This window comes from Medicago truncatula, chromosome 7 (genome assembly GCF_003473485.1).
Source record: "Medicago truncatula cultivar Jemalong A17 chromosome 7, MtrunA17r5.0-ANR, whole genome shotgun sequence".
Taxonomy (NCBI): Eukaryota; Viridiplantae; Streptophyta; class Magnoliopsida; order Fabales; family Fabaceae; genus Medicago; species Medicago truncatula.
The window spans coordinates 38,799,659-38,860,606 of record NC_053048.1 but is presented as its reverse complement, the minus strand read 5'-3'; the positions used below and the strand labels follow the sequence as shown (position 1 = coordinate 38,860,606).

The following is a 60,948-nucleotide window of genomic DNA, read 5'->3' as shown; positions in this document are numbered from 1 at the left end:
GCTATGAAAAGTCTGGAAGAGTATCGATAAAAGGCTACACTAGAGGTAGCTACTTATATGCGCAGGAACTGAAATCAAAAATAAAATAAAGAAGAAGGAAGATGCATGTTGTGTTATATAAGTGAAGGAGAAGGACTTGCATGTTGTGTTATATTTGCTTGTTTTAGTCCCACATCGACTGAAACAGAAAATATCTAGGCGTTTATATACTGCAAGCGAACCATAATGTTTGTCCCTTCGGGGACATCCGATAAAATTGGAACGATACAGAGAAGATTAGCATGGCCCCTGCGCAAGGATGACACGCACAAATCGAGAAATGGTCCAAATTTTTTTGATATTTTTTTCTTCAAATTTTCTCTTTTCTGAGCTCAGATAGGTTCTTCTTTCTTCATTTTGTTTTCCAGATTAGGTTTTTATGACCATTTTGAAATTGGGGGTGTCTCCTTTACTGTTAAACCAGTATCAGCCTATATTATTTCCCTGTTTATTTTTATTTTTTATGATCCTAAATGTATAGTTTGATTTTATTTAAGATATAAACAATTTTATTCTATAATTTTTATGCATAGTTTCATTTCAGATCTTTCATGCTACAGCCTACATACATTAGTAATATTAAAATGTTGGTAAGAAGTTTGCTGATTCCTGGGGCAATATGAACAGCTGTTTGGATTGGGAGTCAAGTTTTACATTAAAATCATTTCATGTTTAATCTACTGATTGATGATTTCAGCTACTAAACATAGATGAAAATTCTCACTAAAATTATCGAATTAGAGACTAAATGTAAATAAAAATTGTCATAGTTGAAATATATTTTGTTGAGATTTGAGCCATATTTAATCCTTACACTCATATCATAACTTTGTTGTGATAAAAACACTTCTATTCAGTCAATGGCAGGACTTGAATGTTCCTGGAAATCGATTGTTAATCATAACGCTGGAACCCTTGTTTATAGTCTCTGTTGATTTGGTTAATAGGACGGTTGCCAAGTAATGAGCCATTATTCTTCTTATGGTATTACTTCTGTTGGGCAATTATACTTCGTATTTAGCTATTCATGGTAGTTAGTTAGGAATTTCATTTTATATCCAATGCTTGGTCTTGGTTAAGATTACTGTATAATTAGTTACTCCAATTTTGATTTATTATTGGCACTATTTGGTGGTAGTCGGTCGTATCTTGGTCATTGTATCAAGCCTGTATTAGTTAAAGAGCTAATATATTTATAGAATTACGGTGTTGGATCACCATGTGCCCCATCTCATGGATTTGAATTTTTGTTTACTGAAATGAAATGGTTAACTTGTGCAGACTCAGATGGAACCGGTAATTCAGGACTGCAGAGAGATGGTGCACCAATTTGGAGATGTAATTAGAAGGTAATTCATAAAGTGAAAGACGAAGACTCTTATGAATGTGTAAGATTTTGTTTTAGTGAATATTTAATCTTGTAACTTGCTTAAAAATTGAGTGGAGCACTAAGCATTGAGTAAGACACAAGTTGTGAGCGAATCAGTATGAAAAATAGGCAAAGGGACTCTCCAGCTTTAGTATAAATAGAGGATCACACTCTTGTATCCTTTGGTTCTCTTTATAGAAATCTTGCTGTGTAGAGGCCATGCTTTCACGTTGTTAATTAATTTATTCTGTCTGATGAATATCTGAATTGCATCTTTCTGTTGAATTAAAGATTTCTGTGAAATCAAACTCACTGACCGAACGAATGTGTGGTTACTTGACATTGACAACAGGGAATCAATATCCGTTATAGTGACCAATAGGGTAATGAGCATAGTACAATTTGCTTTGTATTACAGTTAGTATGTTATGGAAAACTTTGGTTCAATCTGAACTAAAACTCAACCCAATGTGAGGAAGATACATCTGAGTCGCTTGCTTGCTTCAGGTGTAAGTTGAGGAGGATGTGCATGTTACTATTATTATACTTGCTTTTTAGTCACACATCGACTGACACAAAAAATATCTCAACGATTATATACTGCAAGCGAACCAAAAGGCTTGCGGAAGGATGACATGCACATCGAGAAATGGTCCATATTTTTATTGACATTTTTTTTCTTCGGAATTTCTCTTTGATTTTTTACTCATTTAATACAACGTATGTTTCACCAACTGGGGATAATTTTGTTCAAGTTATTTATTCTGAAGGTCTTCTACAATAGGCATCTTCATTTGCTTGCTGGTTTGGATATTTTTTGAAAGAGCAGTTTGTCCACTACCTGTTTGGAAAAATGTCAGTGTTAACAGTATGTTTATCAAAGACTCCTTGGCGTCCTTGCTTGATTTCCTTCGTCCTCACACACATAAAATCCTTACACTAATGTTAAATGGTAGAATACATGACATTTCCAAATTTCATTCGGCATTGGTTAAGGTCGAGGATAATGTTTCAGATGTTGTACAAGTATTATGGTGTGTGGGTTGTGAGGAAGAGGAAAATGCTAAAGTGGTTTATAGAGTTTCAGTTTTTGACTGCTATAAAGGGGATTTAGTTGGTATTAGCGTTTTTGTCCCACAAATTCTGGTTTTGATATATGGGAATCTACATAGAAAAGTTGTGCCTGTTAAGTGTTTGATGAAGTTTTCTAAGAATTTAGCCTATGCTTGGGCTGTTTCTGATCATGGTGATATCCTTGCCTTGTTGTGCAATTGTATAATGTAGAGAAATCTAGTTGGTGTTAAAATCATACAGAGGTTTATGGTTGAGGAAGGTCCTGTGTCTATGTTCAATACAATTTTTAAATCAAAGGGTGAAGCAATTCAAGTGCATTCCTCAAAGTCCTTTCAAAATATGACCTCTAAAGATGAATTTGTTAGGTCGATGGTGAAAATGTGTTGTATCTCATCCAATACTACAAATATTTTAAGGGTTGTGGTCATTGGAATCTATTGCTTCACTGGGTTACTATGGAGCACGGATACGGACACAAGACACGACACAAACACTAACATGCCAACACAACTAATAATTTGAAAAAAATCACATAATTCAGTGTAATTACAAATGTCGGTGTCGTGTCGGACACGACACGTGTCCGACACCGGGGACACGCCTAATCCGAGGAGTGTTCGTGCTTCATAGTTGGGTTATTATTGGGGATGTTTCAATCAAAGAGTTGGCTATGAGAGTAATATTCATATTGGTTGAAACAACAAATGAGGTTAAGATAATGTTTGGTCATAATATTCTTGTAATGTCTTTTGTTCTTAAATCATGCACTAGGTGTCATGCTATGTTGGGTGTGGTATCCAATCAAGTGAAAATTGAGCTGACCAATGTATTGAGTTCAAAGCATGTAATTGTTATAGGACAATATTTTCATCATATTGAGAACATGAGGCCAAATTCAAACCAATATTTTAATTTTAGCACTGTTGACTCAAGACTGGCTAGAGTGGAACAGTTGAGTGCCAAAGTTCATGTGTTAGCTATTTTAATTGAAGTATTATCTTCCTTTACCTCTTATATTGATTTAGCTAAACTTGGGTTATTTGAAGAAGCAGATGAGCTATCAATGAGATCTACATTTGCAGAGTCAGTTTACAATGATGTTGTTTTTGGAATATGCCTATCTTATATGATCAATGAGGCATTTAATTGGGTGCATATGATGGTGAAAAAAGGTGCAGCTCCTGGCTTGGGAATGATGACTCATGTGGAATTTGGTCTTAAATTTATCACATCCTTTTGGGATGTGATGATTGTATCACTTGTTCATTTTGCAAAGACAAGGTGCACTGCTACAAACTTTGGTTTAATCTGAAATAAAACAAAACTCACTGAGAGGAAGATGCATCCCAGTAGGTGAAAGTCGAGAAGGATTTGCATGTTACTATTACACTTGCTTTTTAGTCCCACATCGTCTGAAACAGAAAATATTTCAGCGTTTAAATACTTCAAGCGAACCAGTAGGCTTGTCCCTTCGGGGACATCCGATAAAATTGGAACGATACAGAGAAGATTAGCATGGCCCCTGTGCAAGGATGACACGCACAAATCGAGAAATGGTCCAAATTTTTTTGCCATTTTTTTCTTCGAAATTTCTCTTGTCTGAGTTCAGATAGGTTCTTCTTTCAGCATTTTGTTTTCCATATTAGGTTATCTTGTCACTTTTGAAATGGGGGGGGGGGGGGGGGTGTTTCTTACTGTTAGATTAATATCAGCCTTTATAGTACTGTATTCTTACCAAAGTATTACAACATCTATCCTTGTTTATTTTTATTTTTTGTGATCCTAAATGTATAGTCTGATTTGGTTTAAGATATATACAAAATTTTAATCTACCATTTTCATGCTTAATTTCACATAAAAATCATTTTATGTTTAATCTACTGATTGATGATTTCAGCTACTAAACATAGATGAAAGTTCTCACTAAAATTACCAAATGAGAGACTATATGTAAATAAAAATTGGGTTAAATATGTTTTTAGTTCTTACATTTTGTGCTTCTTCGAAGTTTCGTCCCTACATTTCATTAAATGTTTTTAAAATCCTCACATTTTATCTCCGTTATCAAAATTAGTCTCTACTGACAGCAGACTTCCGTTAATAAATGCTTTTAAAGTCACGCAAAATGTAAGGACTATTCTTCAAAGTCACGCAAAATATAGGGACCACAAACATATTTAATCCTAAAATAATTGGGACCCACTAACTGCCACATCAGTATTCCGTTATAGAATTAACAACAAAGACTAATTTTGATAACAAACACAAAATGTGAGGATTTTAAAAACATTTAATGAAATGCAGGGACTATTCTTCAAAGAGGCGCAAAATGTAAGGACTAAAAACATATTTAACCCATAAAAATTCTCATAGATGAAATATATTTTGTTGAGACTAGAGCCATATATAATCCTTAAAACATTCATATCATAACTTTGTTGTGATCAAAACACTTCTATTCTCCTCTCAAAAAAAAAAAAAAACACTTCTATTCTGCCACTGGCAGCACTTGGATGTTCCAGAAAAACGATTGTTGATCTAAATGCCAGAACTCTTGTTCATACTATCTATTGATTTGGTTAATATGAGGGTTGCCAAGCAATGAGCGACTGTTATTCTTATGGTATTATTACTTCTGTTGTGAAATTGTACTTAGTATTTAGCTATTCATGGTGGTTAGTTAGGAAATTCATTTTATAACCAATGCTTGGTCTTGGTTAAGATTACTGCATAATTAGTTACTCCAATGTTGATTTATTATTGCAACTATTTGGTGGTAGTCGGTCGTATCTTGGTCAATGTATCAAGCCTGTATTTGTTAAAGAGCTAATATAATTATAGAAGATGAGTGTGTTGCTAGCATAATTATTTATAGAATTACGGTGTTGGATCACCATGTGGCATGTGCCCTATCTCATGGATTTGAATTTTTGTTTACTGAAATGAAATGGTTAACCTGTGTAGACTCAGATGCAATTCGGGTGCGGTTATCATGCATAAGGAAATTCTCATGCACCGTGCATAAATCTCCGCCAATTAATCGGTAGTCTAACATAATTGTTTTCTTACACCCCCAAGCGAAATCAAACGAAACATAACGAAACAACACTACAACCGTGGAAATCATCATTTTAGTTCAATGATGATTTCAGAGTGTTGATTTAGTTCAATGACAGTCACAAATGTTCTTATTATAGTACGTTTTGTATAAAATTATGCCAAAAACATTTTGCTGTGGAAATAGTTTCTGTGAGTTGTACTCCAAAACCATTAGATGTACTTAATGGTTTCCAGCAGGTGGAAAAAACTAAGGACCTAGAGCCATTGCCATCATTCAGTTTTGGACTGACACAATTGAAGGAGGAGGAAAGAAATGATTTCTGTGAGTTGTACTCCAAAACCACCAAAATCTCCACCGGCGGTGTCTTCTTCTTGAATAGTAAATTCATTTTCCAACAATTCATTTTTTGAGTTTTCACTACAAAGCCATCAAAATCACTAAGCTCAAACACTGTTTCGATCCATCAAGAATCGAACTGATCAAAGAGAAGGAGGTAGAAAGTTTTTCTATTCATATCTTAATCCTTAGATCTACGCTTGTTTACTGTTTGTCTTTGAAAAACAATTTCGAAAATGAGAAGTAGGAAGAAAAGGATTGTTGAATATATAATTTGTTTTTGAAACGGCGGAGTTTTGAGTTCCGACACGGTGGTGCCACCACCAGCCACCGCGCCGAAAAAGCAATTCTCGTCGGAGAAGAAGATATAAGGTGGCGCTGGTTTGAATGTCCTAGAGAGAGAAGTGAGCAAGGCATTTTTAGTGAGATGTTTTTTTTGTCAAAATGAAGAAAACGTTAACAACATTGCACTTATACCTCTTTCCTTTATTCCTTGATTTGGTGTAGTTTGAGAAGCCTATGATTATTACACGTGTATACTAGATTTGATGGTTCTGAATTGTTTATGCAGGGTGCATAAACACTTCACAACCATCAGATTTGGGATATGTTGTAAGCTGCCGTTCGTCATCAAGATTTGTGAGAGAAAAAACACATGCATTGAATATCTTTCAGATCATATTCACAATTACGATTTCAGTCACAACCAAGAAATCGATCAAGATCATCATATTGGATAATCCGTCTCGCAAGCATAAACGAAAACGAGTTACGATGAAACAGATCGAAAACAGAGATCAATGAAACTACATAAAACCGTCAATTATGAAATCAAAGAGGAATTTGGAACAGAACTGCGAATGATGTGATCAAAACCGAATCACAAACCCTAAGAATTGGGGAAAATTCATCGATTATGAATTTGAGAAAGAAACTCGAATCAAAGATGAAATTGAATCAGATTGAAATCAAAAGAAAGACGATTGGGTCGAAGAAAACAAATTGAAGACAAAATCGCAAGTGAGAAGAGAGAAAACCATTAAGTATATGTAATTGTTTTGGAGTACAACTCACAAAAACCATTTCCACAGCAAAATGGTTTTGGAGTACAACTCACAGAAACCATTTCCACAGCAAAATGGTTTTGGAGTCCAACTCACAGAAATCATTTCCACTGCAAAATGGTTAATGGGCTGGGATTTATGCAGGGTGCATAAGGATTCCTTATGCATAATAACCGCACCCATTAGGAGCCTATGACAGTTGAAGCTGTGCTTGTTGAAGCATTGGGATTGAGATGGTGATTCCTAAAAGCAAAGGACTTAAAACTCCAAAGGGTCAGTGTAAAATCTGATGCAGCTGTTGTAGTAAACTGCATCAATTGCATCGACTTGGAGATGTAATTAGAAGGTAATTCATATGTGAAAGATGAAGACTCTTATGGATGCGTAAGATTTTGTTTTAGTGGATATTTAATCTTTTAACTTGCTTAAAAATTAACTGCAGCACTAAGCATCGAGTAAGACACAAATTGTGAGTGAATCATTATGAAAAATAGGGAAAGGGACACTCCAGCTTTAGTTTAAATAGAGGATCACACTCTTGTATCCTGTGTGGCAAAGCAACATAAACCCTTTCCCTTAACATACTTTGGCTCTCTTTATAGGAATCGATATCCGTTATAGTGATATCTGAATCGCTTGCTTGCCTCAGGTGAAAGTTGAGAAGGATTTGCATGTAACTGTTACACTTGCTTTTTAGTCCCACATCGACTGAAATAGAAAATATTTTGGCGTATATATAGAGCAAGCAAACCATAAGGCTTGTCCCTTCGGGGACATCCGATAAAATTGGAACGATACAGAGAAGATTAGCATGGCCCCTGCGCAAGGATGACACGCACAAATCGAGAAATGGTCCAAATTTTTTTTGACATTTTTTTTCTTAAGAATTTCTCTTTGATTTGGGGATAATTTGGTTCAAGTTAATTATTCTGAAGGTGTTCTACAATGAGCATCTTAATTTGCATGTAGGTTTGGTATCTTCTATTTCTAATTGAAAAGGATACAGATAACCATTTCTCGATTTGTGCGTGTCATCCTTGCGCAGGGGCCATTTCCAGCACAACTAGTAGACTTTGACATTCCTAAAGATAAAAGAATCATAGAAACCAAACTGTTTTGCTTTAGCAGACTAGGATTGCAGGCTATACACATATAACACACTTAATTCCTATGAACTCCACTTGTTTTGAGGTGGGTATGTTTCAATTATTTTTATCTGCACTTGCTGCATTAAAGTTTGGCTTTGTTGGTTTGAAGATCAAACCCAATATTATGCCTTGTTATGAATATTTCCTTATAATTCCAAGTGATTCTTTGGTTGGTTTAGGTTATTATTCATTTTGTTGTTTGGTGTTTCTGCTGCACAGATTGTCTTCTTGAATAGTGGAACCATACCATCAGGTTCACCTACTTTCCATTCTTTGCTGAAAGTATTGGGTTTCTTGGCGTCTGGTTTTGTCCAACTAGAAGAATTTTATTTCCAGGATTATATTTTATTTGAGATTTGGCACCTGATATGATGTCATTTATGCTGCGTGGCTTAAATCCTCGAGTTCTTGGACGCTGAACTTGGAATACTTGTGCTGTGAAAAGGATAGTGGAGTTAGCGATTAGTTGCATTTCAGGGAAAAGGGTCAACTTTTTGTTGATTCTATTGGATATTAGTTGAGAGTTGAGACTATGTTGTAGGCTGGAGATTTTTCAACTCCGTGTTTGTTTCTGGGGGTGGTGCTATTGAAGCTATTGTAGTAGGATGAATCGATATCTGCTATAGTGATCAATAGGGTAATGAAATCAAATTATATAAATTCACCGACGGCACGAAAGTGTGGTTACTTGACAACAGGGAATCGATATCCGTTATAGTGATCAATAGGGTAATGAGCATATTACAGTTTGCTTTGTATTACAGTTAGTATATGTTGTGACAAACTTTGGTTCAATCTGAAATAAAACTCAACCCACTGAGAGGGAGGTACATCTGAGTCGCTTGCTTGCTTCAGGTGAAAGTTGAGAAGGATATGCATATTACTATTACACTTGCCTTTTAGTCCCACATCGGCTGAAACAGAAAATATTTTAGCATTTATATAGAGCAAGCGAACCGTAAGGCTTGTCCCTTCGGGGACATCTGATAAAATTGGAACGATACAGAGAAGATTAACATGGCCCCTGCACAAGGATGACACGCACAAATCGAGAAATGGTCCAAATTTTTTTTGACATTTTTTTCCTTCAGAATTTCTCTTTGATTTTTACTCATTTAATACAATGTAAATGCAAAGAATAATATATAGCTGAATACTAACAGAAACAACAATGTTATTGAATCAAATAAAACTCGTGTATTTCCTTTGTAATTGGATTAAAGCTCTATTGGTGATTTTTTTTCCTTTCAGTTTCTCTTTTATTCTTACATTGCTCAATCAATTGGTTTGCAATCAAAAATTGTTGATCCTTTGGCTAACCTACTGACCTTGTGTATTACAATCGTTAAAATTGCACTAATTTGATGTCTAAAATCTCTTTAGTTCTTTTTATAAGAAAAATAACCTTCTTATAATTAGATATACTAGCATGATCCCCTAGTCTTCGTAGTTCACCATTGGCTCCAAGGTCCATTAAGTCTCCATCATTTGTCAAATAACATGCAAAATTCACTACTAAGTTCACGGTGATAAGAATATAAGCTATTTTAAAGTAAATGTTTTCTTTTTCTTATTCAGCTAAATAAATAAAAAATTTCTTATGAGATTTTAGTAGGAATATAAATAAGAATACAAAGTGTTTTTTTTTATATTTTTTTTTATGAAAATTCAGTATCCGATCAAAGAACTGACTAATTCGAATTGATCAATCTCATCGTCCACTTGCAGGAGTCTGTTTAAAGCTAGAGCAAAGCTCTATATGAACTTGTCCATCGAAATTAACACCAGAGAAAATCGAACAACATGAGACCTTTATTCACAATATAAGATCCAGATTAGACTAAATTAATTATCTGAACCATTATCCACTGAAATTTTAGGCGTGTATATATGATGATCCGCCGATCAAGTTGCACCAGGATCATTGTAGAATTGAGCCTTTGCCCAATACGAAATTATTTTATGTTTCACATCCAACCAAACAAGTAATTGACAGCACAAAAACAACAAAGGAGTAGTTGCTGCTATCCAATAATTTTTGGTGTTATGTACGTATCATTCAGATTTTTCTTCACCAAATTGCCAACACGTCCATGACCCAAATCCTCAGCAATTATAACTGCATTGTGGATCCAACTCACCCCTACACCAATCAAATAGGGCAGCATTATTATACAAATAATACAATTTCGTTTTTAAAAAATGATGATGTGCATCACAAGTGGATTTGGTAACAAGAAAGGGAAAAAGGTTACTACACTATCAAATAACAATAATTTAACCAAATAATCAAGTGGTTAATGAGCTTTATTAAATAACTTTAAACTTTATTTATTTTTCGATCGAACTTCGGATTAGTAGACCTTTTATCTCTGACATCGAAGGGTTAAGAAAAAAAACAATAAATTTCTTTAAAATCTATTTGATCTTAAAGCAAATCATTATCATATCATATCATATATATTATTAAAATATTTTATTATATGATTAATATTAACCATGCTATCCATGTGTTTCCAAATTATGAAGTTAGAACAATTCCTTTTGTAACTAAAAAAATCTAAAATCCTCTCCTTAGCTTATCCAATTAGTACTCACCGTGTAGGTGCAGTTGTGTCACCATGTCATTATAACAATATTCTATTTCTCGTAATGCATGCACTTTATTGCAGGGTCACCCATAAAAGAGATTCAGTTTTAAAATCAATCAATAATAACAACCGAAATGTATAAAAAAGAATAATATCTAGTCCCCGTGAACTTAACTCAATTGGTAGGGACATAGTATAATTTAGGCAGGGGGTCGGAGTTCGAACTCCGGACACTACATTTCTCCACATTTAATTATATGAGCTCCAGCCACTAAATTACTAGACAAAAAAAAAATATATCTATTAAAATAAATCCTTAACCCATTTCCTAAAGAAAGTTTTTTGTTTTGTGTGAGAGAACACTTCCTGAAGTAAGTTAATGCTGATTTTGAGAAATAAAATTAAAAATTTTAAAAAATGTATTAATTAATTTTTAAGAAAAGATTCAAGCAAGTTCGATCTCATGGATTCACTATGATCACAAAAAATCCGACCTATGAGACTATGACCGAGTAATTGCTTGCATATAAATAGTTACATGTTTTTTTTTGTTGAAGGAAAATAGTTACCTGTTGTTATTCACAAACAAAATTCTCATATAAGCAATATGATTCTAACTAAGATCTTTATATGATATGAGCTAAATCTTTACGAGATACCAACTAACATATATATTTTTCTTTTTCTTTTGGAGTAAAAACATGAAAGGTAAAAACACAATTAGAAAAAAGAGAATTTTCAAAAATTATGTTATACAAATATTATTTTAATTTTTTGATACAATATCATTTCTCTTGTTAAATTGTGTAAAATAACCATGATTTGTATACAAGAAAGAAAGGGAAGATGGAGTATTTGGACTTTGGTCAAGGGGGAACAGCTTCCAGAATGCTTGGACATTCCACCATGATGTGGGCCCGTGACCAAAACGTTCATCCCTGTCCCATATGCAATTTTTACAGGACATTTATTATCAGGTCAATGGTCATATGCATATCTTCTTTCTATCACAGAGAAAGTTGTCACCAACAACCAAAATAAAAGCACCGTCATCTATGACAAAGCACCTATCCCTTCCCCGTTACTCATGCTTGCCAAATCAGTTCACACCACTATTTTTTAATTTATTTAAACTTGACTAGACTTCTTCTCATTTTCTTTTTTGAATGAGATATTTCTTCTCCTTATCTTCCTTTTGTTTTATTTTATTGTATTACATCACATGCGCATGTGTTCACTTCAAATAAACAAGGGATTATGTCTCTATGAGTTTAACTCAGTTGGTAAAGTCAATGTATTATTATGCAAAATTTAAGGTTCGAACCCCGAACCACTACAAAAAAACAAAGGATTCTTATCAATTAAATAGTGGTTTAATATTAGTCTATATTACTTCTATCATATTTTAGTAAAGTTTTTGACTATAGATACTTTAAGAACAACATCTTTAAATTAATGGGATTTTACAATTAAGTCATAATAATAAAGAAATGTCTCATGATACAAAAGTAAATCCAATGTGGATACATCCTAGAAAACCACTTAATCAGGACTGCTCAACAGATTTGGATCGTCCAAAGCTAATTCAATGCTCGACTAAGGCTTTGGATCCTAAAACCTAACACGCCTACTATGAAAGACTAAATCATAGTCTCATTCCAAGTACACACCTTTCTAACCTAAAATCCTCACATATTCGACTCATTCTTACTTGATTATTATAGTGTCAGCAAATGTTCACGTGACTCTAGGCATATAATTCACAGGTCTAAAATTCGTGTGTTAGCAAAGAAATTTAGAAGTTACCTTACTATAGAAATATCATCACTCCTCACCAACTCCAAGGTTCATCATGACATATGTGACACCAGATCCTGGTAAATACTCAGACTCCAAACACTCACAAAAGATCACCAATAGACTGAGAGGACGACATGTGATGTCCGTTCACAATGATAACACCAATCTAAACTCTATCTCTTCAGACCAACGACATGTTAGACACACCATAAATTTTCTTTCAAAGAAGTTAGTTAAATGGCCACTAAAAAAGGTTTGAAAAGGAAAAATGACAGTCACAACAACGATCTACACTTGGAAACTTGTTTTTCATCATTGAAATCCATGTTGTTTGTACTTGTTTTTCATCACAACAAATGTTCTGATGATGCAAGTGTATTACTTGTTTTTCATCATTTGTGTGTCAGGTTAATGTCCTTTGTCGTATTGTTTTTGTTGTCAATATGTTTCTCGTTAATTTAATCAAGTGGTTGACCCTATCAATATGGTCTTAGTCAGCCGGTTCTTTTAAAAATGATTGATTTATTTTTAGGTTAAACTTGTATTTCTTTTCTTAAAGGTATCTCATTTGCTTTGAACATTTGACAATTTTTTATAGAAAAGTAAGTGTTTAAGACTCCATATATTGAGTAAAAAATGTTGATTAAATGTGTGAAAACAAATATATTGGAAAGAGGGAGTGTGTATCCCAACTACTGTCATGAGAGTAAATATAACAATAAAACATATTAGAAAAATAGAGAGTGTACGAGAAAAATATATTTTGAAACGACATTTAAAAAGAAACAATGAGAGTAAAATAAAATGAGAAATGCTAGGATGCATATTCAAGATATATGTATAAGTTAATATACGAAAGATATAAATTATGGATTGAAAATTGTACGAATTTTCTTTAGATTAAAAATAAATGATATTTATTAATTCAAATTGATAGAGTACGTCGATACAATACAAATTTGTTAAAAATAAACATGATGAATTTACGAAAAAACTTACACTCACATCATCCATGTTCATAGCATAAAACATGAAAATACATAAATCTACAAATATATCTATATTCAAGTCTTCAAAATAACTATATCTCTGGATCTACAACGTCGATAACATCAAACTCATTAATTAGATCTGTATTGAATCAAAACTGATATCATAATATGAATTGAAGAAGCACCTTTAAATAGAAACTAATATGATAATCTGAATCAAACAAACACCTGAACAAAACTTGATTCTCAAAATTTTAAAAATAAATTTTTCACATTAAATATTTACCAAGAGCACACATTAGCATGCTTAAAATAAAATGGGTCATGTTAACCAGTGCCTCTGAGACACTAGTTTAAGAAAACCATAAATAAAAAGTTTTAAGTAAAAAAAAAAACTTTTTTAACTTTTAAAAAATTAACAACACAAATTTTCAATGCAATACATATTATATTTGCTTTTTATAAACAAGGTGAGATTAATTGTTGAATCAGAAACAATAAGAAGCCGTGATTGGATAATTCATATCCTAAGGTTGACTATAATCCATACGTATGAGTTGTATCCGTGTCAAGTGTCATTCAAAGTTGATTGAACAAAAAAATACTAAAAGCAGGAATATCCAAAAGCATATGACATATAACAAGAATATTCCTTGCGGAGATCCCGTTGGCATTTCATTATCTTTTTCACAATGGATATTGCCAAATTCTCTCAAATAAATACCCCAAGGTTTCTCTCCCACCTTCATCATCATCATCATCACAAACCCAATCCTCCATTACCAAAATCTCTCTCTTTTTCTTTCTCTCTTTCTCCTAACATGGCTCTCAAAGCCGTCCATGTCTCCGATGTCCCTTCCCTCGATCTTGTCCCTGAAAATCCCTCCCTCTCCCTCCTCTCCCCCCGTTTTTCTAGCGGTACGTACCATACCATTAACATTAACATTCATCCATGCACATTCTTTTTATTTATTACGTATCAGGTATCCTCTGCATGCAACTGCAACGTAAAATATCTTTATTTGATATGATTTTGTTTTTTGATCAGGTTTGGAGATGAGCAATGGTGATGGATTAAAGATGCCAAAGTTCGTTGTAATTGGACATAGAGGAAACGGTATGAATGTCTTACAATCTACGGATCGGAGAATGAGAGCCATCAAAGAAAACTCCATTATGTCTTTTAATGCTGCTTCTTCTTTTCCTCTTGATTTCATTGAATTTGATGTTCAGGTATATTTCAATTCTTTCATCTTTCTTTCACAATAATTTCATTTTTTTAAAAAATATAAATCATTATCCGAAAAATACGAATATTATTAGATTAGATTTAGAAGCACGAACGTATGTCCTTTTTCCAGTTTCGGTCGCCGCGTATCTGATCTGAAATCAAGCCGCTTTTTCTGGGTTTCCTATTTTGCCCCTATGGTATTTTTCGTAAATAAGTTTGGGGTTTAAGGGTTTTTCTAAGGTTTGGTTTTCTCATTTGAATCAATACTGATTTGTTACTTTTTTTTTTCTTTCTTTCCTTTTGGGTTTGGAATATTTTTAAAAAATAAAGAAAAAATAGTTTTTGGATTAAAAAGTTTGAAGGTGAATGAAGACAGAACAAAAAAGTTAAAAGCAAAAGTGCATCGTGTGGTTTTTTGTAGGTGACCAAAGATGACTGCCCAGTCATTTTCCACGATGATTACATCTACTCTCAAGACAATGTAAGCTCTTTTTCTTCTCATTATCATAGATTTAAGTTAAATATACACTGTCAACAAGTCATAATTATATGAGATTGTGATTTGTTGATGGTGTAAATTAAATTTTATTATTATTATTATATATTTTTTAAGGCGATGTTTTATTATTTTAGTGCTTTGAGTTAATTGTGAGGGTATTTTTGGGTTTTTACAGGGTAATGTGTTTGGGAAGAGAATACCTGAGTTGTGTTTATCAGAGTTTCTTTCCTATGGGCTTCAAAGAGAGGCAGGAAAGGAAGGAAAAGTTTTGGTGAGAAAAACAAAAGATGGAAAGATATATAATTGGGAAGTTGAACAAGATGACACACTTTGTACCCTTCAAGAAGCATTTCTCAAAGTTGAACCTTCTTTGGGTTTTAACATTGAGTTGAAATTTGATGACCATATTGTTTATGAACAAGCTTATCTCACTCATGTCCTTCAAGCCATCTTAAAGGTAAAGAAAATTGCTATTTGTAGTACCATTTTTAATGAAACAGTGATGTAGCAATTTGGTTTGGTATTTGTAAGTTTTAACTTGATGAATGTTTTGGAACAGGTTGTTACTGATTATGCTAAGGATAGGCCTATTATATTCTCAACTTTTCAGCCTGATGCAGCGATACTTGTTCGTAAATTGCAAAGCACATATCCGGTGAGTTTTTAAGTCTTTTTGTTTAGAACAAATTTAACTATGATGAAGTTGTTTTTTTTGGTTATTGTGTGAGTTTTAACATGAGTTGGTGATTTTTTGGTGGCAGGTTTTCTTTTTAACTAATGGAGGGTGTGAAATCTATGAAGATTTGAGAAGGAACTCTTTAGAGGAGGCTTTGAAACTCAGTTTGGAGAATGGATTGGAAGGAATTGTTTCTGAGATTAAAGGGATCTTTAGAAATCCTGGAGCTGTAAGCAAGATCAAGGAGTCCAATCTCTCTCTTCTAACATATGGAAAATTAAAGTATGTTTCGTCTTTTCCACTTTCATGTTACATGTTATTGGTCTTTCGTAGTCCAATTTTTTTACCATAATTGTGTTGAATGTAATGTTTTTGTTACTGATTTTTGCTGGTTTGGTCATGATGACAGTAATGTTCCAGAAGCGGTTTACATGCAGCACTTAATGGGAATTGATGGGGTGATAGTAGATTTTGTGCAAGAAATAACAGAGGCGGTTGCGGATATGATGAAGCCAGCAAAGATTGGGGAGGAAGAGGGTTTGACTGAAGGGATTGGGAAGAACTCAAAGCCTCAATTTTCACAGCAGGAGCTTTCTTTTCTTTACAAGCTCATTCCACAATTGCTATTGCTTTAAAAAAGAAGAGATTGGTTTTAATTTGATTTGGGGAACACTGATGATAGTTTAGGAGCTTTAATCCTCTCCTATTACCTTAACACTTTTATTAGACACAGAAGAATTTGGGGACGGTACCATGAATGCTTAATCATTTGTACATATAGATTTTCTTCTTTTCACTTGAGGATGAAGGAAATGGTGATTATGTATGAAAATTAGTTTGGAGGCCCTCTATTGAAATGAAATATATTTGAAATTTATTGACAGATGCTCTCATTTATGCACAAATTACATTTGTGACATTCTTGTCTTTTATTGCATTGTGTAAAAAGTATTAAAGCTACTTCCTGGTTCTATTTCGCCGCTCAACCATTCTTTTCCGTTATGTTAAAATTAGAACAACACAGTTGGGTGCTCAACCATCTGGTGGATGACTTGAGGAAGACCGTCGGCCTCTATGCATCATGCAAAAGGACGGCCTCTATGCAAAAGGACGAGACATATAATTCAAGAAATTATCCAAATTTGATTCTGCTTTTTGTTTTGTTTTTCTTTCATATTTGTCTTTTAGTTTCTGTTCATTTTCATCATTGTACATGCTTGTGAGGCGGGCACACTGCTCAGCTGAACGAAATTGTTCTGCAAGGATGAGAGGGTCCGTCTTTTTATGACAATTTTGGAACCATTGTTATGTCTCCTTTACTTTGCAAAGATGATAAGTTGTGATGACATCGCTGAGCTGATTTGCTAGGTGGTTGTAGGTTGTAGTGTCTCCACAAATGAATATCCCAAATCTCTTATCAAACCTTTCCTGTTTCAACCTTGTGATCGGTTAGCTCCGCCAGTAAATTGAAGAAAAGCACAGAGAAGAACTAATTTAACAACTTGAGGTAGTATATTGTATTCACAGAAAGGTATTAATCTTTAACAGGTCTTGTTTGTTTTGTCTGGTTTTTTCCCCATTTTCTACGATCCTGCTTCAATTGTTGATATTTCTGGATATGTGTGGAGTTAGGAGTGGTTGATATTTCGCAAATGCTTCACTCATTAATAACACTTTATTTTAGAAGGGAAGGATGCGTAAATATTATTGCCTTACACCAAATCTTACATCACAGAGTCTTACTAAGTTACTATCATTAGGGAATCAAGTAATCAAAGTCTATCTAATATCTCAGTATCAATATCACAGAATTGTGAAAATGGATATGAAGAATTGAAGACCCTAGGCAAAATCAAAGTGTTTCTATGAAGGTGTTGTTATATATAGATAAAAACTTACTAAGAAGAATGCTTATATTGTTCAAAAAAGAAGAAGAATGCTTATAAGGTATGATCTCAGTCTCTACCCCATCCGTCAAAAACATGAATCAATATGGAGCATATGTCTTTTGATGTTTAAGGATTGGCATGCCTTTGGAGATTCAAGACTACATATTTGGTTACATGAAAAGTTAATGTTATTGAATTAATTAAGAGTTACTTTGGATTGGTGAATTTGGGCCTATGATTTGCTTACTGAATCAGTTGTTCCTTCATCTCTAAGCAATCTCAATTATGTTAAATATGCAGTTACAACCAAAACCAGAATCTGCTTCTTACAACTAGAATACACTTCAAACAAAGACATAAATATGTAAGACATATGGAAATAACATAGTGTTAACTGTTAAGTTCCTTATTAATTACTTCAAGGTTTAGATTTTTAATCTCCGATAGACTTATTTTTATGTCTGAGCCCGATCAGTCTGATATGACCCATTAACCTCCGTAAAAGTCTACTTCACATGAACACACTTAAATAAGTAATTTATTATGTGTTTAAAAAGACTAACGAGTTAATTGACCAACGAGATTAAACTCCATTTTGATATTTATCAAAATATTTTAGAGAATATGTCTATATATATGATAACATATTGCGGTTCTAGTTTGTATTTGTAGCAATACCATTAAATATGAAAGAAAAAAAATTGGGATCAGATTCAATTCCTCCTATCAAACTATTTTAAAAAAAACTGCAATCAATTCTTAGGAGGTCCGCAGATTAATTCTTGCTACTAACAATTTGTTTTTGTTGAGGGAATGCTTCAAACATTTTTTTAATAAATTAACTTAGTTCAGTTGGTAAGAACTGCTTTATACATGTAAGGTCCGAGATTCAAACCTTGAACAAAAAAAAAAACATATTTTGGAGGTACAACAAGACAAATTAATTTAGTTGGAAGAAAAGAAAAAACACAACGGTATTTGTCCATCTAGATTGACCCAAATGTGATCTATGTCTTGAGAAAAGAGATATCTCCAATCAAAGAGTTTCTTACTAAGAGATACAAGGGTTACAACAAATTAGTCTCCATCAATCTTTCTGAGAACAAACCCTAAATTCTATCATTTTTCCAAATCTCTTCTCATGGTCAAGAGACTCAATGATTTAACCAATGTGTTTCTAAATCCTACTTTCTATCCCAAAAGGAACCAACCCTTTGGTAGGAATCAACCATTAGACTTTGATTTCCTAAGGATCCCCTCTTTTGGTAAACCTTAGTAATTTGTCTCACTTTTAACATTTCTTTTAAGCAAAAGAAGCACTAGTTATATATGGATTTGGTGTCGCTATTTCTTTTCAATTTTAAGCAAGGTGAGACTTAAATATGTATATTTCCAATCAACACCAATGGAGGCGATGAAGATCGCATCCAATAAAGGTTTTGATCGAGTTGTGTTTGAGAAGAATTCTCAAATTTTAGTGAATGCTACTTACTCGAATGTTCAAGGCTAGTCAGAATTTAATGCATATTTTTCTAGTATAGTTTCTTATATGTCGTCCTAGGTAAATTTTGAGGTTAAGTTTGTGAAGAGGCAAGTGAATATGGCTGCTCAAACCCTTGCGAGGGTGGCTATTTCATGGTCTAGTCACCATAGTTGAGTTAATTTCTCCTTGACTCCTTGTATTGAGGACATTTTGATCAATTAAATGAGTTAAGGTTGTTTTGGTAAAAAAAAGAGTTAGGTTCAACCTGTTTACTTGAATCAATAGAGTTGGTAAAGCAAATGAGTTAACTGTGAGGTGAGTTCGACTCGAAACTCGAAATTGGAGTTCAATAAATACTTTTTTTCAGCTTGAGTTCGACTCGTTTAAAAATCATGAAAAACTCGGTTCAACTTCTTAGGTTCAACGTGTTTACTTGAAGCACATAATTCAATCTTTGTTGTCATAAAAAGTCAATTTTTAGATTTTGACGTTTTTATTTATTTTTTAAATTTGGCGATTGATAGTACAGAACTATAGTGATTTGGTGGCTTGTGTTTGTAGTTTATGCAGTTAGAAATACATTTTATATGACGAGTTTTATCATCCCAACCTCGTGCTGCTGCAGACCTCCAGCTAGCCAATCTCTTTTGTCAATAACGATGATGGACATACCTGGTTATGCAGCTATTGAATATATGCAAAATAGGTAACTCATTCATGTCTTCAATGTTATTTAGTGCAAGTGATGTATCAATCTAGCTTATATGTTGATATGTTTGGTTGAAGTTAAATTATGCATAATGTGAAATGTGTTTGCTGTCATAATGTCCATACGGCTCATATCTATATATATAATGAATAACAGAGACCATCTTGTTTTTAAGTTTCTTTGAGCTTTTTCTTCACATGTGGTGTTAAAAATAGGAAGGTACATTAGTTCATGTCTTAGATAGAGATGGATATCATTATGGAAGATATTTACATTCTTTATAGTAACTATTTATGGTTCAAGTCTTCTTTTACTAACATTTAATCACATCTTTAAAAGGATGTGATTGTGGATATTATGTAAGGGAAATGATATTCACAGCGAAATTACACAAAGCGATTGAAGTGGCATGACTTCCACTCACCACCATTTGTTGTGTTCCAAGTTTTACTCCCAAACCACCATGATAGCCGCTCAACCCTTAATTCTTATTGGCTGGGTATTGATTCGGGAACCTTTCGCGATAAAATATGTCGCGATGTTTAGCATTGCTCGTTATGTAATGAAGAATATGCTTGACTTTGTCTCTACTGGTGTTACTCAAAGGATATATGATTTTTTTTTTCCAAAACTATATAACAAAGTCTGAAAATAAAGAAAAATCTCATTCGTCGGTATTTGTTGTTTCTCACAACTATAGTGTTGTTATATAGCAACATGGAGAAATTATTTAGAAAAATGTCAGCAACCAACATGTTATATATGCTTGGATTGTGTTTTTATATGCACCAACAACAAAATGAACATATTTAAAACAAAATGATTAGATTTCATATCAATGAAGAATAATTCCGATGTAAAATACGTAGGTATCACATTGGTGGAGTAAAACCTCGATTAGGAATATGTAGCTATAACATAAGTGGATTTTACAACCGATGTAAAAAACTCATAACTGATTTGGAATGTGCTTTTTACAAAAATGGATATCACATCGGTCGAGAATACACCAATGTAAAAAATACACTTATAACATAGGGGACATACCCAATTTTTATATAAAAAGAGTGGACGGAGAACGTGGGTGATTTTTTTTAGTGGGAATTGTTTAATTTTATAAAAATGGTAAAATATCGTAAAATAATATAATAATATTGAAGGTTAAAATTGAAAGAAAATGCAAGAAACTATAAGTTTTAAGTTCAAAAACTACCTGAAATAGTATCTCAAGAAAAACTATAAACTCGTCAAAGAGATTTGTTACCAAACACATCATATTTTGATGAAACAAGTTTATAAGCTATAAGTTAGCTTATGGGCATTATCAAACACATCCAAAATAAAAAAAAATAGACGGAAAATAAATTTGTTTATAAAAACCACCTAATTATTATACAACCACCTATCTATTATTGCTTGACGAATAATCAGACAATAAACGGCAAACCATGAAGAGTTGTCCAAGAAATCACCCATCCAATATCAACCACTTTCTTAAGAGAATTGATCTTCTTCCTTCTGGTTTTGCCCATTCCCCTTTCAACGTGAGTTAATTCACGCAGGCACAAAAGCAATGGGGAATGAACAAAACCAAAAGGAAGAAGAGGAATTCTCCTTTCCTAAATCACATAACATGAATCCATTTTCATAGTCTTGGTAGCACACATGCTCTTTCCATGTTCAAGCCAACCTAAAGAAATCAAACACAAACATGAGTTGAAATTCTAACTTTTCTTGTTTTACTTTGTCATATGTATTTATATCTTGCTTGACTTCCTTTCAAAATAACACAAATGATATTTTTCTTTTCTGCAACAACAGATATATGATGATAAGGTATCTAAAGTATATATAGATATATCAACATCATAAATTTATTGTCATGAGAAAGGAATGAGATCACTCAAGTTATTTTAAAGGAAGTTAAACAACACATGAATATCCATAACAACGTAAAAAGAAAAAAATATAAATACAACCAATCTGTGTTTGTTTCTTGGGGCTGGCAAATTGATCAAAGACATAGCTTGTATGCAACTAAAATAATGAGAATGGAGTATGAAAACCAAAGAGAGTCCTTGTGCCTTTGGTGTGATCCAAGATTCCCATTTTATAATACATTTTGCGATAATAAAATATCAACATTTGACGAAAGAAAGATGATGTTGAGTAAAAAATAATATTGAATTGGGTCTTAAATTAAATATCAATAAATAGTCAAACGTATTTGATCTAAGTTTGGACCAAATACATTTTACTTTTTCTTTTACCCATGTCACTGACATTTAAGCACTATTAAATAATGAGAGATAAGATTTTTAATTGTAGGAATGGTCAACCAATAAAGTAAATAAAATAAGTACGTTTTGTCTATATTTTTTTTGTTGGATTACCATGTTATTAATAATCTTTGTTGAAGAACCTGTGTGACATACAAAGTGGTTTCACCCCTTCAGCTGAATTTACTTCATCCACGAGAGTAAGAGATCGAACCCTGACCACTTTTTTAAGGGGCTTTAGCCGCTTACCACTTAGATCGATCTATTGTTGGTTCTTATCCCTCTATTATTGCATTTGAAAATTTCATTATCTCATAATATTTATCTTTTTAGCATATCAATAAATATTTATTTTTATCCCCGTGAGCTTAGCTCAGTTGGTAGGGATATCACATTTTATATGCAGGGGCTGGGGTTCGAACCCCGGACACTCCACTTCTCCACAATTAAATTGTGTGAGCTCTAGCTACTAGGCTACTTGACCAAAAAAAATATATATTTATTTTTTGTTTCCAATGTTACCCACATTTATTTTATTAGTTTTAAGGATATTTTAGTCCTAACACATGATTTTAGTCCTAACTATATTTATTTTTTTATTGACTAGATTACCATATTATTCAGTGTCGGTGAGTCAATAGTGACACACAAAGTGATCTCTCCTTCCAACCAAATTTTATTCATGCACGAATGTAAGGAGTCAAACATATGTTCACTTTCACAAGGAGTTAGTCAATATGTATTTGATCTGAATTCGGACCACATACATTTTACTTTAGTGTTACTCATATGACGTTTGACCATTATGCCGTATTAAATAATGAGAGATAAGTACTCCATTTGTCTGTATTTTTTTATTGACTGGAATACCATATTATTTAGTGTCGGTGAGTCAATAGTGACACACAAAGTGATCTCTCCTTCCAACCAAATTTTAATAATCATGCACGAGTGTAAGGAATCAAACATATGTCCACTTTCATAAGGAGTTAGTCAAAATGTATTTGATCTAAGTTCAAACAACATACATTTTACATAAGTGTTACTCATATGACGTTTGACCTTTACGCCGTATTAAATAATGAGAGATAAGTACTTCATTTGTCTGTATTTTTTATTGAATGGATTACCAGATTATTCGGTGTCGGTGAGTTAATGGTGACACACAAAGTCAGTTCAATCCTTCCAACCAAATTTTATTGAAATTGACCTTGTAATATATGCGAAGTCTGAAAAATGATCATGTAAAATAAATAGCACATATTTTAATCATGTAATTTGCAATTCTTATTATTTTACACCCTCTAATATAGTTGAAGTCCAACAAAACTACTTAAATGTTGAATTTCTTCAAGATTTTTTTCAGCCATTTTTAGGACGTTAAAATAAGGCTTTACACAAAAAAGTAGAATTTTTCAACAAAGTACGAATTAATTATGAATTTTTAAAGCGCCAAAAACTAAAATAAAACAACAAAAACCCCAATAATCAAACTTTGAGCTGATTGTTTGCAGAGACATCTATAGAAATACATAAAAAGGATCTGTAAAATTTCGTAGCATTTTAAAGAAGTTTCAATTAATTTTAATTTTTCAACCAAAACTTGTTTGAATATTTTCAATCTCTAGATCACTTTTTTGGACCACGTGTATATTACAAGGTCAAAAATAAGAAGAATCTCAATTTAGAGAGTTAGAATATGTAATTTTTATTTTACACGGTCATTTTTCAAACATCAAGTATTTTACAGGGTCAAGGAATCAAATTTTATTCATGCACTAGTGTAAAGAATCAAACATATGTCCACTTTCTTAAGGAGTTAGTCAAATGTATTTGATCTGAATTCGGACCAAATACATTTTACTGTAGTGTTACTCATCTGCAGTTTGACCTTTACGCCGTATTAAATAATAAGAGATAAGTACTTTATTTGTCTGTATTTTTTATTGACTAGATTACCATATTATTCGGTGTCAGTGAGTCAATTGTGACACACAAAGTGACGAGTTCTTTCCGTCCAACCAAAAAAAAGATTGTTTGAGTACTTTAAGTTTTTTTTTAGTCTCGTTTTGGCCTTTAAATGCTCTTTTGATCCCTTAAGTATTTAATTGGTATCGCTTTGCTCCCTTAACTAAAAAAAAGATTGTTTGAGTACTTTAAGTTTTTTTTTTAGTCTCGTTTTGGTCCATTCTGTTAGGGTTTAAAAAAAAGTTAACTTCTGGACACGTGTCACCTTGTCATTGGCTCTGAGTTTTTTTTTTTTTTTTTACAAAAAAAAAAAAATTTAAAAATATATATATATTTAAAAAAAATAGAATATATATAAAAAAAAAAATAAAGTCAGAACCAATGACAAGGTGACACGTGTTCACACTTAACATTTTTTATTAAACCTAACGGAAACCTAACAGAAGAGACCAAAACGAGACTAAAAAAAACTTAAAGTGTTCAAACAATCTTTTTTTTAGTTAAGGGACCAAAGCGATATCAATTAAATACTTAAGGGACCAAAAGAGCATTTAAGCCTAAATAATATTTGTGTAATTATTTAAAAATAATATTTGGCAAAATTATAATATTAATCCCTTAACTTAATTTTTGGTAACAATTTCGTCCTTTATCTTTTTTCATTTCAATTTTGTCATTTTGGTCCATCTGTATATGAACTTTCAAGCTTTAAATTCATGGTCTATTTTTATATTTATGTATACATGAAAATATTAGATTTGAAGCTTGAAAATTTATATGAAAATAGATCAAAAGGACAAAATTGAAATTAAAAAAGATAAAAGTTGAAGATAGAGACGATGCATGTCTCCTTATTGTTGTCTCTCACACATTTTCTCTCTCTACATCTCGTTTCTCTTTCTCTCTCTCATTTAAGACAATGCATGCCTCCTTACACCTATAAATTCAAGACAATGCTTTAGCTTAAGATTCATCCAAAGAACTCTTTCTTCACTGGCCAAGAACTTTCGGTGTCCTCTTCAAAAACAAAAAAAAAAGAACTTTTGGTGTCAATCATGGCTGTAGCTAATGTTGAGCCTGATCTACCTGCTGGATTCAGGTTTGATCCAACCGATCGTCAACTTGTTGAGTGCTACCTGACGAAGAAAATTCTCAACCAACCTCTTCCAACTCACTTGTTTGAATTTGATGTATTTCAAACTGAGCCATGGAGGCTGCCACGAGGTTTGTGAAAGGAAAAAAATAGTTATTTTTCTAATGTTTTCTTAGCCCTTTATTCTCTTTCTTATGACCATTGTGTTTTATCAATAAAAATCAAATTTTCCTAGTGTTCTTTGATGGATTTTCATTAATCTTGAGAATGAACGTTGTGTCTTAGACATGCAATTGGAGGGGAGGAGACTTAAAAATTCAATTTTTTTATGTCCCATGAAATGTTTATATGATGTTTTTATGGCATGTTTGGCAACACGTACAAACAACAAATCTCGCTTTACGACACCGTTCTCAGAACAATTTTATCAAGCTACCTTTTTGAGCTTCACACTAAACACAAGGCTGCGTTTACACCACCACTGCACCAAACACATGCTTATTCATTTTGGGTCTTTTCAAGTTGTTTTTTGTTGTTGCAGAAAATAGGTACTCTTTGGAGCATAGGAAGTACTATTTCTTTGATCTCAGGAACCGTAGGTTCCAAAATATGGATGCAACACCAGCTGGAAATGGTGAATGGAGAATGGTTGAATGGAACGAAGAGTTTGCTCTTTCAAACAATCAATTGATTGTGAGAAAGAACACATATGTTTACTGGAGAGTGCAAGGAAGCCAAGCTGTGATGACACAATGGTGGATGCATGAATTTGTCATAAGTACAATTTTTCATCCAATTAGGGTAATGAATACAATATATATTGACCACTATCACTATATCAAAAACTTTGAGGACTTTATTTAAAGTAATAATGTCTTTTGGTATTTTCAGCTGAAAATCATGCTAGTTTTATGTAAACTTTGGTTCATTTTTGTCTTGTTTACATTCTTCAGGAACTATAGTCACTGAATTTTGAACTCAAATTAATGTAGGTGTCACCTATAGCTGCCTATCGGATATTTAAGATATGAAGGTGGAAAGAGTTGAGAAGAAGGCCACCACACTAATGGAGGATGCAAGTTCCATGAACTCATGTTTCATTTCCTAGGGTTTAGAATAGTTTTAATAGATCCATCTTTAGTTTAAACAATTTATTTGTAAGTCTTATGGACAATAAACAATCTTTAATCTTTTATAGTTTTAGGAATTGAGTTTTGTATTTTGGACTCATTTGAATAATATTAATAAGAAACTATTTAAATTTTAGACAGTGTTTTACTGATTATTTGTTCCGTCAACGATTATGTCAATCCTAAGAATGAAACACAAATATTAGTTGAAATCAAATTTTAGTAAAAAATACCAATTTAATAATATGCATATAGAAACTGCTATCTGTAGACAGAAGAAGAATTCATTGGATGAGGAAAGAGAAGTTGTTGAAAGCTAAAATTGATGGAGGCTTGGGTTTTAAGTCTATGTATGAATTCAACCAAGCAAAAAGTGATAACCTTTATTCAAATTGGTTAAGCAAACAAGAATCACCATGGTTATCAAGCATATCTACACAAAAATATGATTGATATGCTTTTCAATATAACTCAATACTCCATGTGTGAAATTCTTTTATAAGAGGGGAAAACATATTCTTCCTATGAAAGCTTGAGGATATATATAAGCAATGTAGTATTTTGGGTTGAAACTCATTCTCATTTTATGCAAAATTGGATCCTTTTATGACAAACATTTGGCATGTTTCCCCGCATCTCACATCTATATATTTTTTTTGTTTCCTTATCCACCTGTGCTACATTATTTCAAATGGTCTCTATGAAGATAGTTGTTTCGGTTTGATGGTGTTATAAACACATAAGAAGTTCCATGCGTCTTTGACTGTTTCTGCCACTCGCTCCCACGGTCTAAGTGAATTTTTATCGACTTGTTAAGATTTGCCTACTTAGTTGACTTTCTTAGATTCGACTATCCTTCGTTCAACTAAAGGGAATTTGGTTGACTCTGAGATCGACCGTGTGCCATTCTCGACTAACAACTTAGCTATTCTTACATGCAAACAGATACATATAAAACCAACTTTTACAATATCAAAGGTGTTGCATGGCAGGTACTTGCTCAAGTACTTGTGTTAATCACATTTAAATAAACACCAATTCACTTTGGTCTATACAATTGCACAAACCACCGTATATATCAATCGTTGATTTGTATTTTATCCTATTTCACCTTTTTATTTAAATTCAAGCAAGTAGTCTTTTTATTTATATGATCAAACAAATCATCATATCATGTCTTATCATCGTTTCTATTTTCATGTAGCACTCCTATTTCATGTATCTGCTATGTCCATGTACAAAGTGGACTTTATGATTTTTGAATCAATGAATTACCAACACTATACATTTGTAAGATATCTAGTCATTGATGCATATTTAAAGTAACTAGATCTCTTTACTTAATTCAAATTTAACTCTAATATATATTGCTAGGAAATTACTATGAAATATCAGCTAGTTTCAAAATTATTGCGGCAATATCCTAACTAAGTAGCTAGGAAATATAATCTTTTGTACAGTATATTGCTACTTATTAGTCTGAAAGTAGCAAGGATTTTTTAAATTTTAGTTGCCAAATAGCTAGGAAATATTTTGATAGATAATTTGCCGCCCAATCCATGCTACAGCCAATATGACAGCTAATTCCCAACAAAGTAGTAGCTAAATGTGTTTTGCTAGAGATAATCTACGAATGCGCTACTGTTATTTTCGTAGCAAATCTCTGATTTTCTTGTAGTTTATATACCACATATATCTACCTTCGAATTTTAAATCTAAAATTTTATCTAACGAAAAGTTACTGGGTTATATGATAATAATTAATTTGTAAATATGTGGAATTCAAACCACATGCGATCTGCAAACTAGTGTTTTTTTTACCAAAAACATATCTCACATATTGATATTATACCTTATTTTAATACCAGTAACTGCAAGAACAACCCTCAAACTAAACATACACATTACCACATATTATATCATTTTCCTCTCAAAGCATGCGGATTTCAAACATTAATTAACATGATAAAGTTTGAATCCCAATCTCCATGAGCATGACTTATTTGGGAGGGACATTGCATGTAACATGCAGGGGACGAAGTCTTAACCTTGACTCCCCACTTATGAGCAGAATTTTGAGACAATATGATACTTTATAGAAGAAAAAAATGGCTTAATGATGTGTTTCGTCCTTGCAATTAGGAGTCATTTAAAAATTAATCCCTGTAATCGCTAATCCTGCCAATTTACCCTTGCATTGTTTAATCATTTAAAATTTCGTCATTTGACCAACTTAATCACTGCCACGTCATCAAATTAGCAAAATGGCATGGGAATTGACAAAAAGACCCTCGTCATCCATTCATGAAATGACATTTTTACCCCTGTCTTCATCTTCTTCTCATAATAAAGACGAGGGTATTTTTGTCCTTTCCCATGCCATTTTGCTAATTTGATGACTTGGCATTGATTAAGTTGGTCAAAGTACGAAATTTTAAATGATTAAACAATGCAAGGGTAAATTGCCAGGATTAGCGATTACAAGGACTAATTTTTAAATGACGTCTAATTGCAAGGACGAAACACATCATTAAATCGAAAAAAATTGGATCCCACATTGTTAAATTACCCGATATATATCTTCAAAAAGCATAATAGTATATTTATTAAAAAATGAATTGCAACCCATCGTCACATTAACACACTTAAACACCTAAAATCCCTAGCATAATCTATATGTGATTTTTTGACAAATTACACACACATACTCATTAAAGAATGTTGTGGGTATGTGCGGAAAAGATTATATATTTCTGCTGCATAAAATGGATCCAAAATGAGCATAGTACATACATACGAGAGTCACTCTTGATGGATGACAAGAACCTCTATATTAGCAAGGGTTTTTAAGCTTTCATTTCTCATTGTTTTACAATTATTTTGATTAGGAAAATAGGTTAGTTTTGTGCCCTTTATTGAGTTCTTTACTTTGTTTTATTTTTTAGATTTATTTAGATTATTATAAGTTAGATTTGTGCCTTTAATTGAATATGTGCAACTAGATTTATAATTACAATTAGGCAAAATTATTCAAAAGTCACTGAAAAAGTCATGAAAATAAATGTAGAACTTAATTGTATATCCTCTAAAAGGAGAGTAATTAGATGATGTTGTATATCAATCAAGATATCGTTGTACTCTTCAATTGATATAGATTGTCCTCTTATGGTGAAATTTATTAAAAATCCTCATACTTTGTATGACTATGATGCAAAGTCATTCCTCTTAGTGTAATAGGTTAGCAACGACAAACACATTTCATCCTAAAGGGGTTCGAAGAGACGTTAAAGTCTTCAGTGAGTCATGATATTTGAGTAGACGGAGTCAATTCACATGAAGTCAAGATTTTTTCATGAGACTCAGGGTTCTTGTTAAAGCCGAATTCTTGAGTAGCAAATGTCTTTTGGAATGTCATACTCTATAGGGAATCCATATTATAGTCGGGTAGGCAAGGAGTTACGCCGGTGATTGTAATTAGTTTATTATAGTGGAGGGCACAATTGAGTAACCTGAACGTACTGTCATTGCAAAAGAGGCTGGCATCAACAATTGTGCACCTTCATAAAAACTACTTAACTCAAAAAAGTTTCCTAGATAACAAATCAAATAGATCATTACGCTATTCTACAGAGTTTAGAATCCACCAAAGCAGTTGCAACATATGTAACCTATAGTAACATCATGTTCAGGAAAATAACGAAGACATAAGAATAACATAATACAACATTTAAAAAAGTTAAAGCTATTCAATTGGGTCTTAAATTAAATATAAATAAATAGTCAAATGTATATGATCTGAATTCGGACCAAATACATTTTACTTTAGTGTTACTCATCTGACGTTTGAACTTTACGCCGTATTAAATAATGAGAGATAAACTTTATTTGTTTGTTTTTTATATTGACTGGAGTACCATATTATTCGGTGTCACTGAGTCAATGGTGAGACATGAGTTCCCTCCTTCCAACCAAATTTATTCATGCACGATTGTAAGGAATCAAACATATGTCCACTTTCTTAAGGAGTTAGTCAAATGTATATGTTCTGAATTCGGACGAAATGCATTTTACTTTAGTGTTACTCATCTGACGTTTGAACTTTACGCCGTATTAAATAATGAGAGATAAGTACTTTATTTGTCTATATTATTATTTTTATTCACTGGATTACCACATTATTCGGTGTCAGTGAGTAAATGCTGACACACAAAGTGAATTCTCTCCTTTCAATCAAATATCATTCATGCACGATTGTAAGGAATCAAACATATGTCCACTTTCTTAAGGAGTTAGTCAAATTTATTTGATCTGAATTCGGACCAAATACATTTTACTTTAGTGTTACCCATATGACGTTTGACCTTTACGCCGTATTAAATAATGAGAGATAAACTTTATTTGTCTGTTTTTTATATTGACTGGATTACCATATTATTCTGTGCCAATGAGTCAATGGTGACACATGAGTTCCCTCCTTCCAAACAAATTTATTAATGTACGATTGTAAGTACTCAAACATATGTCCACTTTCTTAAGGAGTTAGTCAAATGTATTTTTTCTGAATTCGGACGAAATACATTTTACTTTAGTGTTACTCATCTGACGTTTGACCTTTACGCCATATTAAATAATGAGAGATAAGTACTTTATTTGTCTATATTATTTTTTTATTGACTGGATTATCATATTATTCGATGTCGGTGAGTAAATGGTGACACACAAAGTGAGTTCTTTCATTCCAACCAAATTTTATTCATGCACGATTGTAAGGAATCAAACTTATGTCCACTTTCTTATGGAGTTAGTCAAATTTATTTGATCTGAATTCATACCAAATACATTTTACTTTAGTGTTACTCACATGACGTTTTACCTTTACACCATATTAAATAATGAGAGATAAGTACTTTATTTATCTGTATTTTTTTATTGATTGGATTACCATATTATTCGATTTCGGTGAGTAAATGGTGACACACAAAATGAGTTATCTCCTTCCAACCAAATATCATTCATGCACGATTGTAAGGAATCAAACATATGCCCACTTTCTTAAGGAGTTAGTCAAATTTATTTGTTTTGAATTCGGACCAAATAAATTTTACTTTAGTGTAACTCATCTGACGTTTGACCTTTACGTCGTATTAAATAATGAGAGATAAACTTTATTTGTCTGTTTTTTATATTGACTGGATTACCATATTATTCGGTGTCGTTGAGTCAATGGTGACACATGAGTTCCCTCCTTCCAACCAAATTTATTCATGCACGATAGTAAGGAATCAAACATTTGTCCACTTTCTTAAGGAGTTAGTCAAATGTATTTGTTCTGAATTCAGACGAAATACATTTTACTTTAATTTAGTGTTACTGATCTGACGTTTGACCTTTACGCCGTATTAAATAATGAGAGATAAGTACGTTATTTGTCTGTATTTTTTTTATTGACTGGATTACCATATAATTCGGTGTCAGTGAGTCAATGGTGACACACGAAGTGAGTTCTCTTCTTCCAACCAAATTTTATTCATGCACGAGTGTAAAGAATCAAACATATATCCACTTTCTTAAGGAGTTCAAGTCTCTTACCACTTAGACCAATATATTAATAATTCCTTTGTCTATATTAAATATCTTATTTGAAAATTTCATTATCTCAGCATTATTTATCCATTTAAAATACCAGTACATATTTATTGTATGTTTCCAATGTTACCCTTATTGATTTAAGTATTAAACTTAGCCAGTAAGTGCAAAAAAAAAAAAAAAAACTTAATCACTAAGTAAATCAAAATATCACCAATTGCATAAATCAAAAAGTTAAATTAATAATTCTCTTGCAAGTTTATAAATTAAATTAATTGTTTGTTTCATACATCATTAAAATAGGATAAATAATATTTGTGCAATTATTTAAGAATAATTTTTGGCAAAATTATAATTTTAGTCATTTAACTTTATTTTAGGTAATAATTTGATCGTTTATCTTTCTTTTATTTCAGTTTTGTCCTTTTGGTCCATTTGCATAAGAATTTTCAAGCTTTAAATTCATGGTTTTATTTTTATATGCATTTCAATCTTCAAATTTATGGTTTTCATCTATGTTTACATAAGAATATTAGATTGGAAGCTTGAAAATTCAGACCAAAAGGACAATTAAAATTGAAATTAAAAAAAGATAAAAGACCAAATTATAACCTAAAATTATGTTAAAAAACTAAAAATGTAATTTTTCCATAATATTTTGAATAACTCTTTTATACTCTCATTATGATCTTACTCTTTTCAAAGTTTGAGATTCATATTAATTTCACGCATTAAAAAAATGAAGATAGAGACAACGTTTGAAAAAGTTTCCTAAAATTTATCAATTGTTTTCAGTTTTGTATCTTTAACAAGTGTTTTAAAGGCACTCGTTAGCAAGACCTTTTTCCTTATTGTTGTAAATTACACATTTTCTCTCTCTACATCTAGTTTCTCTTTCTCTCTCTCTCATTCAAGACAATGCATGTCTCCTTACACCTATAAATTCAAGACAATCCTTTTGCTTGAGATTCATCCAAAGAACTCTTTCTTCACTAGCCAAGAACTTTTTGTGTCCTCTTAGAAGAAAAAAAAACTTTTGGTGTCAATCATGGCTGTAGCTAATGCTGAGGTTGATCTACCTGCTGGATTCAGGTTTGATCCAACCGATCGTCAACTTGTTGAGTGCTACCTGACGAAGAAAATCTGCAACCAACCTTTTCCAAATGCCATGTCAGAATTTGATGTATTTCAAACTGAGCCATGGAGCCTGCCAGCAGGTTTGTGAAAGAAAAAAAGAAGTTATTTTTCTAATGTTTGTTTAGCCATTTATTCTCTTTCTTATGACCATTGTGTTTTATCAATAAAAATCAAATTTTCTTAGTGTTCTTTGATGGATTTTCATCGACCTTGAGAATGAACGTTGTGTCTTAGACATGCAATTGAAGGGGAGGAGACTTAAAAATTCAATTTTTTTTATGTTCCATGAAATGCTTATATGATTTTTTTTATTTTTTATTTTTGTTGCAGAAAATAGATACTCTTTGGAGCATAGGAAGTACTATTTCTTTGATCTCAGGAACCGTAGGTTCGAGAATATGGATGCAAGAAGAGCTGGAAATGGTGAATGGAGGATAGTTAAAAGGAAAGAGGAGTTTGCTCATTCAAACAATCAATTGATTGTGATAAAGAACACATATGTTTATTGGATAGGGCAAGGAAATCAAGCTCTGATGACACGATGGTGGATGCATGAATTTGTCATCGGTAGAATTTATGATCCAGCTAGGGTAATGAATACAATATATATTGACCACTATCACTATCAAAAAATTTGAGGACTTTTTTTTTAAAGCAATAATGTCTTTTGGTATTTTCAGCTGAAAATCATGCTAGTTTTATGTAAACTTGGTTCATATAGTCACTGAATTTTGATCTCAAATTAAATGTAGGGGTCACCTGTAGCTGCCTATCGGATATTTAAGATATGAAGGTGGCAAAAGCTGAGAAGAAGGCCACAACACTAATGGAGGATGCAAGTGTTTCTGCCCCTCCTCTTTCTCCATAAACTCATAGTTTCATTTCCTAGGGTTTAGAATAGTTTTAATAAATCCATCCTTTAGTTTAAAGAATTTATTTGTAAGTCTTATGGACAATAAACATCTTTAATCTTTATAGTTTTTAGGAATTGAGTTTTGTATCTTGACTCATTTTAAGTAAGCAACTATTTGAATTTTAGACAGTGTCCTTTACTATTATTTATCTTTTATGTCCATGTACAAAGTGGACTTTATGATTTTTGAATCAATGAATTACCAACACTATACATATGTAAGATATCTAGTCATTGATGCATATTTAAAGTAACTAGATCTTTTCACTTAATTAATTTAACTAATATATATATCACATATATCTACCTTCGGAGTTTAAATCATAAACGTATTTATCTAACGAAAAGTTACTAGGTTATTATACGATAAGAATTTAATTTGTAAATATGTGGAATTCAAACCACATGTGATCTGCAAACCAGTGCTTTAACCAAAAACATATCTCACATATTATACATATACCATCAACTACAAGAACAACCCTCAAGCAAAACATACACCTCATACTATTTTTTCTTTTCTTTTATGTGAATGCATGTGAATTCCAAAAATTCATTAACATGACAAAGTATGAATTTCAGTCCGCGTGAGCATGACTCATTTGATAGAGACATTGCATGTAATATGAGCTGAATTTTTAGACACTATGTGATACTTGACAAAAAAATATGAATTCCAAGTTACTCTTAATAGATGACAAGAACCTCTATATTAGCAAGGGTTTTTAAGCTTTCACTTCTCATTGTTTTTTCTTGCTAATTGTTTATTTAGATTAGGAAAGTAGGTTAGTTTTGTGCATTAGGAAAATAGGTTAGTTTTGTGCTCTTTATTTTTGTTTTTTCTTGCTTATTGTTTATTTAGATCAGGAAAATAGGTTAGTTTTGTGCTATTTTTTTGTTTGTGGTGGTTGGGGTTTGAATCCCGAATTTTGCATATATTATACATTGTCTCTACCAACTGAGTTAATCTCACGAGGACAATCTTGTGCTCTTTTTTTAATATTATGCAAAAGGTTCATTTACCGACTAATTTTAACATTTTGGATTCGTATTTTTATCTTTTTGTTTTTTCAAGTTTGTACTTCCTTTAATTATTAAAACACGAACATACTTGGATTTTCTTATCATGTTCTTCAGATAATTGGTTGTTAATCTTTTTTAATATTTAAATAATTATTTTGGACACTTTTTAATGCTTAATAAAGGACTAACTTGGGAAAAATTATATTTTAATATTTAAAAAACTAACATATGAGTAAGAAATAAAAAGAAGATTAGAAAGAAAAAAAAAAGGAAAGAATTATGGTTTTTTTTTTTAAGAAGTCCAACAACGTTAACATAATTTTGGGACTAACTTAAAGAACAAACTTGACACATATCAGATAATTTCACATTTCAATCATGATGGCTCCTTTTTTCGTATTTTCCTCTTCAACGCAGTGGAGAGTTTAAGAATCAAGTTGGTTCAAGATGCATATCTAGTTGATATTTTGACGATAACAAAGCAAATAAACAGTTAATTTGTCCACAAATTGCATGCCCAAGTGTGTTGGAAGTAGATGCTAAACAAGATAGAGTCTCCAGCTTCCCAAATCTGAGATCTATTATAGCCGAAATGTCCAGCAGCAACTCCAACAAAGTATAACTGATATATTAGGTGTGCGGGCAGTGCTGGAAACTAGCAAGTATTTGGATAGAGTATGGCAAAAGATCAATATCTGGAGTAGTAAGTGTTTTTCTAAAGCGAGAAAGGAGATTATGATTAAATCAGTGCTTTAGTCAATTCCATCATATGTGATGAGTATTTTCAAATTACCTAATACATTACTAGATGAAATCGAGGAGATGATAAATGGCTTTTGGTGGGGGAATGGTGGTGCTAATAAGTAATAATAGAGGAATGCATTGGTTGTTGTGAGACAAACCATCGGTTCACAAAAGGCATGGTGGAATGGGATTTAAGGATCTTGCGGGATTTAATGATTTAACTGTGCATGCTTGGGAAACAAGGATGGAAGCTTCAAACTGAACCGGATACTCTAGTTGCTAAGGTGTTTAAGGCAAGGTATTATCCTCATAGTAATTTGAGTCTTCCACACATTGGCTTTGTTGAGATTGTCTTCAAATTTGTGGTCTGGAAGAACAGGGAAATCGTGACACGATTTTGGTATCGTGACACGATTTCGGATGCCGTGAGCTAGGGTTGCAGGGGTGCAAATCGTGGCACGATTTGGGAAAATCGTGACACGATCAAGAAACTTGCTCGTTAAGTATCCTTGATAAGGACTGGTCGTTCCTTGGGACGGACGCAAATCGTGACACGATTGGAACAGAGGAAGACTAGTACTTAAGTGTTCTTGTGCAGATTTGAAGGGAAGAGGTTGGAAGAGAGAGACTTGGGAAATCAAAGGGTAAGCTCTAGGGTTTAGGGTTCTTTGATTAGAGTATCTCTTGGGTTGAAAACATGGGAAACACCTTGTAAAGAGAGAATCATTGAGTGTCTTGGTGAGATTGGGAAAGGGGTAGAAATTAGGGTTTGTTCATAGTGAACTTGTCAAGCTAATTTCTTGTAACCTCTTGTATCCCCTTTTTGTAAAGAACTCATTTGATAGTGGATTGGAGAGTACAATCTCTCCTCCAGAGTAGGTCAAGTTTGGACCGAACTTGGTGAACAATCTCTTTGTGTTTATTGTTTTCTTCTTCCCTCCTTGTTTATCTTGTGATTGTTGCTTTGTGTTTCACACTTGGTTCCTAGATTAGATCTAGGTGGTGTTTTGTTGTTTCTTGCTTGCACAATAAACTTTGTTCGGTGGTTACCACTCTCCGTCGCTCCACACATCATTATTCTTTGTATTGGTGTGGTTCGATCCGGCCTTGGAGGTTCGGGGATTCACAACAGGCTTCTTCCATTTCTGTCCAACATTCTTGTTGCCCGAGCCTTGTTCTGCTGTTTGCAGCGTGACAGCAGCTGCATCACTAGACTGTATGAGTTGTGACTGTTGCTTCTTGTTGGCATTCCTCCAATCCTCAAGCATGTGTTATCTCTTGCAACAATATTTCTATTATTCAATTCTCTGTCGCAGCCACAAATTAAGGTTTCTACTCTTCCAAATACTCCACAATATTATAGCAATTAATTCTGCTTGCATCGCTGTTACATGCTCCAACAAATGGAAGATAATCTCCGGTGCATCATCAAACCTATTTAACAACGGCTCAATTAAGGACCACAGACCTTCTGTGCGCCATACACCTACTTCTGTACAGCAGTGGAAAAAATACGATAACTGTCCTCATGGGGGTCATTACACATATACACGTCGACGGACAATTAACCCCTCTACAGTTCAATCTTACACGAGTAGGCAAACATTTCCTACACACTCGCCACACCATATTCTTAACTTTTGGGGGAACTTTCAACCTCCAAATTACACTCCAAATACCCATGCCTTCTTAAGTGAGAGTTATCCACAATTTCTTTTACTCACAAACGATATGCACTTCTTACCGAATAATATCCATTCTTTTCAGGATTCCAGTACACCAATTTATCCTCATTCACTTGTGGGTACAGCGGTATATCTAAAATTCTTTGCGCTGTTCCTTCTACAAAAATATGCCGCACAAGCTCTTTGTTCCATGTTTTTGTGTCTTAGTGAATCAAGTGACCCACAAAATATCTTTGTAAAGCCAAAGCTGCCGGACTCACGGGAGGCGTACTAGAGCTAGCACCCAACCAATAGATAGTAGGATCCGGATTTAATATTCCTATGATAGGAGAGCCTTGGTTGGGTGCTAGCTCTAGGTCATATATAGTGACGGATTTTATCCGTAGGTACAATAATTTTTTCTCAAATTTTGAGACCCCTTTAAGTTTCAGGCCTGTGCAAAGGACATTGTTGCACTTGCACAGGGCTGGCAACTTTATGCAATTGGAGTGCATATAAAAGCATTCTATAACTTTTTTGTGTTCTCAATCCTTCTATATATTAATTTGTTTGAACATTGCAATTTCTCTGTTTGTGAGTAAGCGTGTGATATTGTTTTTACCAATCTCTAGAGGAAGAGAAATTTCAATGATTTCAATATTAAGAACCGTTAAAAAACTAATAGATGATTACATAAATATGCAAGGTATATATTGTAGTTTGAGTAGTAACTAGTAATCCCTTTTAATGTTCCCATAAGAAAACTATCTTACCATTTTATTATTCTAGTTGCGCGGGCCTCAATTTAGTTTGGAGTAATCATGGGTAGTAATATAAAGTATTGTTCTCTCAATTTAACAAACTCTCATATTAAGTTATATATAACACAAGAAATATGTCCTTGAACTGCAACACAAACCACCTCAAAAGAATTAATGTCCAAAGCTTCTATAAATTCCTGTGATACAAAATAGAAGATTGTATCACACACATGAATCTTGAGGAAACACAGAATGGAAAAACAGCATTTTATCACACACATACCATTTCATGGACCTTGTAAACATCAGATGATATATACAAATGAGCCATCACAAATTTAAATTCAAGGAGATTATGCATTAAAACTGATCAGATAATGACAAATAAATGAGGTACCATTGGAAAATATGCACAAAAACAAGTGAAGGGATCTACTGCAACATAACAGAGAAACACAAAGGCATGCTTGCTTAACTTCAATCACAACCCATTTTATGAACCTACACACACGACTTAGCTGCATAAATATCCAACATATTGCTTTCAACTAAATAAGTAATGCAATACAATCAAGATCGTGGGAGCATATAAAAACTTTAGGAACTTTATGAAATGATTTAGCCAAAAATACGATGATGTCAACCTTTTCTAACCCATTTTTAAGCATACTCTGATATTAATACCCTACAGAAGTTATACTTATTTGAAAATACCTTGCTTGTCCTTCAAGATTTGTCTGCTTGCGGTGGGTATGGTTGAATACAGTTATTATTAATCAAAGAGAGAACTTTTTTGAAGCAGATTTGCAGCATTGGATTGGCTTAAATATGAACATGGATGATACAGGTTGTTCAGCTGAGTATTGGGCGACGGCATGCCATGCCTTGTGGTTATGGAGAAACAAGTTGAGTTATGATAGTAAAGCTACGATGTCTCTTAACTCATGGAAGGAGATTACAACGAGGGTTAATTGTTAGATGGACTATCAATATATTCATCCCCTGATTGCTAATAGTAGGAGAGTGGTGGAGAATATTTCTTGGAAGCCACTGGAGATAGGATGGATCCGTCTCAATACCAATGGCGCGTCTTGGAGTGGTGTTGCAGGGTGAAAATGGGGAGTGGATTTGCGGTTTGTCGAAAAGATTAGGGAGTTGTGATGCGTATGTTGAGCTTTGGGGAGCATTTGAAGTTAGCTAGAGCTTGTGATTTTAATAAAGTGGAGCTTTATGTTGATTCTTGGGTAATGATCACTACTCTCTATTCCTCAAAAGTGGGAATGGAAACAACTTGGAGTTTATTGCAACATATTAGACGACCGTTAGATATGAATTAGGAGGTCCGAATTTGTCATTCGCACATAGAAGCTAATGTTTGTGTCGACATTCATGTAAATATAACTTTCTGATAAAGGTTTCACTTGGATGTTATACGACTATTGTCCTGCTCAAATTAATATGTTATTTTTAGCTTATTTAGCTAATAGTTTTACTCTACATTTCATTAGGCGGTAGTTTTTTTTTTCTTTGTTGAGCTTAGACCCTCTCGTTATCCAAAACAACAGTCCTAGTTTTGCATTGTTTCTTTTGAGTAGTTTTTTCACGAAAATAACTTTACTAGATTGGTTTTTTTTTTTTTATGAAAATAATATTTTTGTTTTATTTATAAAAATCCAATTAAAATTATCAAATCTCCTATTGGATAAGAATAATATTATTGCTCAAAAAATAAAGAATAATATTAAAAAACAAAAAGAAAAAAATGGGTGGACCACGTTGCACACCCCCGTTAAAATAAAGGAAGACAAAAAAACAAATCCTGATTGAGATATGTTGTATGAAACTGTTTGCACCAAATTGGTTCTTGTATCTGTACCAAATTCTCAATTTGGTCCCGGACTTTATTAATAACTTAAAATGGTTTCTGTCTTTGTCAAACGTGTATAAAAATAAAATAAAATCGCCATTTTTAGTTGCAATCAAGGCTGATTTAGAGTTGGAGGACGCATGCCCGGTTGATTCGGTGTTGGAGGACGCAGGCCAGTGTTGAAGTAAACTAACGGAGGGACCTAACTGAGAAATGTTTGACAAAGACAAAGACCATTTTAAGTTATTAATAGAGTAGGGACCAAATTGAAAATTTGGTACAAAGACATTGACCGATTTAGTGGTTTACTCTAATATTTATGTTATTCGATGGGAGAAGATAACACTAGTGCTCGCTAGCTCATTTGTTGTGTTATGAATTTAAGTGAGCGCGGTTTGATTTCCATTTAGAGCCATTTTTGTTATTTTTTTTCTCTCGCAATTTTGAGATTTTAAAACACATGAACATGTGGGGGCCTCGTTCTGCCTCGCCACTGCAAGTGGCGTGACAACCACTAAAAGACTTTTTTTTTTTTTTTTGCAAAACGAGTGGCATGACAACCACAAAAAGTCTTCAACACCACTTCCTCAATATCACCAAATCAAACTTCCTAATCCTCCTAACCACTAAACCCTCTGACTCTCCAATCGAAGGGAAATCTATCAACTGAACCAGGAATAACGTCGGCCTCCCAAAGATAAATCTATCAAGTGAGGGAACATATTGATATCATTACTTCGAGATACTGACCCTCTTTTCACCCTTATAGTTAATATTGATCACCTTACCCACCCCCCACACATCCTCGACAACACTTTCAGATTTATCATGTAAAATAACCCAATTTTTCCAGTCCCCATAAGCATCAGAGAGGATTAGATTATTGTATTAGGCTGGTCATTGTTCAAGACACGCCTTCTAAGCACTGGTTAACATTTTCCTTTATTATAAGAGGGTTTTGTAAAACATCCCCAAAACAACATTCACAAACCGACACATTCTTTTTAACGTGGATGGATTCATAATTGAAAGAGAAAAAGGGATTGTGTTTCAGGATGAGCGTGATGTTTCGGGTTCAAGTTATGTGGAAAAGATGAGTCGAAAGGATTTCAGAATAGTAAGGGTTTCATAATCGAAAAGGGCAATGGAATCGTAAAGGTTTTAGAATATAGCGTGATTTGTGCTAGCAACACTTTCCTTCAAACACTTCCTTTAACACCTATTTTTCTATTGGTTTAAATCAATGTGAGTCTACAGTTTGACAATAGTACTTGCATAAAGTGGTGGGACATAAAATGATTTCATCCAATAAATGAGTTAGTGTTAGAGATAGTGTTCAAAAGAGATTGATGTTAGCACTACTCGTTCTTTTTTTCTTAGTTAAGTGTTCTTTTTATTTTGTTATTGGTAGGGAAATAAACAAATAGATAAAAATTAAATGAATATATTTTAGACTTAAATGCAATTTTAATCCCTCTATTTTCGAAATTGTTAACTTTTGATACCCTTTTCCTAAAACATGTTTTTTGATCCCCTATTTTAAAAGTTAACAAATTTTTGAAATGAGTCATGGGTATTTTGAAACTTTTCTTGTAGTGTTTGTTGGGTGTTCCTAAGGCGTGGTTGGATCAAATACAACACAAATGGATCAGTAACTTTGCATAATTAAAGAGTATCTTGTGGTGGCGTGTTTAGAGATGAATCAGGTGTTTTTACGAGGAACTTTGTGAAGCGGCTCAATGCTTATGGAGGAAATTTGGGGTTCTTCAAATTGCTACACATATATGATATCAGCAAGTTTTGACTGAATCCGACTCAGTAGTTACATTAGATATTATTGTGAAGGGGTGTCCTCAACGTCACCAATGTACTCCAATCATTACCCTCATCAAACATATTTATAGGCAGCAAACTTAATCGTTTACCCTCCATCTATTTACGGGTACTTGTGTGTTAACCTCATATGGCATGGCATGACTGTGTCAATGTTTATTTTACTCATTGAGTCCTTGTTTAGTTTGGCATAAGAGCCTATCTTGTCTTGAAACAAAAGAAAAAAGCTATTATTCTTGTTCTTTGTTGAATACAAAAAATCTAAAAAACATAAGATGAGTTATCGAAATGCCTTGCATGCTTAAATTAAATATAAATTTTTATGTTTTAGTGCTTAAAAAATCATGAATTTTTTTTAGAAGAACTAAAACATAAAATTTGAAAATTTTGTAGAGAAGAACATATTTAACCCTTTTATTTTTATTGGTAGAATTATATGTTATTTGGTACGAATTTCCCACTTTGTTAAAAAGTTCAAGTCTATTACCACAAAGTTTTCACCAAGTCGCTTAGTCACTATGTCCACTTGAACCAATGTATTATTGGTAATTCCTTTGTCTATATTAAGTACCGCATTAGAAAATTTCATTATCTCATATTATTTGTTATTTTAAAATACTAATAAACATTTATCGTCTGTTTCCAATGTTACCCTTGATCATTTGAGTAGTTTCAAGGATTTTTGTATCCTATAAGATACTATTTCGTACTGAAATTTAGTATAATTTATATAATTTAAGATGTGTACGTCATCTTATATAACAATTAAGATGAAACAGAGTACCTGACCAAAAAAGAAAAAGAAAAAAAAAAGATGAAACAGAGTAAATACTAATTAAAATATGAGAAATGACATAACTAGGACAATTTTTTTTGTTTTACATATACTCTATTAAAAATAACCTTTGTTCTAGACCAATATCAACAGGTTGAAATCATGCATTTGGACTATTTTACTCGCAACACACCTCGACTCTGCGAGGGGGTGCATGAAGCAACAAAGACTCGTTCAAACTAAATAGTAACGTCTCTCCCATGACTCCCTCAAATCTCGCTTTGCGGTTACGATTCCCACGAATTCGTAACCACTGAGCCCCCACGTGTGCCACACAACGACCCTACAACCTCAACATTATATAAAAAGGACTCTCAGCAGTGCCCAAAGTTAGAATCTCTTAACTCTCACTACCCCCCACTCTCACTCAATACTAACTTGAACGTCGGAGTGTCCGCATATACACACCTCCCAACCGTTTCAGTCAACAGCAAAAGCATACAACCATCGTCAAACACTCCACCTATAATCCCTTTCTGATCAGATACGATCAATCATATTCGATACAATGGGGGTTATATTTTATTTTTTTCTACCGACATGGGTTTATATATTTTTTTGACAAAAAAATGGGGTTTATATTTATAAACACATACTTTTAACACAAAAATTAATGCAGGTATAGTACTAAATCATTAAATGTGTTTTTTTCCCGCAAATTATTTCTTTTCCAAAAGATAAATATAGTATTAAACCTTTTTTAGGTGGTTTATATATTTCATCAATTAGGGATCGTTTAAAAATTGGTTCCTATAATCGTTAATCCTAGCAATTTATCATTGCATTGTTTAATCATTTAAAATTTCGTCCCTCTCCCCACTTAATCACTGTCACGTCACTAATTTGATGACATGGCAATCACTGTCACACATGAAATTCCAATTTTAACCCTGGGTTTCCAATTCTTTCTTCAATATTTTGTCCTCTTCTTAAGGGCAAAATTGGAATTTCAAGTGTGGCAGTGATTGCCACGTCATCAAATTAGTGATGTGGCAGTGATTAAGTTGGTCAAAAGATGAAATTTTAAATGATTAATGATTGCAAGGCTAGTTTGCAAGGATTATCGTATATAGGGACCGATTTTTAAACGACCCATAATTACAAGGATGAAATACATATTTAAGCCTTAAATTAATTGTTTGTTCCATTCGTCAATAAAATAAGAGAAATGATACAGAGCGGAAGTAAGGATTAGCAAGCGCTAAACCTAAAAGATAAACAGACAATTTGCAAGCGACAAATCTGTCAAAAAGGGTTTCCGAAATCCACCAGAATTGAGAAAAGTTTTCTATAATTTTATTGAATGAAAAAAACGATCTCTTAGGCTAAGAATGGTTAGCTTAAATACTAGGGAATAACAAACCCCAATGAGCCGAATATAACAAACTGAAACAAAAACAGAAAAATAACAAAGTTGTGCTGAAATAATAAAAATCCAGTTTTGGACCTTCAGACGGCTTTGAATGGCTAAATTCACTCCTACATCATGTTGTGGGCTATGCTCGTGAGCAAATTCCCTTTCCGAAAAGGTATAATTCGAGTCAATCGGACACCAATTGCCAAATTTAGACTATTCTCATTGAGTCTTTCTTGCGCGCCACTTCATCTTCAATATGTGCAGCCAGTTTGCCTGCATCAAGAAATGATATATGTATAGTCATTTATGAATAATTTTTTAGACAACTCTCTCACACATAGTCTTACTGTGTTCTTACTCTAAACCTAATCCTAATTTAAAGAAATCTGAAAATAAAATAAAATAATAAAATAAAAATCTAACCTAAAACTAAAAACTAGTAAACTAAATATATACAAAATAAATAAAATGAAAAGTCAAATGTATTTGATCTAAATTTAGACCAAATACATTTTACATTTTGTGTTACTCGCCTAACGTTTGGTCTTTACACCCTATCAAATAATGAGAGATAATATTTTCATTGGTAGAAACGGTCAACTAATAAAGTAAATATGTTAAACACTTCCTTTGACTATATTTTTTTAGGGGAAAATAAGTTTTTGCTCCCTCTAAATTTTTTCAACAATTTTAGGTCTCTCAAATTGATTTTCCGTCACAACTTTTGATTCATGCATTTAAGTAAATTCATGTGCATCCTTCAAAATTTTGATGTATTTTTTAATGTCATGTTTAATACATTATAGAAATCTCTCATAAAAAGTTTAAATATTTTTAATAAGGGATAAATTAAATATAAATTTTAAATTTCTAACGCTTAAAAATTTATATTTGATTCATAAGTGATAAATTAAATATGAATTTTTACACAAAAATTGATGCAGATATAGTACAAAATCATTAGGTAAAATATAGTATTAAACTTATCCAGTATTTGTTAAAAAAATAAAAAATAAAAACTTAACGACTAAGTAAATCAAAAGATCACCAACTGCATTAATCAAAAGTAAAATTAATAATTGTTTTATAAATTAAATTTATTTCTTGTTCCATATATCATTAAAATAAGAGAAATGATATTTATACAACTATTTACAAATATTACTAAAAAAAACTATTTAAAAATAATTTTTTAGACTATTCTATCTTAGACTCATATTTTTCTTGTTCGTTCTATTATTTCCCCTCTATTGTTTTTGTCCAAGAAAAAAAGTTATATCAAAATCGTTGTATAAATATCATTCTCTTAATCTAATACATACATTAGATATCGAAATAACATTTCCATAACCATTTTTTTAACAATTTTTGAGATAACCCTTTACTCATCCTTTATTTAAAAAAAAAAAAAAAAAAAAAAAAAAACAGGATAGAATGTAGAAGGGGTCTGTTAACAAATGTTTTCAGAGCACTTTTTAAGTATTTTAAATTTAGTAATTATTTTTTTGAAAAGTCAACTATGACAATTTTCATAGCATTCAATATAATTTTTCATTAAAAACTTACTATTTAAAGTGCTTAAAAAATCTCTCATCATTAACCTTTCCCAAAGTAAATACTAGTATAAGATAAGTATGAATGAAGATGAAACAGAAAAATATAAAATAAAAAAAATAAAAAAACAAATATAATTTCTCCATTAGATATGCGAAGAAGAAAAAAAAAATAAACTTAAGTCAAATATAAACATTTTCTCTCTCTACATCCTAGTCTCTCTCTCATTCAAGACAATGCATGTCTTCTTCTACCTATAAATTCAAGACAATGCCTTTGCTTCAGATTCATCCACACAACTCTTTCTTCACTTGCTAAGAACTTTTGGTGACAATCATGGCTGTTGATGAGAAGTATAGTGAGCTAGTTTCGGAAGATGGTATGAAATTACCTGTTGGATTCAGGTTTGATCCAACTGATCATGAGCTTGTAGATTATTATCTGACGAGAAAAGTCTGTAACCAACCTCTTCCAAATCTCTTGTTAGAATTTGATGTATTTCAAACTGAGCCATGGAAGCTGCCAAGAGGTTTGTGAAATTATAGCCCTTTATTCTTTTTCTTATGATCATTGTGTTTTATCAATAAAAATCAAATTTTTACATGACCCTTTTAAAACTTTCCTTGTGTTCTTTGAATCCTTTAATTGATTTATTCATTTTGTATAATTTAATTTGTTTTCTGCAGATAATAGGACCTCTTCAAAGCATATGAGGTACTATTTCTTTGATATCAGGAACCGTAGGTTCGAGAATATGGATGCAAGAAGAGCTGGAAATGGTGAATGGAGAATATATGAGAGGAATGAGGAGTTTGCTCTTTCAAACAATCAATTGATTGGGAGAAAGAACACATTTGTTTACCGGAGAATACAAGGAAATCAAGCTCTGATGACACAATGGAGGATGCATGAATTTGTCATCGGTACAATTTTTCATCAAACTAAGGTAATTATTTAACACATGCATCAGAAATAATTGCATACGGACAGAGTATACTATTTAAACTCTATATTGACCACCATCACCATCACCATCAAAACCTTTGAGGACTTTTTTGGAAGTAATAATGTGTTTTGGTATTTTCAGCTGAAAATATGAAAAGTTAGTTCATTTTTTGTGTTGTTTATTTACTTTCTCCGATCTTATTTACAAGAGACAATTTACTTTTTAGATATATTAAATAATTTATGTATTTGGTGTAGGTTCTTGAGTAGATACATACATTATTCAATATATCTAAAAAATCAATTTTCTCTTATAAATAGAACCGGAGGGAGTATTAATGAGTTACTATAGTCACTGAATTTTGAGCTCAATTAATGTAGGTATACTCAGCTGTAGGTGCCTATCGGATATTTAAGATGAAGGTGGCAAAAGCTGAGAAGAAGGCCCCACCAACTGTGATTGATTTCACAATGGAGGATGCAAGTGTCTCTGCCCCTCCTCCTTCTCCATGAACTCATGTTTCATTTTCTTGAATTTAGAATAGTTGTAATACATCCATTATTTTAGTTTAAAGAATTTAGTTGTAACTTGTAAGTCCTATGGACAAAAAAAACATGTTTAATCTTTCTAGTTTTCAGGAATTGAGGTAGTTGTAACTTGTAAGTCCTATGGACAAAAAAAAAACATGTTTAATCTTTCTAGTTTTTCAGGAATTGAGTTTTGTGTTTGGACTCATTTGAATAATACTTGATCTATCCTTTTTAATTGTCATATTTTGATTTTTTACATAAATTAAGACAACAAATATTTTTACTACTTTTAACATAGCAATTTATCTTTTTTCTATAATATTCTTAATCATTTAATACTTCATTTCATGTATTTATCTCTCTGCAATAAATATATAAGAGTAATATAGGTAAAGACACATTTAATGATACATTGAACTTTGAAAACGACAATTAATTAGAAACAAAATTTTATGCAAAATTCACAATTATAAAGAAATGGAGGGAGTACTAACAAGCAACTATTTAAAATTTAAACAGTGTCCTTTACTAATTATCAGCATCATTTGTTTTTGTCGAATTGAGAATAATTGTTTTGTGGGTGAAAAATATTTGTTCTAAGTGATACTGATTGTTGCTTAGAGCTTTTAATTAGGATCAAAAGGCAAATGGTTTTTTATGACCAAAATTATGCTAGTTCGGATTCTTTAGGTAAGGTTTCGTCATTCCTTATTGAGACGGGAGGCTTCAACTAAATGTGGTCAATCAGATTTACAGATAAAAATTAGTCATTGACGAAATCAATAAATAATAATTATTATATTTTCCCCTCAAAATAATAATAATAATAATAATAATAATAATAATAAGGGAGGGCATCCAAAGAAAGAAGAAAAGGGTTCTTTATTGTATAATTAATCATAACTTTTATGAAAATAAGCATACCCTTTGGTTAAGCAAACAAGCGTCACCACAAGTATGCAAGCATCTACACATGGATTTGATTGGCATCCTTCTTTCAATAGAACTCTATACTCCATCTATGAAATTCTTTATTAGAGGGAAAAAAAATATTCTTCTTTGAGAAAGTGAGGATATAAGCAAAGTAGATTATTTTTTTTCTTTCAAAATCTTAGTATATATGGTTCAAGGAATAAAAGTATGAACACAAAAAAGTCTACATCAATTTATATCTTATTAACAATAAATTTTTCTTCTCGTGAATAAGATGCTAACGAGGCAACTTTTGTTTTATAGTTTACTTTAAATGTATGTTAGTTAAATGATCGATAGTTCCCTTAGTATTTTTAAAAATAAATTAATTAATGTCTATCAATTTATGGTCTCTCTTCCACAGTATATATAATTTTTTTTCTTGATGTATGACCGTGCAAAAATATTCTACGTGATAAGAATATATGAATTATAAAAATTGGTGTTGGTTAAGTTATTGAAGTGAATAAGGAACAAAATATTCTTATTCTTATTCTTATTATTATGAATCTTGCAAACTCTGATAACGCAACCTTCTTCATAGCTATTGAGCATAAAGATTCTTATCAATAATGTCTAAGTTGTAAGTTATTTAGAAATTAAATATTCATGACTGTTAAAACCATAGGGTTGTAACAAACAAGCATGCCCATAAATATAATAACATACGTAATGAGATATGAGAGTATTACAGATAGGCCAACACCATGAAATCTCATCAAATTCATTCAAGTTGGATCTCTTTTTTCTTAATTGAGAGTAATAGACAGCATTGAAGTTTTTTTTAAGTAGTTTGTCAATAAACCATCTTCTAGCCAACAGTGATTTAATCTAGCGTAAAGGGTTAGACTCTCATAATGTGGTGAACTCAACAATTCAAATTTCAATTACGAGAGGTATCCACATTTAGTTTCTGACTTTCATTAATATGAAGATTACCTCTCGTGGAGGGAACCTAGAAAAAACCAAAATAATAAAAATGATCCTCTTCAAAATATTTGATAAGAGGTACAAGAAACTAAAGATAATAGATTGATTGTGTTTGAATCTAGTGAAAAGTGCTAGACCTCCACAACGTGATGAATTAAGGTTTGAATTTCCGTCGAAGAAACCTAAAAAAAAAAATGCATATACACATTATCATTATATTATTGATAACTCAAAAGCACTTAGTTTTGATGACATAGGTCTCTATCATTTTAAGTTTTAAATGGATATCTCGAGTTCAGGTCATGAAAACACAACAATTAAAAGACTAAAATTTGATTCTCTACATTTGAGTTTTCTAAATTTCAGTGCATTTAAACAAAATTTTGTCAAGAGAAAGAAATTATTGCTGTGTATATTTCTTCGTGGGATATAAAAACAAAAGCAATAGCGGAGCCAGAAATTTTACAGAGTCTGAGCAAAAATTATAGAACCGAAATTTCTTGTGCGTGCAAGTGTGAAAATATTGAGTTTGCCCAAAAAAAAACAATTTTTTAAGTGGGTTAATGGCATAATGCCTTTTGGAACTTTTTTGGTACCTTAATGGCTTAAAATACAAAACAACTAATAGAGTTGGGGAATAATATGAGAAAAGTTTGACAAAGACAGAGACCATTTTGAGTTATTAATAGAGTCAGAGACCAATTTGAGAATTTGGTACAAAGATAGGGACCAATTTGGTGATTTACTCAACATAATTTTTTTTTTTTTGTCAAATAGCCTAGTGGCTAGAGCTCACACAATTTAATTGTGGAGAAGTGAGGTGTCCGGGGTTCGAACCCCGGCCCCTGCATATAACATGCAATATCCCTACTATCATAGAATGAAAACTCATCATTTTGTCATGTGAATCTATTTTGTAATTGTTTTCCAAGAGTTTAACTAGTATGATATATCACCGTACACTTATTTTATACATGTATTTAATGATGCCACATCAATTAATGAATATATATGATATACTAATTAAATTCTTTTTAAAATAACTATTGCATGTTTTATTTTATTTTTTGGTGGTGTTTGCGTGTTTTATTTTTATTAAACGTTGATGTAAAACTAATTTACATTAATTTGTGATATTTTCTCTCTCTTCATAAATCATAAAGTATGTATAGTTTGAGATTTTGAGTTTAGACATAAGACTCAACCAAGTGTGTGAGATATCTAAATAAATATGAACATATCTAAAAAAAGAGAAAAGAAAATCTCTATTTAGAAAAGTATAATGAAGAAAGCTCCGACCAGAGTTTTCTTCTAACAATGGTTGTAGAATCTTTGTTACTGCTTGAGCTTAATTTTGTGCATCATCACTAGTAAAATTCCCCACGTCACTGACATCATGTGTAGTACTAAATTAATCTATGAGTTGCAAAGTTTTTGCTGACTTTCCGGGCCAAATTTTGTCAACGAAACGACCTACAAATGGGACCATATCTAACACAAATTTCTTCACTATCCTAGTCAAGATTTGATGAACCGCAAATAAAATTGAAGTAGCACTTATGATAGTGACCTTGGAGATATTTTTCCCTCATTTATCTCGTTCTAAATTTTGTTCATGTACTCAAATTTGGGTTTTGGTATCAGCCTGTAAAACTCACATGTAAAGTGAGAAATGTTTAAGCTTTACTGATTTTCACTGATTTCCAAATTTTATAAGCTCTTAATATCTCTAACCAATAGGAGACTTGAATTTTATCTAACAATACACTCAAACGGCACTATTAGTCATGATCATGAATAATATGGATCATGATCTGTTACGGTTGAAAATTGACGCCGTTACACAGTTATTAAGAAAATCATGAGTAGTAAAAAAATATGAGTAGTTTAGTTAAAACAATACGAAAATTATCTAAGAAAATGTACCTATATTTTTTCCTTATGTCTTAACATTGGAATTATGAAAATGTTACATAGACATTCTTTATTTACATACACCCTTGTACATCTCATATATTTGAAAGAGAGAAGATGAGATGAAAAAGAAAGTATGCTAGTATGGGGTCTATATGGTTACGTGTCAGATTTTTATGTGGGTGTCCAGTAATATATTGCCACCTAAGAATATATATGTATCATTACTTTTGAAATTAACTCATCCTCCTAAATATAAATAAAAACCTTGTAAGGAGAGTGATCACTTTTTTATAAACTCATTTCATTGTGCCTTATCTTTGTTCAATGTGAAACATAGATTTTTCTCAAAACACCACCTCATGTCCAGCTCTATTGTGTTTGGTGTCTTGATATAAATAGGGGTGACTTGATGGTTGATTGGATTGATATGCCCTTGTATTTTTGTCATAACATATTAGATTTTTAAATTAAGCATAACTCATTGTTACAAAATTAACTTGTAAGGCGAAGGGTAAGGATGTGCAAAATATATGGTTATCTGGACCATATTGATAATGTTGTGAATTCATACAAAAAATCAACAACCAAAAACTCCATACAACAATAATCAACCAAGAGTAAATCTAAAAACTTATGTGTATAATCCACAAATAAAAGCTAGTTTATTGTGTGTCACCTTGTTAAAATAAAATTAAAAAAATACTCCCACCCAATTGTAGTTGTATATTGAAGAATTCAACCAAGTTGTTTTAGGGTTTTTATAGCATTGAATCCTTTAAATTGCTCGGTACTACCCCGTAGTACATGTACAACTCCAAGGTTCAATGGGCATGGATGGACCTGTAACAAACAAAGTTACTTATTGTATTAGGAATGTGATTTTTGGTGGTACTTTTTATGATGGTACATAAATCAAAATCATTTGGTACTTTTTCCCCGGTACTAACCTAACATTCACCTTTGACATAAAGAGGTAAAATCAATCTTAACACAACTAAAACCAACCTATGCGCAGAAGAATTAATTATGAAAAAGTCTCATTATTCTCTCACACTCACACACACACCAAGGACACATTGTGCACGTTCTAGTAAATTTTAGAGCAATGATATTTTGACATCCATTTAAGGACAACTTTAGTGACAATTTTGTTTATCTCTCTTCTTATTAGTTAAAAACAATGAAGGGAGAAAAAGTAAGAGAGATAATAAGAATATCTTGTGAGTATAAGAGAAAATTTTGTTAAAAAATTGTTACAAAAGAATTGTACAAATATCATTTCTCCAAATTTTATGAAACAACTACCATCTACTTCTAATATGCATTATGCAACCACCTATGCGTATGAAACAATAACCCTATTACACGGACCTTATATTGTGCACACCCATTAAGAACAATCTAATTAACTTCATATAACCAACACATTCATTCCATCATTTGTTATCTATATATTTTTTACAATATTATGGCAGTGAGAGTGTGAGAAATTTTCAAAGTATATATTTGGAAAACTGCTTTTTTTTTTAATCAAGAGAAAAATTGCTTGTTAATTGATGTAACTTTGTAGAACTAATAAAAGGTTGGAAATGGCCTAATGGCGCTCAGCAGTTTTTATCTGTGATTTACTTTTAATGGATGGATTAATTATCTGTGAGTTAGTTTTAATGGATGAAATATCAAATATGGCAAAAAATATTAGACTACCCTTAACCTAGTTATAATAAGTCCAAATACATATTATCTAACATATTTCTGCAAACTCACCATGCATTAACAGGAAGCATCAAGTTTATCTATCAAGAAGAAAAAAAATGAGAGAAAGAGAGAGGAGCAAAAGAAGAAGAAACAACAAACAAAGAGGGTTTGCGACGGCCTAAAGCCTCCACAAAATATTGGAAAAAGGGTCACAAAATTGCCATTTTTGACGGATTGGTGGTAGACTAAAATAGCCAGATAAGACTGAGACACAAACATTTGTGGCGGATAAAATGGTCACAAATGTCTATTTATTTTAGCCTTAATTGCACTTTTGTCCTCCTATCTTTTCAAAAGTTACGATTTTGGTCTCTAACTAATTAAAATACAAACCAGCTCTTTATATATTGGATCTTTGGCAGATTTGACCCCAAGGTCAATTTTGACTCGGTCAACACACACGTGGACGCCACGTGTATTTTTTTAATTTTTGTAATTAAAAAAATAATTTTTAATTTTTTTGTATTTTTAATAAAAAATATTTTTTTTATTTTTTAATTATTTAAAAAAGTATATTTTTTAAATAAAAAAAGAATCTTTCTATTTTTTTATTTTTTATTTTTTATTTTTTAATTATTTAAAAAAATATATATTTATTAAAAAATGTTTTTATTTTATTTTTTTAATTAAAAAATTAAGTGATGTGGGTGTCACGTCAGCGAAGACCAAGTCAAAATTGGTCTTGGGATCCAAAACTGCCAAAGATCCAATACATAGGGTGCATGCTATTTTGTATTTTAATTAGTTAGGGGGTCAAAATTGCAATTTTTAAAAAGATAGGGGGCTAAAAGTGCAATTAAACCTTTATTTTAATTATAAAAAATGAATTGTGATGATCTAAACCGCCACATATAGCGATTTGGACCCACACAAAGTGTCTATCAGATAAGCTTGTTGAAAATTAGTTGAATTGAAGTCACCGGAGCTCGACTCGATAAAAATTGATTCATCTTGAAACTCGACTTGAGTTTGATACAAATCTTTTTTTTAACTCGAGTTTGACTCGTTTAAAGTTCAAGAACAACTTACTTCAACTTGTTATATTATGTTCGAAAAAATTATTCAATTTTTTATTTTTTGTCATAAAAAAGTAAAAAAAAAATTGATTGTGACCTTTTTTTTATTAAAAATAGGCAAATATTGAATTAAATAAAATGGAAGTTATCCCAAGTATAACTTGTTCAAAAGACAGACACGATCTTTCAAAAAGAAAAAACAAAGATAGACACAAACAAAATTCAAACCTACATAAATATGCAAATAAATATAAAAAATTAAAGGGTTAATATGTCTTTACCCCCTGTAATTTGGACGAGTTTCGGTTTACCCCTGTAAAAATAAAAGTTTAGATTTCAACCCTATAATATGAAGATTCTTCACAAAACACCCCTATAATATTAAGATTCTCCACAAAACACCCTTGACCCCATCCAGACGCTGATGTGGCACGTCAATGTGTAATTATTTTTAAAACCTGACACATGTGTAAAGGACGCTGACTGTATAATTATTTTTATTTTTTATTTTTTTTAAAGTGTACACGTGACATTTGTGATTTAAAAAAAAAAACATAAAAAATTAAATAAATTCTGGAAAAATTAATAAAAATGAAAAATATTCTGAAAAATAAAAAAAATAACGAAAAAATTAATTAAAATAAAAAATATGATTAAAATAATTATGGAAAATTTAATAAAATAAAAAATAATCTGAAAGTTTTAATAAAAATGAAAAAGAATCTGGTAAAATGAAAAAAAATTAGAAAAATTAATAAAAATTTAAAAAGTTCTAGAAAATTTAAAAAAAATAAAATCTGGAAAAATTTAAAAATATGAGAAAAAAAATATATTTCAAAAAATTTATATTTCTGGAAAATTCAGAAACTTAATATATTTCGAAATTCATGAATATAATAAGAAAATACATTTTATTTTTTTAAAAAAAAATATTCAGATTTTTCTTTCGAAATTAAAAAGATTATTTTATTTTATTTTTTATACAAAAAATAAAAATATTGGAAAATATTTCAATAATTAAAAAAACATAACATTAGGGCTCCGTTTGGATAAACAACTTATATAGATGCTTATATCATTAGAGCTTATAACATTAGAGCTTACATCTTAAGCCCTTATACTTGATAAGCTATTTATGTTTGGATATGTACACTAAAAAGTACTTACATAAATTGAAGTGTTTGGATGTGACATTACATAAGCAATTATCGAAATTTTAAATATTTTTAATTTAACAAAAAAATCAAACAATCGAACCACAATTATCAATCTTTTTTGATAAAATTAATCCAGATGTAAAAAACAATATTATAGATATCAATGTACAGTTTGTTACCAAAAAAGACAATTTAAGTTTGTTTTTTTTTAATTCAGTTTCAATTTGTTACGTAACAAAAAAATAATAAAATTCTTCCTTCCAAAAGAAAAATAATAAAAAACTTAGTTACGTGTTATACTTTAGTAAGGTAAGTATAGCAATTTTGTTACTCATGCAAAGATAACTAACAAAAAGAAATATATGTTTTGAAAAAGTGGATTCAGAGAGAATCGAATAAGGTTACATAAATTTATAAGCTCCTTGTTAAGCTGGAGGGTAAGCTGAAAATTTAGGCTTATGAAAATATGACATAAGCAGCTTATGAAACTATGATAAGCTATTTTTATTTATTTACCCAAACACATTTAAAAAGACTTATGGAAGTAGATAAGCCCACATAAGCACAAAATAAGCCAATCCAAACGGGGCCTAGATCATGAAGAATAGAATTAAGGGCTTCTTATTCAATAGTATAACATGACTTATTCAGCTAGATTATATTTTCGAATAAAATAAAATTCTAGAAATAAATTTTCATAATCAAAATAACTATATAATATTATATTTTCGATTTTTTTATAATTTTAATTTAATTCAGAATTTTTTTTATATTTTTTGAAAATTTTGATATATATAAATTTTTTCCAGAATTTAATTCTTGATTTTTTTCTTAAATTTTCTAGATTTTTAATTTTTCAGATTTTTTTTATTAAATTTTCTATATTTTTTCATTATTTTTTATTTTTAATAATTTTTCCAGAATTTTTTTTTTTTTAAAAATACAAATGCCACGTGTACCATTTAAAAAAATTAATAATACAGTCATCACGCCACATAATCAGAATTGCACAGTCAACATCCACATCAGCTCCCCACGTCTGCAATTATGCACGGTCACATAGGTCAGGGGCTAAAATCAAAGAATCTTATTTTACAGAATTTGAATCTAAACTTTTTTTTTTACAGGGGGTAAACCGGAACTCGCCTAAATTACAGGGGGTAAATACATATTAACCCAAAATTAAAAGGATAGTCGTCTACCAACACTACAAAACAAAGTTTCAAGAAACATTAAAATTAGTAAAGATAACAGACACAAAATTCAACCAAAACTATCCTCAAAATTCAGTTTATTTAGTTAACAAACATAATTTTTCAAATCAAGTTCATTTAATTTGATCCATGATCAAAGTTTAACAAATTTATTGTCAAGTCGAGTTTCAAACTATATCTAAGTTAGCTCGGTTCATTGTCTGCTCTTATATCAGATTAAAAAAAGTGTCCTTTGTTTGAGAGATGACAGATAACATGATAGTTTATCTATTTTTTTTTCTATACTTTGTTAAATAAATTAGTAGTTTTATTTATATTTTTAAGAGACTATGAAGAAATGGTTGAATTATGTTGGAAACAATGTATTTGTTGAAATTTTGATAATAAAAAATGGATTTATGATAATGGATGTTTTTCATCAATGCAAAAGTAGTGAAAAATCAATTTGTAACCCTACAAAAGCACTGGGCACAAACCGTCACCATATCTCAAGGACGGTGGAAAATCACTTAAGTGTTTTTTGAAAACAGTCTATTAAATATCACATATATATTGAAACACTGAAACCTAGCACATATATTCAAAATTGATCTGAAACTCAATATTTTATTTTATTTTTGACAAGTCTGAAACTCAATATATATGTGATGTTTAACAACTTTAAAGAAAAATTGATTTGATTAAAAACAAATTCATATTATAATATTTTTTTTCTGAATTAATTTACTTTTATTGGTCCTAATCAAATAGAGTTTTCAAAATAAATTTCAACCGTTACTAACTAAAGATTTACGTTTGATGATAAAGAGATAAAAATCAATCTTGACACAACATTTTTTCTTAAAAATCATATATATATTGAAACACTCAAACCTAGCAAGCCAATGAGATACAACACACTCTTTCACAAGCATGTTTAGAAGACAAAATTAAGACTATTGAAAAACCATAATGCAAATCCTGTCACTACTACCAGAACATCAAAAGCAACCAGCACCAGACACCTAAATGCCACAGTTGCAATTACAAATGACAAAACCCTAAAACCAAAGGAACCACAGTTGTACCCGATCAAGGCATCCATTAATCAATAATTGACGCAACCAAACTATGCAGAAGAATTAATTTGGAAAATACTATAGTAAAAGAATTCACACATTCTGCACATACCACGTTTTAGTTCTAGTAGATTTTAATGAAACCAAACAACCACCATCCACTTCTAAAATGCACCAGCTCTATATGTCATTTGATATATGGTTGTAATTTCCAAACCAAGTACGATGACCTGCAGACACAACTCACCCTACATGCCACCCATTAACAAATAATCTAACTTCTTCATGTAACCAACACATTCATTCCATCATTTGTAATTCTTGTTTTTTTCGTCATTATAATTTTTACATTATGGCATTGAGAGTTGAGGGAAACGTGTAAGAATTTATGTTGTGTCCAACTCAAATATTATAAAATCGGCTTGTAAGATAAAGAATATTCATCGTTTATAAACATATTTTGAGAACCCTCTCTCTCTATGTCTCTCTCTCTCTATGTGTGTGTGAAACCCTAACAGTCGTTATTTTTCTTCTTCTTGATTTACATTTGAAAGAATTTTTTTCAGAAGATTCCATTTGAAAGAATTTATTTCCGATAAAAAAAAACAGATTTACCTACATGAATTCAGTAAGGCTTATTGTCTGTACTTCCGTACAATTTTTATTGATGATTAATTGATTAATATTTCACCTACTTAATGTACCATTACTGAGCTAGGATTAAAATCTCTAGAAAATTATAAATGAATGCCCTTACTGTTGTATAGTAGGAAAAATGAGAAGGATGGTGATATTTCTCAATGTCATGATTATATGTTTCGTTTTTCTCTATCGTGAAGTTTTGATTAGTTTTAACTTTTAAGGTAATTTAGCTAGCAACCAAGCATTAGTGATGATATAAGTAAATTTGCAAATGGTAATATAAACTAATTTTAACTCTATTTCCAAATTTATTTATTAATAAAAAAACACATGAAAATAAGTCTACGTCACTTTAGAAGTTCGACCTATAGGAAACATTGATGCAACATCAGTAACATTTAATAACACTAGACCATTGACCCGTGCTAACGCACGTGTCATTTAAAAAAGATAATATTCACTGAAAAATAAGACATTGTAGTTCGCGTGAATCTAAAAATTGTCGTGAATCAAAGCAAAATGTTAATACCAAAGACTTTGTTATTGTTCCATATAATTCTAGTACGTAGTTCCTATTACTTTAAAATAACATATAATTTTGAAGGGGAAATTGAAGTTCGTTGACATGCAAATACTTTCAATAAGTAAGAAAATGAACAGTACACAAAAAAGTCCTACACATTACGGAAAACTTCTCTGTAGACCACATTTGATGCAACATCGATATCATCGCCGTCGTCGTCATTAATCAATATTTTTAAACCACCCCTCGAAGTAACCCGTGATATTGCGACGTACAATTGTCCATATGAAAAAATAGGAGACGGTAGGTAGACACCAACATGTTCTAGCGACTGACCCTGACTCTTGTTAATAGTCATTGCAAATGAGACAGATATCGGAAACTGCCTTCGTTTAAATTTGAAAGGAATTCTATTATCAGATGGTGTTAGCGATAACCTTGGAATAAACACCTTCTCACCGATATTAGAACCAGATATTACCCGTCCTTCGAGCTGATATGTACCCCCTTCTTCAACCATGGACCTGAACTTTGCCACCAAATCTTTTCTAGCTGTGGCATGAATACGTCCACCCTATTGACGAAAACAAAAACATTAAACAGCTGGTTAAATTACATAACTAAAAAACAACGATGACATTACTTTAATTTTAAAGCTAAGAGTGCAAACATGCAGAAACCTTTTCATCGACCAGTAACATGTTCATGAAAATGATGCTAGTGGGGACCTTCTTCTCTCGAATCAACCAAATGTGAGCAACTCGCACACACATCTTGAGATTCCTTCTTCCTCCAGAAACAGCTGAGATTGGAGTGTATTTGGCAGACATCATTGGCTTGTTTTTTCCTTTCCAAGAAAGAGGATGCTTATTTAGATTGAGATGGTTTGGCTAATAGGTTATGATATATTTATAGGAAAAAGGTGCAATACGTGTTAGTAGGATATGTCGGTTGAGCAATAAAGAGTATTAGTTATCAGGATAAGCACAAAAAAGTGGAACAAAATTAGGAAGTGGCCAACATTTTAGGATAAAGATTAATATGAATAAAATGAAATTAATATTGTTGATGGGGCACTTTGTTTTACTTAAGAATTGGCATGGAAATAGGGAAGAGGCGCAGAACAAAGGGATGTAGTTGAAGTGGAATAAAATTATGCTCAACAATTTTGGATAAAGATTAATATGAATAAAATGAAATTAATATTTTTGATGGGGTATTTTTTTTTTTTTACTTAAGAAAGAATTACCATAGTAGACTCGCCAAAACATATTTTAGGGATGTGGATTAAATCTCTTAGTTACTTGAATGAGAGAAATTAGGATTAGCATTTCAATTTGTTTCCACCCAAAACATATTTTAGAGATGTGGATGAAATCTTTAGTTGTTACTTGAATGAGAGGAATTAGGATTTTTAGTTTATTTCCACCCAAAACATATTTTAGAGATGTGGATGAAATCCCCTAATTATTTGAATGAGAGAAATAAGGATTTTAGTTTGTTAGCACCAAAAAGTTACTTTAGAGATGTGGATGAAATCTCTTAGTTACTTGAATGAGAGGAATTAGGATTAGGATTTTAGTTTGTTTCCACCTAAAAAATATTTTAGAGATGTGGATGAAATCTTTAGTAGTTACTTGAATGAGAGGAATTAGGATTTTTAGTTTGTTTCCACCCAAAACATATTTTAGAGATGTGGATGAAATCCCGTAATTATTTGAATGAGAGAAATAAGGATTTTAGTTTGTTTCCACCAAAAAGTTACTTTAGAGATGTGGATGAAATTTCTTAGTTACTTGAATGAGAGAAATTATGATTAGGATTTTAGTTTGATTCCACCCGAAACATATTTTAGAGATTAGGATTAGTAATTGTTAGTAATAATGTTACTAAAAGTGTCACCAAAAGGTAGTAATTGTTACTAATAATGTTACTAAAAGCTATGCTACTAAAATGCTTCAATAACACATCAATGCTACTAAATATAGTTTGAGGAGCACAAACACAAATATATAAATTAAAAACCAAAGCAAGCAAGGCTAAATTATTTATGAAATTCAAGGGACATTTGCTAAATTCAAAGACAAAAATAGATGCTTCCAAAACTCTAAGAAACTAAAACTTAAAATTCAAAGTGGAAAGGTGTTGCACAATTTATCTAAACATGGACTAATTGTAAATAACATCAGGGTAGATGGTATCATGTGACCCAACCATCGGAGCACCCCCTCTGATCTTCACACCTTCACGGAGCCTGCGAGCTTCCACAAACCTATTCCAACGCCGTCCTATCTTGAAGTGTTCATAAGGAAAAGTTGCAAAAGTTAGCTCACACACCCATAAGTTACAGCAATCGTCGATAATATTCACAGTTGTCTTAAGTGTATCAAGCATCTGCGGAACATTGCCGGTGTAAAGTAGAATCTGCAAAATTAAAAATCCAAGTAACTTATATCAACTAAACGGAAAAGGAATAAAAGAAGTTAAGGTGGACACGAAAAGTGTATCATACCATGCAACCTTTAGTAAGATCATACTCAGTTAATTTTTTTTCGAAATCAAGAACCATGTCAGTGATAT

The 60,948-nt window shown here is 31.8% G+C and overlaps 4 protein-coding genes, 4 non-coding genes and 1 pseudogene across 8 annotated transcripts; 8 read left to right on the top strand and 1 right to left on the bottom strand.

Moving 5' to 3' along the window:
- Positions 1–231: 231 nt before the first annotated feature.
- LOC112416906 (U6 spliceosomal RNA) lies at positions 232–334 on the top strand. The gene has a single exon (XR_003007417.1). It is a non-coding gene; the product is annotated as a U6 spliceosomal RNA (small nuclear RNA).
- A 3,613-nt stretch (positions 335–3,947) lies between these two features.
- LOC112416910 (U6 spliceosomal RNA) lies at positions 3,948–4,050 on the top strand. The gene has a single exon (XR_003007421.1). It is a non-coding gene; the product is annotated as a U6 spliceosomal RNA (small nuclear RNA).
- Positions 4,051–7,704: 3,654 nt separating this feature from the next.
- LOC112416905 (U6 spliceosomal RNA) lies at positions 7,705–7,807 on the top strand. Its single transcript, XR_003007416.1, has one exon. It is a non-coding gene; the product is annotated as a U6 spliceosomal RNA (small nuclear RNA).
- A 1,251-nt stretch (positions 7,808–9,058) lies between these two features.
- On the top strand, positions 9,059–9,161 carry LOC112416911 (U6 spliceosomal RNA). The gene has a single exon (XR_003007422.1). It is a non-coding gene; the product is annotated as a U6 spliceosomal RNA (small nuclear RNA).
- A 4,988-nt stretch (positions 9,162–14,149) lies between these two features.
- Positions 14,150–16,763, top strand: LOC11440032 (glycerophosphodiester phosphodiesterase GDPD1, chloroplastic). Its single transcript, XM_003624400.4, has 7 exons — positions 14,150–14,392; positions 14,523–14,707; positions 15,127–15,186; positions 15,380–15,661; positions 15,764–15,859; positions 15,966–16,162; positions 16,290–16,763. Exons 1-7 carry the CDS (start codon positions 14,167–14,169, stop codon positions 16,513–16,515), a joined length of 1,272 nt encoding a protein of 423 aa, XP_003624448.2. The 5' UTR covers positions 14,150–14,166; the 3' UTR covers positions 16,516–16,763.
- An 8,400-nt stretch (positions 16,764–25,163) lies between these two features.
- Positions 25,164–26,557, top strand: LOC25498955 (NAC domain-containing protein 83). The gene is made up of 3 exons (XM_024771017.2): positions 25,164–25,432; positions 25,843–26,102; positions 26,294–26,557. The coding sequence occupies exons 1-3, from the start codon at positions 25,264–25,266 to the stop codon at positions 26,330–26,332; spliced, it is 468 nt and encodes a 155-aa protein (XP_024626785.1). The 5' UTR covers positions 25,164–25,263; the 3' UTR covers positions 26,333–26,557.
- Positions 26,558–32,916: 6,359 nt separating this feature from the next.
- LOC25498954 (NAC domain-containing protein 2-like) lies at positions 32,917–34,109 on the top strand (annotated as a pseudogene).
- An 11,805-nt stretch (positions 34,110–45,914) lies between these two features.
- Positions 45,915–47,386, top strand: LOC25498953 (NAC domain-containing protein 83). Its single transcript, XM_013593999.3, has 3 exons — positions 45,915–46,234; positions 46,392–46,651; positions 47,032–47,386. Exons 1-3 carry the CDS (start codon positions 46,042–46,044, stop codon positions 47,161–47,163), a joined length of 585 nt encoding a protein of 194 aa, XP_013449453.1. The 5' UTR covers positions 45,915–46,041; the 3' UTR covers positions 47,164–47,386.
- An 11,130-nt stretch (positions 47,387–58,516) lies between these two features.
- LOC120576780 (uncharacterized) lies at positions 58,517–59,231 on the bottom strand. The gene is made up of 2 exons (XM_039827230.1): positions 59,049–59,231; positions 58,517–58,942 (listed from the first exon to the last, which is right to left on the bottom strand). Exons 1-2 carry the CDS (start codon positions 59,199–59,201, stop codon positions 58,520–58,522), a joined length of 576 nt encoding a protein of 191 aa, XP_039683164.1. The 5' UTR covers positions 59,202–59,231; the 3' UTR covers positions 58,517–58,519.
- Between the last annotated feature and the right edge of the window lie 1,717 nt (positions 59,232–60,948).

Bases quoted from the DNA above. Each gene is read 5' to 3' on its own strand.
- LOC25498955 (XM_024771017.2), top strand. From the start codon at position 25,264: ATGGCTGTAGCTAATGTTGAGCCTGATCTACCTGCTGGATTCAGGTTT. The intron at 25,433-25,842 runs GTTTGTGAAAGG...TTGTTGTTGCAG, and splicing joins GCCATGGAGGCTGCCACGAG to AAAATAGGTACTCTTTGGAG. The intron at 26,103-26,293 runs GTAATGAATACA...AAATTAATGTAG, and splicing joins CAATTTTTCATCCAATTAGG to GTGTCACCTATAGCTGCCTA.
- LOC25498953 (XM_013593999.3), top strand. From the start codon at position 46,042: ATGGCTGTTGATGAGAAGTATAGTGAGCTAGTTTCGGAAGATGGTATG. The intron at 46,235-46,391 runs GTTTGTGAAATT...TGTTTTCTGCAG, and splicing joins GCCATGGAAGCTGCCAAGAG to ATAATAGGACCTCTTCAAAG. The intron at 46,652-47,031 runs GTAATTATTTAA...CAATTAATGTAG, and splicing joins CAATTTTTCATCAAACTAAG to GTATACTCAGCTGTAGGTGC.
- LOC120576780 (XM_039827230.1), bottom strand. From the start codon at position 59,201: ATGATGTCTGCCAAATACACTCCAATCTCAGCTGTTTCTGGAGGAAGA. The intron at 58,943-59,048 runs GTTTCTGCATGT...TTTCGTCAATAG, and splicing joins TGTTACTGGTCGATGAAAAG to GGTGGACGTATTCATGCCAC.
- LOC11440032 (XM_003624400.4), top strand. From the start codon at position 14,167: ATGGATATTGCCAAATTCTCTCAAATAAATACCCCAAGGTTTCTCTCC. The intron at 15,662-15,763 runs GTAAAGAAAATT...GTTTTGGAACAG, and splicing joins TCCTTCAAGCCATCTTAAAG to GTTGTTACTGATTATGCTAA. The intron at 16,163-16,289 runs GTATGTTTCGTC...TCATGATGACAG, and splicing joins CTAACATATGGAAAATTAAA to TAATGTTCCAGAAGCGGTTT.